A 72,089-nucleotide genomic window follows, 5' to 3' on the forward strand; every position below is an offset into this window, starting at 1 on the left:
AAAAACAAAAAAACATTTCCTGAGGAGAAATTTAAGCCTGCAGAAATTTGCATAAGTAATGAGGAGCCAAATACTAATCCCTAAAACAATGGAGGAAATGTCTCCAGGGCATGTCAGAGGTCTTCACAGCAGTCCCTTTTCTCACAGGCCCAGATGCCAAGGAGGAAAAAGTAGTTTCCTGGGTAGAGCCCCTGGTCCCCATGCTGTGTGCAGCCTAGGGACTTAGTTCCCTAGGTCACAGCCACTCCAGCCATGGCTGAAAGGGATCAATGTAGGGCTTGGGATATGGCTTGAGATGGTGCAAGCCTCAAGCCTTGACAGTTTTCATGTGGTGTTGAGCCTGCAGGTGCACAGAAGTCAAGAACTAAGGTTTGTGAATCTCTGTTTAGATTTCAGAGGATATATGGAAATGTCTGAATATCAAGGCAGAAGTTTGCTGCAGAGGTAGGGCTCTCATGGAGAACCTCTGCTAGGGCAGTGCAGAAGGAAAATGTGGGTGGAGCCCCTACACAGAGTCTCTACAGGGGCACTGCATAGTGGAGCCGTGAGAAGAGGGCCACCATCCTCCGGACCCCAGCATGGTCGATCCACTGACAGTTTGCAATGTGCACCTAGAAAAGCTGTAGACATTTAATGCCAGCCCATGAAAGCAGCCAGGTGGGAGGCTGTACCCTGCAAAGTCACAGAAGTAGAGCTGCATAAGACCATGGGAACCCACCTCTTGTATCAATGTGGATGTGAGACATGGAGTCAAAGGTGATCATTTTGGAGCTTTAAGATTTAACTGCCCCACTGGACTTTGGACTTGCATGGGGCCCATCACCCTTTTGTTTTGGCCTGATTCTCCCATTTGAAGTGGCTGTTTTTACCTAGTGCCTGTACCTCCATTGTATCTAGGAAGTAGGTAGTCTGCTTTTGATTTTATAGGCTCATAGGCAGAAGGAACTTGCCTTGTCTTGAATGAGACTTTGGACTGTGAATTTGAGTTAATGTTGAAATGAGCTAAGACGTTGGGGGACTGTTGGGAAGGCACGATTCGTTTTCAAATGCAAGTATATGAGATTTGGGAGGTGTCAGAGGCAGAATAATATGGTTTGGCCATGTCCCCACCCAAATCTCATCTTGAATTCCCATGTGTTATGGGAGGGACCTGTTGGGAAATAACTGAATCATGGGGAAGTCTTTCCTGTGCTGTTCTTGTGACAGTGAATAAGTCTCACAAGAGCTGATGGTTTTAGAAAGAGGAATTACCCTGCACAAGCTCCTCTCTTTGCCTGCTGCCATCCGTGTAAGATGTGACTTTCTCCTCCTTGCATTCTGCCATAATTGTGAGGCTTCCACCATCATATAGAGCTATAAGTCCAATTAAATCTCCTTCTTTTGTAAATTTCCCAGTCTTGGGTATGTCTTTATTAACAGCATGAAATGACTAATACAGGCCTGGTGGGAGGTGAATGGATCATAGAGTAGAGTTCTTGTGAATGGTTTAGCACTAACCCCCTTGGTATTGTATAGTGAGTTCTCATGAGATCCGGTTGTTTAAAAGTTGTAGCACCTCCCCCATCTCTCTCTTCTTCCTGCTGTTCCAGTCATGTGAAGTGCCTCACTCCCCCTTCACCATCTGCCATGATTTTAAGTTCCATGAGGTCTCCCTAGAAGCTGACGTCACCATGCTTCCTGTACAACCTGCAAAATAGTGAGTCAATTAAACCTCTTTTCTTGTAAATTACCCAGTCTCATGTATTTCTTTATAGCAATCAGAGAATGGTTTAATACATATGGCCATAGAATAATTCAGGTGGTCCAATTCCTTTGAAGATATATCATAGGGGAACATAGGATTGTGATCCAAATACATGCAGTTCTATCAACAATAATCCCCTGTTCTTCATTTTAAAAGTGAAATAGTTGAGATTCAAACAAATTCAGCCACAAAAGCTTTTAAGAGTGAAAAGAAATATCTATTTTTCTTTTGACTACCAAGAAAATAATGAGGCTAAACTCATTAAAATTTCAGCATGGAATCAAACCCTAGTTGTTCTATATAATCAAACTACATAAACCAAATGAAGTAATTTTAGGTAAATAATAAGTAAGTAAACCACATACTGAATAAGCTCCATAGTCTTGAAATTTTTCTACAGCTTTAAAATGACACTTTAATTGAACATTTTTGCTTTTATAGTTGACCACAGTCAACCAGTGAGGTGGCTGCTTAATATGTTTTTCTCTGGCTGAGTGTGAAAAGAAAAGGAGGTTTGTGGGGGAGATGGCTTTTATTTCTATATAGATGTTGGCAAAAATAGAAAGCAGAGGAATGAAAATTACTAGTTAGGTACTGTACATCCTGTTTGTGAAAAAGGTCCTTTTTCACATGAATGTCAATAATTCTCTTTATCCTTAAATTTTCTAGCACATAGTCTCAGTACATTCTGACATTCGTTCTAACAAAAGAAATGTTGAAATTATGAGTTTTAGTGTAAAATCCTTCTGTGTACTAGTCCCTCTAAATGTGTTTTATTTTGCTGATATTATAGTTATTCATATTGAGCACCCAGTCTTGCTTTAGTTTATGTTATTTCTTTTATTTGGGGCCACAAGAGTCACTTAAAAAAGAAATAATGATATCTTTCTTTTGCCTGACAGTCATCAATATTTTAGACGACTAACTCCATTTTTGCCACATAAATTTCTTCATAAAATGTTCTTCGTTTTACCATGATATCTCATTGTTCTCTAATAAAAATAAGCTTTCACTTTATACAGATGTATAATATAGTAAATTCTCCACAATAGTAAAATGTATTTAGAATATGACTTATGGAAGAGCCTTACCTTAGAGAACTAGTCGTGTTAAGCTTTAGAGGTTATAGAGAGCAATGTCTGTATTCTCAGTTATTTAAGAGCAGTTGGTTAAAAAGTGACTATATAGTGATACCAATGATGATAGACCATCTATAGCTGTTTCATGCATTGCATTGGAAGATATGTAAATTTATTTAAAAACTAAAATCTACCTTGATATCTGTGTAGGTAGCAGAGGAGCTATAACACTTTGTGAAATATACATAAAACTTAAAGCATTATTTTTAAAAAACCATCAGTGATTATGTTTTACTATGTTTTATTTCTCTACAGACATGGAAATTAGTGCTTGCTTCCCAGAGTAATCTTCAAATTAAATATAGTCTTAAACTAAACAGACACCCAATTCTTGAAATAAACACACACATGTGAATGCACACACACACACACACACACACACACACACACAGAGGCATACACCCACACTATACAAGAAATATAAATAAACATAGAGCTCATTCCTGGGAAAAAATGCCATCTACTTTCTGAAAGTCCTCATTTGGTTCAATCAAAAATGATGTAAGCATATAAATTTCTATAAGTATTGACTATTAGGGAAAAAATTTTTATTCAAAAATAAAAACATACTCTTTTCAAAAGTATTTTCTGAATTATTGAATTTTGAAGTGTCAAATACTGAAATAAAGGTACCAAGTGCCCATATTTAGGGAGAAAATATCCCTTAAAAACTTAAAAACTGAATCGTTTTTACAATACTCAGTCAATACCCCAGACTCCCTCTCCCTAGTGAGTGTTAACTAGAAATTCAACAGGAAGAATGATCACTGGATTCATGAAGGGAAAACCACAGCTTTTTCCTCCTACGTTAAAAGAGAAGGACTTATTCTTCCCTAAAAATCCAAATCCAACTCAGTATGTCTCAAAAATATTCAATGAAATAGAGGTCTAAAACTAAGAGGGATAAATATTTCACTTCCCTTTGACTATGTGCTTGTACCAAACTCTATGATCTATTTATTTTGTCTCCGTGACTAAAGTTTAAAGAGAGCGGGAGAGAGCCAGCAGGGCAGAAAGAAGTGGCAGCATGACGCAGTCTGCATGCCCGTCATTTGGCAAGAGAAGGACTGTTAGCCCCCTATGGGTTAAGTGGCAATGAAAACTAGCTGGGCGTGAGATGTCTTGCTGGTAGACTGCCTAAGAGCACCAAGCAACAATAGATTGTGTGGGGGGCTGCCAAATGCAGGATCTGGGAAAGGGAAAATTATTTGAGCTAGAATGAATTTCTCACATTAAGTGGCAGTGCTGTGAAGAAGCTTACAGTTTACCCTGAAATAACTGATACCTGGCTCTACAAGGATGCTGGCATTTGGGCACTTGCCATGTACAAGGCATTGAGAGGCAACCAAGCTGGACATGAGCACACTAAATCTATACCACTTACAAGATATTCACATGTCCTTTGTATATCCCCCATCCCTCCTAATCCTGGCACTACAAATTTCTTTCTTTTGCCTATTGAATTTCACTATAAGTTTTCATTTAGAGAAACGGTGCCTCCCCCCCACATATATATTCAAATATAATAAAAAATTATAGAATTAATTTTCTATAAGCAACCAGGTGGAAAATTCTACAACTTCATGCAGTTAAACATCACACAAAGCAGGGGGAGAGTGTATTGAACAACTTATACAGGATGTTTGCTTGTTAAAAGGGGAAACTCACATCTAACTTTCTCACTGGAAGTCACCTTAACATTTGGGCTTACTGCCTTGTAGTATCACACACTAGGAAGGTTTGTGTATGTGTATGTATACATAGATACACACAAATATGTCTGTGTGCCATATATACAAGATATTATACAAATATGTAATTATGTTGGGTTATTTTTCAGAGAAGAGATAAAATATTAGCAAAAATACTACTTTTACTTTTTCTTTACAAAACTTATTTTTTAAACTTTGGGTTAATGTTTTAATTGATAATGCCAGCTGCAAAAAGATAACTGGCTCTACTGTAAGGTATGCAAGCCTTAGAGACATTATGGAGACTTCTGAAATAAAACCTTTTTTAAATTAATAAATATACATTGGTCATGTCTTAGCCATGTCATAGCCCTTTACATTTCAGTTACAACACTAGATAATATATGATAAATATAACTATGATTAATTATCCAGATATTTTAACATACAACTCTATATTATACAAAGAAAACAATGCATTTTGAGAAATGTGTATACAAACAGACACATTTCTGGATAGACATATTTTTATTCTTCAAAGCATGTATGTAATAATTGGAAAATGTAAAACCTTCTCTTTTCTATGTCTTCCATATGGATATAGAAGAAAGAAAAATTTACCTTTATACTACCTATTGTTTTAAATGATCTTGAATAATTAAGTCCAGTTTTGAAATTTTATTACTACACTGTTATTTCTTTACTAATTTTTGGATTTTTAACTCTGTTTTGATATTTAAGATATTTTGCATCCTTATTTTTTCTGAAAGTATAACATGTCTGGGATATAATATATAACAGAATATTAGCAACTTTAATAAAATGACCACAAATTGGAGAAAATCATATCAAAATTCCTTTGTATTAGAATACATCGCTTATTGTTGAAGCTTCATGAATCTCAAATGCCTATCTCAATAGTTAACACTTATAATTTTCAACCTAATTTAATACTTTTTAAGGTAAGCTAATTGGATTGCAAATTTTCATGATGAAAGATAAGAATTTTAAAAACAAGGCTCATCTTTCCATACACATTTTTATAGGTCCTAAGGGTACATAAATATATATGTAAATATATATGTAGTATATACCATATATTATATAGAAAAGTATATATGTAGTATATAAGTATTTATGCTGTGTGTGTGTATACTATATACAGTAGTCAGTCTTGGTTCAAGACCATTCAATTTCCACATAAATATTACAATTGTATTATGTGAATTATGCTGCCAAATTAGATTCCAATGAAATGTAAACTAAGTGGAGACTAGAGGAAATGTACAAAAAATAGTGAAAAAATATGCATTGTTTTCCTATAAAATTTATGGATTTCCATTGCAAATTATTATCTCACAAATGCATTGTAATTACATGCATTCATGAGTAGACTTGTAATTGACATAGAAAAATTCCATATCTGGAGTGGTATTTACTTGAGCAAGTGATATGGGATGGGGAACCAATTGGTAAAAATCAAACAGCAAGGTGGAAAGGCTGGGTGCAGAGTGGACTTTATTAGCAAGCTTAATTAAGATGTCAAGCATGAAATTAGTGGAATAGAGAGTATGTTTGGGGAACAAACAGAGGTTAGAACTTGGTGAGTAGAATGGGAAAGTGAGCACATAAGAAGGGACAGGTATCCATCCTAAACTTTGAGTAAAGTATCTATAATCGTGGAGATAAAGAATATGAAAATTCACAGTTTGAGTAGAAATACAACATGTGCAATTTAAAATTAATTGTTTGGCTTTTAAAGAACATGTCACAAATATATTCTGTTTTCATATTTGTGCATCTTATTTGAATTGTTTTTAGTTTCATGTGGTATTATAGGACGACGTTAAACATTTGTTGATACAGTTACTTTAAAAGTACCCAGACACAGACAAGGGTGCTTTGGGAGAAAAAAGCATGTTCCAACTACATAGAGATATACAATTGCATCTTCAAAATAGCAATAAAAACAACTGATTTTTTACAGTGGAGAAATTATTTATAAATAAGTGTGTATATTATTCAAAGAGCTTCTAACTTTTTGGTGTATAAATTGCTATACCCTTATTATTGACTATATGTAAAATGTTTTTAAATTAAAATCTAAGGTTTCAGTGGTCATATGAATTTGATTTTTTTCAAATATCTTTCTCAAATTTGTAAAATTAACAAGGAATGCAAACAAAATCATACACAGCTCACCTTGTTAGCATTAATAAAAAAGAGAAAAAAACCATGAACTTTAAATCATATATGAACAGAATAAAGCTTCAATTCTGACAATGCTAGGGCTAGGAGTAGGTAGAAGTGAATGAGACACAAGCCTTGCAGTGAAATTTAGGTGTAGCTCAGAGCCTTAGTAGTCAAGAAAAATAGGCTGGTCCTTGTGGTTCACACCTGTAATCCCAGAATTTGGGAGGCGGAGGTGGGCAGATCATCTGAGGTTAGGATTTCGAGACCAACCTGGCCAACAAAGCGAAACCCTGTCTCTACTAAAAACACAAAAATTAGCCAGTCATGGTATGCCTGTAATTCCAGCAACTTAGGAGGCTGAGGCAAGAGAATTGCTTGAATCCAGGAGGCAGAGGTTGCACTCCAGCGTGGGTGACAGAGTGAAACTGCATGTCCAAAAAAAAAAAAAAAAAAGGTAAACAATAACTTAATGAAATGGTTTAAAATCAAAATTAATGCAAAGAATTCATTATTAACAGAATATTGAATTTTAAATAAAGACAGGCTCCCTTAGTTCTCATGGTGCCAGGGTGAAGGTGAGATGGCTGAGGCAAGTTGCATCAGTGCAGGATTAGATCCTGCCTTTATTAATTATTACAGGTTGGAGACCCTTAGAGATGTGTAGTGAAGGGAAAGAAGGAAAGAATAGAATAAAAGTAAAGAGCTTGCAAAATTAAAGAAAGGATACACCAAAATCTCTCCTTACCCCAGACCACTGTCAAGAACATCATCCATTAAATAGCTGCATGTTATTATACTGACAAAAGATAGTCTTGAACCAAGAAACTTATCAACAAGATGCACCAACACTACAGAAAGCCACCTTATGAAGAAAAAAGAAAATATAAATCATAGCAGTTTAGCAAATAAAATTTCTCCTAAGGAACCTAACACGAAGCATGCTGAAACACAACATGCCAATCTGAACTAAATATATTCTAATGAAGATTTAAATATTGAAAAGCCTAAAACCAGAAATGCAAATAAAAAGAGAAATGAATTAAATTAAATTCAACAAGAGTTGAATGGATTTAGGGAAAAAATTGCAGAAAAAGACTAAATCATCTCAGAAATGTAGAACAAGTTACAAGATTTTAATGATAATGTAAAAAAGGGGAGCAGATAAAAATAAGCATTAAGAAAGAAAAAAAATGAAGAAAGAAGTGAAAAGAGTCAGTAGCTGAAAGTAGTTGAAATGAAGACAGACACAGAAGGTTTAACATTCATATAATGTAAACAAAAATAAAACAGAATTAACGTTTAACAGAAGAATCCAAGAAAAATTTCTATAAATAAGAAATAATATAAATCTACATATTAGCAAAGTTCACTGTTAATCTAGGTGCACTAAACTGGAATGACCAACTTGAATCATATTCTAAGAACACAAATTAGCATACAGATATATAATAAAATCCTTGGTGACTCCAAGCAAAACAATTTATTTATTCATTTAAAAGGTAAGAGAACACATAAATACATAGAGAAGAACAACATGCATAGGGGCTATCAGAGGGAGGAGGGTGAGAGAAGGAGGAGGATGAGGAAAAATAACTAATTGATACTAGGCTTAATACTTGGGTAATGAAATAATTTGTACAACAAATCCCCATGACACATGTTTAACTATGAATTAAGCTTGCACATCCTGCACATGTACACCTGAACTCAAAAAAAAAAAAAGTAAAACCGTAAAAAAAACCCAAACACTCAATGTAATTCTAATCCAGGTAGTCACTGTAACAACTGCAATTGTCTAAGAATTTCAAAGGTTTTTGTTGATTAATTAGTGAATATATCTTATTCTCAACCAAAAAAACCATATGTGATGACAATTTGGTGACATTTATAGCTACCTGCATGCACATACACAGACATGCACATCTATCATACATATGAATGTATCTGAGATTGCATTTACTAGGGTCGCTCCCTGGATTAGGACTACTTTGGGCTTTGCTGATGAAAGAATTCAGGGATATTGTCTGGTTAATACTGCAGAAACTCCCTGGGATATACTCAAGGATTTAGACATAGGGATGTATATTGCTGCACCATTTCTAGTCGGGAAAGAGAGAAAAATGAATATTTTGAAATGCGGAAATACTTTAGAAAACCAGAATGCATTTTACTACACTATAAAAACAAACTACATCTGTATATATTGATAGGACAAGATTTTGCTTTATATCTTATGTAATAATTGCTATTTTTTCCTGGAATTTTTATATAGGCAGGCATAGAAACAAAAATAATTCTCTCTACAGGAGGCATAAAATTAAACTCAAAAACATATTGATCAGCTGAGTAATCTGTGTGGCCTCACTACAAAATTATTAATTTACAATGATGGATATTATTAAATTGAACATATATGAAATCCTAAAATAAATAGCATATATATTCTCATTCTATGCAGAACTACTTAATAAATCACTTATAATGAATCAAATTGACTTATACTTATCAATTTTAATGGCATGCTCTCTAACCCATTCACATTCATTGGAAGAAAATAGTAAATTTAAAGTTTCATTAAACAAGGCCCAATTTTTTTTTTCAGATAATAGTTGTGTATGCATTCCCAAAATGTCACAAATATTTTATTTAATAACTTTTTTTTTTTTAAGAGGGGATTTCACCATGTTGGTCAGGCTGGTCTTGAACTCCTGATCTCAGGTGATCCGCCCGCCTTGGCCTCCAAAGTGTTTGGATTACAGGCATGAGCCACCGTGCCCGGCCTAATAACTCTTTAAATCAATAAGAAAAATACAAACTGTCTTATTAAAATGGTTCAAGAATTAACAAATCTAGTTTTGCATCATATTTCTCAAGATCAACATGCTAAGAAGTCAAAGGCTGAATAGCATTTTCAAAAAACTTAATAAAAGGAACTGTGAGTTTAAGATTTGATTTTCAATCCAGCTATTGTTCAAATATAAATGCTATTGAAATTTTTTTTTTAATATGAAACAACTCAAGTACTATGGCATAAATGTATTCTTTCTGAAGAATGTACAAAACAATGAGCTGCGCCTTTCCAAGAAATGGCTGGGGATGAATGATGAATGTTTGATATATATTGAAATGTAGGACTACAGGCATTGATCGACTTAGGACCTATGCAACTTACGACCATTCGACTTTATGACCACAATCACTAGCCACGACTGCTCCGCGCCTGGCAGCGCAAACGTTGCCCAGCTGGGCGTACGACAGTGCGGACCAGCTTCCGGCAGCACTACCATCTCCGCGTGCACCATTTCAACTGTTATCCCAGACTCGGTGCAGCAATTTGTGTTTTGTGTCTTGGATATTTTTCATCAAACCCCTCCCAATAAACTTCTTATACCTTTCAAAGCAATGGACCCAAACATCGAACGATTTGCAAGGATTGAATGGATGCTGCATGATGTGCTTCATCCGTATCGTGAAATTTATGGAGAAAAAAAGAAACATACAATTCAGACAAAGCTCACCATGTTTATGAAAAAACCAACTCCGGTAACTCCAAATACTGCCTCAGATGACGACATCAACGATCCGCAGCCAAGCACCAGAGGCCAATAAAATGTTTTGTACATGTTTATATATTTTGATATGTTTTGCAATTGGGAAAATGTTTCCTGTGGTATTTTTTACACCTGTGTTTTGTATTTTTCTATGCACCTGTATTTTGTAATTTTGTATGTTTTGCAAATATTAAATTTGTTGTACTGGTAATGCAGTGTTTTACTTAAACCAGACGAATGTAAAAATAAGAAACAAAATGGTGTAGAGATGATACAAATGGCATAAAATGAACAAAGAAAATTATAATATATAACAATAATGAAAGAAAATTATGATAAAATATGACTTAAAGATTTTTATAACATCATTTCACAGTACTGTGCATGTAGCCTACTCAACTTACGACCAAATCATGTTATGACCGGTCTGTCGGAACCAATCATGGTCGTAAGTTGAGCACTAGCTGTAAGACTAAAATAAAGTTGAAGATATAGGTGCAAGAATGCACCCTAAGTGTTACATATTCTGAGAAGGAATAATGTAACAAACAGAAAATTTTTAAAAGCATAAGTACGAAGATAAGTTCTAGGAAAAATGCAAAGAAGACATACCTGATAGTAAAGGAAAAACAATAAACAAAGTATAATCTACATACTACTGGAAACATGAGAATTTGAAGATAAAAAGAAAAACAATATGAGTATTTTCAGATGACACGATATTCATATCACTAGAAAAACCCCTAAACAATCAAATGAAATAGCTTAATAAAGCAACAAAATATAAAATTAATATGCAAAAATATCAATAGTATTCATAATCAGAAAACATAATAGAAAAAATATTTTAATATTTCAACAAAAATATAAAATGATTAGTAATAATCTTAACAAAAAACTGGTCAGAACCAATATAAAGACAATGAAACATTTCTTGAAGGCCCAGATGTAGACTGAATATGTCGACAGACATCTTTTGTTTTTGGATAAGGCTTATTAACATTGTTAAAATTTCAAATCTCTCCAAATCCATTTATAAATTAATGCAATCTAACTAATAAAACCAATAAGTTTCCCTATGAAATCAGAAAGGTTAATAGTACAATTTATATGGAAAGATAAACATAAAAATCCTAAGGAAAGAGAGAAAGAAAAGTTACATGGGGAATACATATTAATATAGTTATTAAAACATACTACAAATTATTTCTGAATCATGATTTCTGATATCATATATATGTGTATATATATACATATAATTCTAATTCTTCCTATGTGCAGAGAAAAGCAAATTGGTTAAAGTAAAACAAAAGGGAAACAAGAGTCTAAATACATGTTTTCTCATTTCTGACATTAGTTCTTTAAGTATGAGTTTAGTCATCTGTAAAATTATGTCACAAGTCTTTCAAGATTACATGGGAATTCCATTGCAATAAAATGTGACGGTGACCTTTCTGTAGTGACATAGGACCATACTGATATAAGATAAAGACATTAAATCAAATGGAGGATGCAGCTCTTTTAGAAATTTCTCTAGAGTTTGTCAGTTCTGGCCACACTCCCCTCTTTGTAATAACCTGAGTTGTGGGCAATCATGAATCAGAGACAATACAAGATAATGTTGCACCAGTGAAGCCCACCATGACTATGATACCAGAACAGTTTAGTGTGCAAAACCCTGCCATTCTCACAAATGTACAGAATGGTAAATAAAACAACCCTGGGAAAAGTTGTTTCCACTTTCAAAATTACATTGTTAAATTCCTTGCCTGTTATTCTATTGTTATGGACTGAATATTTGTGTTTCCTTTCCCACTACAGTAAAATGTGGAATCCCTAACCCCCAATGTGATGATATGTGGAGGTTGGGCCTTTAGGCGATGATTCAATTTAGATGGGAACACGAGAGTGGAGAGGGGCCTTCATGATGGAATTAGTGCCCTTAGTGCCCTTATGAGAAAAGACCAGACCATCGGCCTTTTGGCTACGATCAAGTGTAGAAAACACCAGACCAGAAGCCTTGTCTTTTTTTTTTTTTTTTTTTAGAACCTATCTTGCTCTGTCACCCAAGGCTGGAGCTGGGCTCCCTGCAACTTCCACCTCCCAGGTTCAAGCGATTCTCCCGCCTCAAACTCCTGAGTAGCTGGGTTTACAGGTGTGCACCACCACGCTGACTAATTTTTAGTAGAGGCAGAGTTTCACCATGTTGGTCAGGTTGGTCTCAAACTCCTGACCTTATGAACTGCCCACTTCAGCCTCCCGAAGTGCTGGGATTACAGGTGTGAGCCACAATGCCTGGCCTCTTGTCTTTCTTATAAGGGCACTTATAAGAAGCCCCTATAAGAAAAGGCATTGAATGACTTGTTTAAAAAGGCAAATCACATAAATAAAAATATAATTCTATCACTATTACTAATTTTTAACCAATAGCTTTCTCAAAAATAATCCTTTTTTTATATTCCCAAAGAAGATACAACAGAAAATATTTCTTCATTATATGTCAAAAATAATAATATTTCTTGATCAATTAATGGCACTTAAAAATTTCAGCATTTATTAAGTCAAAAGTTGTTTGTGGATAAGTGAAATTGGTTCTGTCTGAAGTGTTAATATTTAATTGAACTGAAACTTATACTGATACATTTCTTCCTTGACAAAATAAATTGTGCTAACATTCCAGAAATCAGCCATATGCTATTGCTCTGACTCTCCTTGGCTTTGAGATGAATTCTTACCCAGTATTTTAGCATACTGTCTTTTCAGTACTGCATTAAACTAACTACATGAGAAATATTATAATAACTATGGTAGTCATATCACTTTAATGTGCAGAAAGTGTGATTTCACTTTATTATCACAATTCGTCTAATGCTGAGGTGTAAAGCTCTTTTAATTTTTTTAAAATAACCTCTCTACAGGAGATACTAACTACAGTTAAAATTGAGACAAGTGTGTTTTAGTGGAAGCAAAGAGTGAATGTGAGTGTGTGTGTGTCTGTGGGTGAGTGTGTGTGTGTCTGTGGGTGAGTGTGTGTATTTCTTGGAGTAGGTACATTGCATTAGAATAAATAATATTTTTATATATTTAGAATGGTAAATTATTCTAAATTTTCTTGGTCATAATCTCTTGACCAATTTAAAAATGGAGCAGGGCCAGATGCAGTGACTGTTGCCTGTAGTCCTTACTCTTTGGGAGGCCAGGGCTGGACGATTGCTTGAGACCAGGATTTCAAGGCTGGAGTGAGCTATGATCATATCACTGCACTCCAGTCTGGGCAACAGCATGAGATCCTGTCTCTATAAAAGAAAATAAAATGGAGGAAATAAACATTTGTTTCATGATATCCATTTGTAATAAGCCAAAAACATTTGATTATATAATGATGGTTATTATATTGTAAAGGAAACTCATTTTTATCACTTGAAATGTCTTTTAAAATATTTGCATTTGAAAGTGGAGTGATTTAGAGAATTTCCCTGATGTTTAACATTCTATTTCTGTTTTATTTTCTAGTTCAGAAAGAAGTTTCCTATTATACCAAATGCATAGCCATGCAGGAGAGGAGAGGCTTGTTTTCCAGTAATAGTTCACCACTGAATCTTTGGGACAAGAATCATCAAAAGAATACGACCAGCGAATGGCACTGACATGGGGCTGAAAAGGGGTATTAAGAGAAAATCTTCATGCTATAATATAGGACCACAAGAGCTCTTCCCCACCTTGATCTCTGAAATTAGGTGAAATCATCCCTTTTCCCAGGGAGTGACCTATATTCAGTAACTGATTTAGAGATCAAAGGGTCTAGTTTACTTACACCAAATCAATGTGAATCTGAAGGCAATCTCAACCTCCAGGTTCTGACTAGTAAAGACCAACCCAAAGACTATCTGAAAGACAGAGGGCCTGTCTAGACGGTTTCAAAAGTATTCTCTTCCACTACAGCCACAGCACAGTTTGAGCTGAAATTTAGGCCTGGAATTTTTTTATTGTGTGACCTCTTTGAAAAGATATTCCTAATCCAATAGCATAAACGTATTTTTCTACATTTAAATTTTTTTCTAGAAGCCTTATTTGTTTACTTATTACATTTGGGTCTATGGTCCATTTAAAATTAAGGTGGTAAGAGATAAGAGTTTTGGTTCAATTTTGCCCATATAGTTATAGGATTTCACTAGTACCATTTATAGAAGACATATTTGGATTTCTGCTTAACTACAGAATGTTTTGTTTACGTTGCATTACAAAATGTTAAACACATCTATAAGCCAGATATTACAGGTTTTTTTTTGTTTTGTTTTTTTGCTTTTTTTTTTTTTAGTTCAATGAGATAGCTGAGGATCACAGCAGTGAAAAAGTCATGTTAACATCAAGTAGATAGGAAATCATTCAAATGTATTTTGGGTGCCAAATCCACATTCTTCCTACCTTGAATGATTTCTGTGATACTTCTTGAGTCACCTCAAAAATATAAATATATTGTTAAGTAACTAAATTAATGCACATGCTGTAGATAAAAGGAATTTTTTTAGATTGTACAAAAATAAGAAGACAATGTCTTTAGATGGCCTGTATCTGATGCAGAATGGGAGGATGTGATAGAATGATGCATGTCAGGGGTGTGTGTGTGTGTGTGTGTGTGTGTGTGTGTGTCTTAGAGGATAATAGGAGTAAACATTCAAGACACAGTGGGAAAGTTCTCTTGAGATTAAGATATATCTTGTGATGAATCATCAATAGTGGGTAGGAATTTGTAACACAATTTCACTGCAGCATACTCAGAAAAGTATGGTCTAGTTAATTCCTCATTCCATAATCTAGCCATGGTATAGTAAAAACTAGAACAGTTTTTTGATGTGGCATTTAATGGAAATTACAGAAAAAAATTGTTTAAAATACTTGAGCACATTGAGAATCAACATTCACTGTACATATTTTACTAACCAATACAATGTTGATAATTATTATTATTTTTAAAAAATAGGCCGACCACTTCAACTCATTGTGTTCTCATGCCAGCTTTCAGGCCCTCTACCCAAAATGGGTCAAGAATCCTCTAGTCACATTCCTCAGGCATTGATCATCCTCATCCTTGGCTGATTTTTTTCTTATTTTACAAACCAACATTTTCTCTTACCTCATTAGTGTGTGAAGACCTCATATTTTTAATTGAACTTAATCTTTTCAAAATTCAAAGAACCAAGTTTTAATTTATTGATTTTTATGTTTTTTATTTTCTGTATTCTTCATAAAGCTTAGGGTTCCTGTTTAATGTATTAATCCCAAGAACCACGTTATCAGTTTGTGTGTCACAGTAGCCATCTTTCTAATTGAGAATCTGTTTCTGTATCTAGTACCTTTGGCAGTATCAGCATTTTTCTCTGCTGTAATGATCAGAAGTTATATTCCACTCCCTCCCAGAAAGAACACTTCTGGCTAGGCTCTAGGCTATAAATGTGTTCCCTGTTGTAGAACTCAACAGCACCTTCTATGTAACACTTTATTTGTTATGAGACTCAGGAAATATATTTGACTTTAATTAATGTTTATTGGCAGGTAGATAGGTTTTACAATTTATAAGATGCATGCATTATTTCAACTTGTTCTTATGTTTTCAAATTTCCCATCTCAATAATAGTAATAACAGCGACAACAATAAAAAAGTGTTCTTCTTAATGTCTCTCAGTGCAATGGGATAATGTATTTCTGAAGTTTTATAATATTAAACCAATGCTCAGGAACAATTATGATTACATTGTAAGCTCCATGCTGTAGTTTTTACTGTCTCCTTCTCTTACGAACCCTAGGCACTAAAGTGGAAACGATCAGATAGAGTGCAGGCTAACAGTATTGTTCCTGCCCCGTGGGTCTGTACATTCCACACTCAGGTAATAATAGCAACATTAAGAATATGAAGCCAAACAGACATTAGTCAGTGAGTAATACCAATGGGAAAAATTAAAGAGAAAAGATAAATCCAAAGGAGGCTAAACCTACGCATTCCAAACAAAAGGCCAATTAATGAAGTGCTTACTAGAGATAAAACATGTTCAATAAAAGATAACTACACTTCCTTTTGGTTCTGAAGGAAAGTGCTAATTGCTAATGCAACAACTTGGGACTAGTGACTAGATGGAAGTTCCTGAATAAATGTGCACATAAGGGAAATTAAATTACTGCGCTACATCCAGAAAATCATCCAAAGCATGTGTTTTAATTTCAAAGTGCTTAGAATCAGGGTTTTATCTCCTAAACTCCAGGAAATAGTTAAGATTAACAGAGACAAAGAAAGTATATAAAGTCATGTTCTTTTGCAGGCCACACTGCTCAAAATTAGGACCAAAATCTTTGAGGTCAGGTCAGTTTCTTCAGTGTAATAAATTATATTTGATCTTTATGTGTCATTACAAGCTTGTGTCTAGATCCTGCTATACTTAAAATATTTTTAGGACAAAATTAAAGACAATTGAAGGAAAATTAAGGAGATATAAGATAAATGAAAGTTGTTTAGCTTGAGATGATCTGAAAAAAATATGTGTAGATCTAAGTATACCTACTGATGTCTAGCAATTTCTCCTTCTAAGAAGCACAAAAGAAAGATAAAAAAGAAAGACGCATTTTCTAGAGAATAAACTAGTTCAAAAACACCAGTTGCCAAGAAGAATATTTTTTACAAATAAATAAATACATAAAACCTCTATAGATGAGCATCTGTTATTCAGTGAGCCAGAACTCTTACAATGTCCTGAAAGCAGTCAAATTTTCAGAATTCAGGTTTTCATATAATATTTACCCACGGAAGACATTTTCTTCTTGTGTAACTAGGGATTTAGAAATATTAGGTGACTTGCTGTGAGGGATTATTTCTAATTAGAATGTGGAGGAGGGCAGGGAGAAATTCTGTAATTCTCTTGTATTGTAGTACCTCGTTTCCAGTTCCATGTAGTCTGAATAGTAATACTTATAATTGACCAACTTGGGGGTTCATAAAGCTCTATACCTAGAAGGTATTCTAAAATTCGGAGAAAGAAAATAATAAATAAAGAAAAAAGCGATAGAATGAATGGCTGGAATCTGACTGTTCATCTTCCTAATTACTTTGATTTGAAAATGGTCCACTAAAGTATGAAGGTGTGATATTGTGCCAGAATTGCTAGCCTTTGCTTTAGTTATTTAGTAATAACTAAAATAAGCAGCCCAGGATAACTAAGATCTGTGTGTAAACAAATGCTTATTTTGACTTCTGTAAACCACTGAAGTAACAAACAGAATGACAAAAGTCCCCTGGCCCTTGGAATGTCCGGAGACCTCCGCCCTCGTCTCCACCCAGGAGGTGAATAACAGAATCCCCAAGCCCTTGGAATGTCCGAAACCTTTTCATCCCCATCCCCGCTCCTCACCCCCACACCCAAGGTGATTTTTCCGGTATAAAAAGTCGTGGCACCCTCCTTTTGACGCCACAGGTTGGAGAGAAGTGAGTCCTCTGTGGTCGCCGGCATAATAAATGACCCTGCAATCTGGCATACTTTTGTCTTGGTGCTAACTTTCTGCGCTGGGTCCAATACAACAAAGGCACACCAGGAAATATGGCTTTCTTTGTCTACCCCCAAACTCCCACCAAGTCCCCAGTATAACTGACAGGCTTTTAGAAATGCAAGTTAACCTTTTCTTTAGAATTTTGGGCCAGGAAGTCATTGAGGAAATAAGTGAAACCTAGAAAGAATGACTTAATCTAGCCCTCTTGCATTACAAATGAGGAAATTTGAGGTTCTTGTAGCATATGGAATCAGGAGAAAGTTACTCAACTAGTTAATAGCCAGACCTACTCTAGCATTCTGAATTTTTGTGAGCATTTTTTTAAACGCGAATAAATAACTCTCAGCTTCTTGTTTTTATCAGCTCATTTATACTGTCTCTCAATTTTAGCAACCATCATATATTTTATTCATGACAAACATTTGTTTGGGGCTTTCTACAAAGTTAAAAAATAATGAAAATTTGTTCTATAATTAATCAAATGTTTATTTATTGAAAAGCATAAATGTCAATTGTACATAGTTGTCCTATTAGTGAAATTCTCAGGTTTTAGTTTGCTCAAGATTTAGCACATATATGTACAACATTTGAAATTTAGAACAGTAAGATTTATAAAGGTCACATGCAGTTTATAAATGCATATTGAATTTCCTTATGCATATTTTCATTCATCTTATATATTTATGCTAACTGGCTCTAGCTAATTTTTTTTAATGTGTAGAAATCATGACCTGAATATATGAAATAGCACAATACCTATATTTAATTGTTTAAAGGTTTTTAAGAATATAGATCCTGAAGACTCTTACTTAATAGCTCTTAATGGCTGTGAGATCTTGCATTGGTTCTCTTTACTTCTCAGTTTTCTCATTTGAAAAATGGAAAAAAGTACCTCCTTTATCAGGTTGATGCAAATATTAAAACACTTTATGTATGCACTAAGCACTTAAAATTGTGGCATTCTTAATAAAATGCAAAGTTGTTTGCTATTGATGTTATTATTACCATCAATAAGTTTTTAAGATTTAAGACCAATATTTCAGACAGGTTATGTGTTATATCCTTATGTGACATGGTAAAAGCCCCATAAAACTGCATACCTCAACCATACCTCGGCTTTCTGTTGAAACTGCTCTCTATAACCCAAATGTGAATAAGTAATCAAGGACTGTAATTTCCACCCTACCCAGACAATGTGTAAACAAATGCTAACCTTGACTTTTGTGAACCACTTAAGTAACGATCAGAATGTCAAAAGTCCCCTGGCCCTCAGAATGTCCGGAGCCCCTCACCCTCATCTTCGCCCAGGAATCCACTGGAATGTCCAGAGCCCCTCATCCTCATCTCCACCCAGGAGGTGATTTACAGAATCCACACTAGCCCTCAGAACGTCTGAAGCCCCTCACCCTCAGCCCTGCCCCTCACCCTCAATTCCCGAGGTGGTTTTATGGGTATAAAAGGTCTTGCACCCTCCTTTTGGGGCCACAGGTTGGAGAGATGTACGTCCTCCATGGCCACCGGCAATAAAGACCCTGCAATTTGGCATACTTTTGTCTTGGTGTTGACTTTCTATGCTCGGGCCAGTATAACACATTTACTTTCTATTTCTCTCCCACAGTTAACTTGTATTATTTTCCTATTTTATATTCACATATTTTAAGTAATTTTAAAGCCCCCTTTAAACACATCAGATTATACCTACAAAAGGGAATACATTATCTAAAAACACAAATACAAAATTAGTAATGCAGAGCTTAGCATGGCGCCTGTCACATCCAAGAGTGACCATGCCCAACTGGCAGGATAAACTTTAAAATATATGAGTGAAAAATAATTTTCTTAACTTCTATGCACCCTCAAAATATATTTAACCATATGAATCTGTAAGATGTATAACTACAGAAATAAATTGGCATATTTTTCATTATATTCAAAAATTCTAACACAACTGTCTTAGTTAAAAAGTCGAAATACCAAAAAAGACTAAAACTCAAACATGAATTCATAAGTATAATTGATAAGCTTGATTTACTAGACATAGGTATAAACATGTGTAACAATTAAATAACACACTTTTCTTCAGTGCATACAAAGTTTTTTCAAAGTTACATGAACTAAAGTATAAAACAAATTCGAAAGAATTTGTATTATAGAAATGACTGATTATGATCACAATACAATTACATTTTATATCAATAACAGAAAAATGAAAGTTTTAATATATTCAGAACTATAAAAATTCAATAATACATAGGCCAAATAAGGAATCAGAGGTCTCCTTTATCATATTAATTGAAATATTAATTACAATATTTTAGAAATACCAAAAATAAAGACTACCAACATATCACAACTTTGTAATGCAGGTACATTAGAAGGTGAAAAATACAGATGGATGTAAAAGGTAGAAAATAACAAAAATTAAAATTATATTGAGGTAATCAACTGAATATATATCCAAGAATGTGAAACAATTCAGATGATGAATATAAGAGAAGAATTTAATGAAATCGAAAGCAAAGAATAAGAAGGAATTATTAATTAGAGAAAAATAAGGTGATTTATAAAAGTATAGTAAAATTTTTAAATTTCTAACAAGAATGATCAAGCAAAAACAAAATACACAAATAAATAAGAGAATGAATTAAATGTATAACATTAAAGAATGAATAATACAAAAAAGAGATGCAATAAAATACCTTGTCACAATAACATTTAAAATGTAAACAAATAACTAGACAAATATAATTTTAAGATGGCTTCAGAAAAAACTAGAAAACAAATATTTCATAATCGTGAAAGAAATGAACAATAATTTAAAGTTTTTGTTTTAATTTTAATTTTAGATTTGGGGGTATATGTGAAGGTGTGTTATACAGGTAAATTCTTGTCATGGGGGTTTGTTGTACTAGGCTTAATACCTAGGTAATGAAATTCAAATTCTTTACAAAAGAAAACATTAGCCCCATTGCCTCTTTCTAAGAAGCAATCATTCAGATTTTGTAGAAACTTTCCTGGAAACCAGAAAATTTCAGTGAATTTTAGGAAACTAGTTTAATCCTGATCTTCAAAATAAAAAACAGAACTCCTCCAAAATTAAAAATACAGGACAGTTTCACGTAGGGACATAGATTTTTAATAATCCAGAATATAATACCACATTATTCAGAAATTTATTAATATTAACATGAGTTACAGGAATATTAGAAGACTGCAAGACTGGTTCAACAATATAAAATGTCTTAATATATTGTGATAGACAATATTATTTTTTCCATTGATCATTGTCCAAACTTGGAATAGAATTATACTTTCCCATCATATTTATGTTAGTCTTAGGCATGTAATTTGCTTTAGTTGATGAAATACAAGTACAATTAACAGGTAGAAACTTCAAGAATCATCATGGCGTCTTCATGATTATTATTTTTTGTTTCATAAAACCAATAATGTTCAAGAGAGAAGCTTTTCTTTACTTTGCCATTTGTAAACAAAAAAATATATTTTTTTCTTTTTTTTTGTTTTTCTTTAACATTTATTTAAGTTCAGTGGTACACGTGCAGGATGTGCAGGTTTGTTACATTGGTAAGCGTGTGCCATAGTTGTTTGTTGCACAGATTATCCTATGACCTGGGTATTATGCCCAGTGTTCATTAGTTATTTTTCCTGATAATTTCCTTCCCCCCCAGACAGGCCCCTGTGTGTTGTTTACTACCACGTGTCCATGTGTTCTCAGCATTCTGCTCCCAATTATAAGTGAGAACATGTGGTGTCTGGTTTTCTGTTCTTGCATTACTTTGCTGAGGATAATGGCTTCCAACTCCATCTATGTCCCTGCAAAGGATATACTTTCATTCCTTTTTATGGCTGCATAGTATTCCCTGGTTTATAGGCACCACATATTTTTTCTTATCCAATTTATCATTGATGGGCATTTAGGTTGATTCCAAGTATTTGCTATTGTGCATAGTGTTGTAATGAATACACGTGTGTGTGTCTTTAGAATAGAATAATTTCTATTCCTTTGGGTGTATACCCAGTAATTGGATTGCTAGGTTAAATGGCCTCTAGGTCTTTGAGGAATCACCACACCGTCTTTCACAATATTTGAACTAATTTATACTCCCACCAACAGTATAAAATCATTCTCTTTTTTCCACAACCTTGCCAGCATCGTTGTATTTTGGCTTTTTAGTAATAGCTATTTTGACTGGTGTGAGACAGTATCTCATTGTGGTTTTGATTTGTATTGAGAGAAGCCTTTCTATTGGTATAGATTCTGGATTGCAGACAACATGGAGTAGGGCTGCAGCTAACCTGTGATGGACATGTAGCATGAACAAGAAATAAGCCTTTATTGTTTTAAGCTACTGAGTTTTGACTGTGGTTTGGTCTGAATGTTTGTGACATGAGGCAGAGCCCTCATGAATGAGATTAGTGTCCATATAAAAGAGGCCTTAGAGAGGTGCCTGGCCTCTTCCACCATGTGAGAACAAGGTTTTCTAATGAACAAGAAAATTGGCCCTCATCAGATACTGAAGCTGCCTTGATTTTGGACTTCCCAGCCTCCAGAACTATGAGAAATACATTTGTGTTGTTATAAGGTACTTTGTTTATGGCATTTATTTTATTAAAGCAGCCCAAAAGGACTAAGACAGGGGCTTGTTATTATAGTGAAATTTAATCTATTCTGACTGATTTAGTAATTTGTCACATTAACCAATTAAAGGCAAAAATATAAACAAACAACCCAATTGTTCTGTAACAGCTTGAAGTAAAATTCAAATGCCCATTTGTGACAGAGAAAAAAAAATGACAGTAAAACAAAATAAAGGAAGCATCCTTACTCAATTAAAGCAGCCTATCAAAATGAATGTACAAACAAAATGCTAATGGTAAAATGCTAGAAATGTTTTTGTTTAATATCAGGAAAAAGGCAAGGATACATAATTGTATCTAAATATACAACTTATTGTATTGGAGTTCTAGCCATCTCAAAAGGTCAAAGAAACAAAAGCAAGATAAGTATGTATTATAAATAAAAAAGCAATATAATTCTCATTATTTAGAGTGACATGGATGCTTACATTAGCAAGTCCACTTTAAAAAGTATTAGAATTAATACGAGTTTAAAATGTGACAAGGCACATAAAATAGACTGCATTTCTAAATACCAGCAACAATGATAAAATATTTAAATAAAATATGCAATATAGGTAGCATAACGGTGAAAATAACTAGGAAGAATGCATAAGAAATGGTGTTAAGATATTTTTAAAATCATCTGTACAATGATACTGACAATCATTTTAAAAGACCTGAAATAGATAGAAACAAATCATGTTCACGGTTATCATAAATATAACTGTTCATCTCAAATAGATTTATAGCTAAAATGCAATTCTCATTAAAATTCTAACATTGTTTGTATGGGACCTGATAACCTGATCTAAAATTTATATAACAAAGCAAAGGGCTCCAAATATACAAAACATTTATGAAGAATGACATATTAGAAAGACTTTTATAAAAAATATGATGGCATATTTTAATGCTAAAGTAATTAAGAATGTGTGATATTGAAATAAGGGTCAAAAAAGAGATACTGGACAAAGTAGTGAGCATAGATACATTTCTGCATACCTATGAATACTTTATTGCAATTCACTGAAAAAAGTGATATACTTTATAAAAATAGCTCTGATAACTGATTACATACATCAAAGATAAATAAAATAGAATCACACTTCACACCTTAAAAAGTTCAATTGCAGGTAAATCAAACAGTTAAGTGTTAAAAAAAAAAAAGACTTGGGAATTTATTTAATGATGTGCCTAAAGTACTAGAAGAATGCCTCATATATGATTGTAGCTCAATAATATTATTTGAACAAATATAGGCCTCTATGAAATCAGGATAAGAAATGATTTATTTGAAAAATAGTGTCTAGAATAAACCATAAAGAAAAAGATTGATAAATTCTGATAATTAAAAGAAAAATTCTGTTTATCAAAATATACCATTAAAAAGTAGAAAAGCAGGCCAGGTGCAGTGGCTCATACCTGTAATCCCAACACTTTGGGAGGCTTAGTTGAGAGGATCACTTCAGGCCAGGAGTTTGTGACCAGCCTTGGCAACATAGTGAGACCGCAACTCTACAAAAAATTTTAAAATTACACTGACATGGTTGCGTATGCCTATAGTTCCAGCTACCCTGGAGGCTGAGGCAAAAGGATAGCTTAAGTCCAGGAGTTTTGAGGCTGCAGTGAACTATGATCACATCACTTCATTCTAGTCAGGGCAATAGAGCTAGACGCTGTCTCTTAAAAAAAAGTTTAAAACATAAGCTACAAACCTGCAAAAGATATTTGCTTCAAATTTACATTAAAATATTAATATTTAGACTATATGAAGAACATCTGCAAATCAGTAAGAAAATGAAAAGCAATTCAGTTGAAAAATTGGCAGGAGACATGAACTAGCATGCTGGTGAACAGGCATAGACATCATCAGTGAACATGAAGAGGAGGGAAGACAGCTCTATTGGATATATATATTCAATATATATATATATATATGGCCTCAGATCAGTGTCTAAACGTTGCAGAATATCAAAGACTTTCACATGAAATGCTGCAATGGGAGGGAGAACAAAAGATCAGAAATGCAGACAGTAGATAATAACCATAAATGCTTCATCAAAATTTTTATTTGTATCTTGAAACATTGCAACAGAAGGTAAAATAATTCATATATATTTAAATCAGAGGTGGAAATATCGATGTTTAACTTGTTTAATCATTAAATTTCATTTATCTAGTTATAAACATATGTGTGTGTGTATGTATATATGTACACACAGACACACACATATATCATCTTTTCTGTGTCTGAAATATCATAATGGAACATAATAATGAAACAAAAAAGAGCCATGTCTGTACAGGAACTCTGGCCAACATGGCAAAACCCCATCTCTACTAAAATACAAAACATTAGCTGGTGTGGTGGCATGCACCTGTAGTCCCAGCTACTTGGGAAACTGAGGCAGGGGAAGTTCTTGAACCTGGGGGGTGGAGATTGCAGTGAGCCTAGATGGCGCCACTTCACTCCAGCCTGAAGACAGAGCAAGACTCTCTCTCTCTCAAAAACAAAACAAAACAAAAACAAACAAACAAAAACACCATTGTAATTGTGGATTGGCAATAACCACAATAAAAAGAGATAGCTACAATTGATTGAGTGCTTTTTATATTGCCAGGCATTAAGTTGATAATTTTACATGTAGTTTACATAAATTTTACATACACAATCAAATACGTGTTGAGTAACTCACCTGCCTTGTCTAAGAAGTAGAGATTTGACTAGCTAGACTCCATCAAACCGCAAACATAATTATATACCTTATAAATACACCTTATTTCAAAGTTTTGGAATCACTATAGAGAAATACAAAATGTTAGGCAATTGTAGTGGACTTTACCATAGTGAATTTCAGAGACGTTGTCTCCACACATGCTGTTCAGGATGCATTAAATGTACATCCATGGGGCACACTGATGACAAGAGTGAATCATTAGATTAACACTTCCTCCTGCTGACCTTCATCTTTTTCCTCTTACTGACTCTTTGACAGTTTGGTATTGATTCATTAACAATTGCAAGAATTATCTTAATTCTTCATAAGCACGTAAAAGAACTACCCACCATCATTCCTTCATCTATTCAATATTGAATGTCTACTAAGTACCAGAATCTTTTCAAGAACAAGTTATCCAGGAGCTCGCATATAACTAAGCCAAGCAATTATTTCTTTTCCCTTTTCAATACTAGTCAGAAGACTTTTTTCTCCAGCCAATATTTCTTTCTACAAAAACTTTGTTGGGAACGATTTTAGACGTTGTACAAACATTCTGAGAAGCAAAACTGTGAGAACAAAATAATTAGGTCAAAAGGTCTGCTTTACTACAGTGCATTTGTTTAGCCAGAGCTTGTGATACCGCAGCACTTTTTATTTCTGTGTCTGTGTAAGTTCACTCAGGGTTTTTCCCCAAGCCATCTCACAATGAGCAGTTGTTCAGTCAATTCCTTCCCAGTTCCATTTGTAGAGGCTTCTGCCTCTGTCACACAGTCCTGTTTTCGGTCTAAGTCACATTTCAGTTTAGACTTGAGACCATTTTTTTCTCAGTTAACTTTTACACTGCTGAATATGTGTATAATATTGACAATGAAATGCTTCTCCATAGGGAGCCCATCAGCCAGCAGCATGAATTTGAGCCACATGTGCGTACAATATGGCGGATGTCACAGTCTGTTGCTAGGTAGGTTGAATTCATGTTTTCTGCCTACATACACCACTTGCAGTTCGTCCAAGCCTGTAGCACCATTTCTGGAATCCTAGGGACTAGATATGGTGAACAGTTTATCTGCAAGTTCTGTGTTTTGCATATCAGATGGCTGGCTTATTGTTTTCACATATAAGAAATAAGTGGAATTAGCACACTGAATGATCTATAAATAAATAGTAACTTAAGCACCATTTTGCCAAGTACTGTACAGATATTTTATTCTGACATGGAAATAGATCCTGTCACAAGTTTTCTGTTATAAACAAAAATTAAAGCCATAGTTATATTCATAGTAAAAACAAGATGATTAGGACAAGAACTCATGGTTGCTATTTCATTTTGCCACTAAGCTGCCTCTGTTACCTTTGTTAGAGGAATGAGAGTTTTGTTTGGCTAAAAGGAATGAAATCCACAAGGTGTTTGGTCAATTTCCCTGAGAAAAATGATCAGATCTAAAGGAATACATAACAGATGTTGTTCTCATAGTTTGGCAACCTCCATGATAATCTGTAGTAGTGGCTCAGTGGCCTGAGATCAGTGTCTAAACTTTGCAGAATATTAAAAAACTTTCCCATGAAATGTTGCAATGGGAAGGAGCACAAAAGGTCAGAAATGTAGACAGTAAATTACAACCATAAATGCTTCCTTGAAATTTTTCTTTGTATCTTGAGGAATTACAGCAGACGCTGAAATAATCCATTAAAGTGATTTAAGACCTGCGATGAACGTTTTTCCCCCAATAATTATTTAGAGAACTTAAGTTATTAATTCTGAGAATGCTGACAAGCATTGAGAAAATCTCTCATAAACATGTGGAAAATGTGGGTTCGGCCACTATTTAAAAGATGGCATTTATATTTAGAACTGCTTTCTTAGCAGAATGTAATGCTCCAGCTATAGGCAATATTCATGCATACAGAGAGATATTAGCATCAGTGTGTGCCCGTTTCTATGCTTTCTCAATGGTTTGCTTAGAAAAGTTCCAAAATGTATAATTACATACTACTGAAAAAAAATTCCTAATAATTTTAACTAAGAGAAATAACAGTAAAATGTTTGAGAACAATAATGATTTGTACATAAAGCAAACGCTTTTGAAATAATGTGAAGAGATTTTTGAAATAATGTGAAGTTGCACAGTTTTATTTGAAGGATCATGAACTGTTCATTGCTGATTGTATCCGTCTGTGATTTTGAAATCTGCCACTAGTTATTCTTATAAAATCAGAAGTGGTAAATTAATATTTTTGGAGAAAAATAAACATAAAGCAGACACAAGAAATAGTACAATTACTTCATTAGTGATTTTTATCTTTCATCCACAAAACTCTTCTTCATTTTATATTTTTCTTGCTGATATGAATTACGGTAGACAGAGAAAAAAATTATAAGTGAAGAATGACTCTTGTAAATAGTGAGAGCCCAAGGAAATCAACATTAATTCACATTAGTCATGTGCCAGTGTGAGTAACAATTGTCAAGAGCCCTCATAGACCAAGGCAATCACTCACACCTGCTGAAAACTGGGGACACATACATAACAAAACTTTCTATAAAACGAATGTATTTAGTCATTTATTTATTTATTTATTTATTTAGCTAGTTGGATTGGAGCTTCCAATATCAAAGAAGAAAACCAAACATCATTTGGGGTTAGGAGAGCTATCTATATTCAAGAGTGTGTCTGCATAATTTACACACATATTTGTACCTAATTTCTTTCATGCATTTTTCCACATTTCCTACCCGCAAGACATTTGCATATCCTACTCTTTCTGCCCCACTCTTCTTCTAGCGCACCAATTTGTTGACTTCTCATAAACTTTGTTAGGAACTGTTGTGGGATGCCATTGAGCTCTCACTACATCACACATTGAGGCTTTTCTCCAGTTGTTTTCGAAGTAGTGATTGCACTCTAATTACTGGGGACCAGGGACAATCAAGATAAGATCTCTGCCTTGAGAACCTTAGAGAATGAGACGCTTCAAGTGAACTTCTAGCAAAGGGATTTTGAAACAATCTTACTACTTGCATAGATTTTGGTCAGTCTGGAATGAATGAAAAAGGTTCTTCCTGCAAAGGGCACCCTCCTAGGCACAGAGAAGAAAGCAGCTGGTCTATCTTCTCAGCTCATACCATGACTTTATTTCCAAAGAAACCTCTTTTGAAGGGGAGAAACAGAGTCGGAGCAGCCACAATTCCTTAGCTATCTTTCTGTAAATGAGAAGGTTAGCTTCACAAGGATATGGTGCCTCTTCCTGCCTTCCAGCAAAGCTCAGCTGTTGGGATAGGGTACTCTTCTAGTAGCAACTCTTGCTCAACCTCTTAACTCCTCATGTTTGATAAAATAAATACTCATGTTTTATAAAAATCTTCATGTTTTATAAAATGAAAATTAAATAAAAATAATTCATGAAAAATGAGGGGGGCAATGAAATTTTGCAATCAGCCTACTATCAATTTTTCTAGAAAAAATGCAATATTTTTTTTTTTTTTTGAGACGGAGTTTCGCTCTTGTTGCCCAGGTTGGAGTGCAATGGCGCGATCTCGGCTCACCGCAACCTCCACCTCCTGGGTTCAGGCAATTCTCCTGCCTCAGCCTCCTGAGTAGCTGGGATTACAGGCATGAGCCACCATGCCCAGCTGATTTTTTGTATTTTTAGTAGAGACGGGGTTTCACCATGTTGACCAGGATGGTCTCGATCTCTTGACCTCGTGATCCACCGGCCTCGGCCTCCCAAAGTGCTGGGATTACAGGCTTGAGCCACCGCGCCCGGCCCTCAAAAAATGCAATATTAAGATGATTCTGGATAATAAAGATCCTATTTCTGTCTGTTCACTATGAAGAAAATAATAATAATAATAAATTTGAAATAAATATTTTAAGGAAATGAGAATATAAAAACTAAATATTTTAAATCATTTCCTAACATATAAATTGCAAACAATAGTTAATAAAGGAATATTACTATCTACTTAATAATACATGAAATTATAATAAAAGTGTTTTTGAAAAAAATCACAAAATGTAATTTAAAAAATGTGAGTCATTATTAGCATGGTAATGGTGGCTCTCGAGTCATTCTGTGGTTTTAATTCTGGCTCTGCCGTTTGTTTCCTGTGTGATATGTTTTAGATGTTTGTCCCCTACAAAACTCATCCTGAAATTTGATTCTCAATTTTGGAGGTGGAGCCTGATGGAAGGTGATTGGATCACGAGGGCAGATCCCCCCATGAATTGTTAGCAACATGCCCTTTGTGATAAATGAGTTCCTGCTCAGTTTACTGGAGATCTGGTTGTTAAAGAGTCTGGAACCTCCCCCTTCTCTCTCTCTCTTGCTCCCTCTCTTGCCATATAACATGCTGGCTTCCCTTCTTCCACCATGATGGTAAGCTTCCTGAATCCCTCGCCAGAAGCAGATGCTCTGATAATATGCTTCATGTACAGTCTACAGAACCGTGAGCCAACTAAACAGCTTTTCTTTGTAAATTAGCCACCCAGTCCCGGGCATTCCTTTATAGCAATGCAAGAGTAAACCAACACACTATGTGACCTTCAGGGGTCACTTAACTTCTCTATGACCGTTTCTTCATCTGTAAAAACAGAGAAATATTAAATAAACTAATTCATTAAAATATTTTAAGGAATATTTACCCTCATTAAGGAGAATAAGCTATATATTTAGTAATATATAATTATTTTAAAAATAATCCATATATCATTAAAATTGTGTAAGTGATTGCTATTATTATTAACTATGGTATAGCAAAACAATACTAATTTTTCATGTTTTTTGCTATTCTTATAATCATTTAATGATATTCTGTTGCATCTAATAAAAAGTTATGCTCCAGAGTCTACAAAGCCTGTCATACTCCCAGGACAATGCTCAGTTCTCAATGATCTAGCTATGATCTCTTTCTTTCTTTCTTTTTTTTTTTTTTTAATGTGCCCATCTGAAACCCTCTCCAAGAACCCATGGCCATTAATGTGAATGGGGTGGAGGGACAGTGGAGACTTCTTTTCTTGAAGGGCTTATTTTCTTCAGACCTTAGCTTGGGCCACCCTGATCCACCAGCACAGGTCTCCCTAACTGTTGTTGCCATTATGTTGAGCTGCTTGGAATAAAAGAAGTGACCCCAAGTAAAGTGGCACTCAGAACTGAGCTGACCCCAAAGGACTCAATGTGATCTTTCTTGCTGCAGGTCTTTGCTCATCTTTTCTTTGACATCCTTTCCCCACCATTGTTACCTCTCTTTGCCTGTTTTCTTCTGGAGAATCTCTATAATACATTCCTAACCCTTTCCTACCACTATATTGCAATCATTTCTTTGTTAAATGGCTCTTCAACTAGACTGTCAATAGATTAAGGGCAGGGATTGTTTCATTATATTTTATACTCTTGTACCCTCTGAACCTAGTCCAATAACTTCCCACTTTAGGTGTTCAATAAATGTTTGATAAACAAATAATGAGGATTATAGTTGACAAACTTGCTCTGAAACTAAACCTTGTCTTTTTTGAGACAGTTGAAACTCTAGACTAGAATAGTTCTAGACCACTCTAGACCAGTGGTTCTCAAGATTGGCCTCACATTAGAAACTACCCAAAGAGCTTTTTAAAAAAATACCAAAGTTCTTAACCTGCCGTTTTTAATCATCAGAATCCCTAAGCAGTGCTATCCAGACATAAATATTTTTTAAAGCTCCCAAGTGATTCTAATGAAACATTATAATTGAGAACTCTGGTCTAGGAAAATATTGTTTCAGGACTCAGTTCATTAGAATACTTATAAACAAAACCGGAAATCTCCTAAATCTAAAATCTTACATCTACGAGTGCCTTTAAGATATTGTAACTCATAACAGTTATTTAAGCCCGCAGAGTTTTTGATGTTACTAATTACATTTCCAACAATTAGATGTGGAAAAATTACAATTACTTTTTGTTTCTGTCAGGTAATCTAGACAAGTTAAGTACAATTGAGACTGCAGAGTTTTATTTAGCTTCAGAATTACATTATCAAGTCAGTCCTTAAATGTCTTAACTTTTATTTGGGTCATGCTAAAAAGTCTTGGCTGAATAATAAATTTGAAAATATATTTAGAAATTTCTCTCTCTTGAATGTTTTATATGCATCCAAAATTCCCAGTTAAGTCTTAGTCACTGAAACTTCTTACTAGTGTTTTCCAAGTTCAAATAAAATCATCACTCTATATCCACAGAGGATTGCTTCCAGTACCCTCACAGATACCAAAATCCACAGATGCTCAAGTCCCTTATGTAAAATGGTGTGGTATTTGCATAGAACCTATTCACATCCACCCATATTCTTCAAATAATCTCTAGATTACCTGTAACACCCAATGCAATATAAGTGGTATGTAAATGGTTGTTATACGGTATTGTTTAGGGAATGATGACAAGAAAGAAAGATCCGTACATGTTCTTTACAGATGCAATTTAAAACATATTTTTGAATTTATAGATGCAAAACTCATGGATACAAAAGGCCAACTGTATATGCTTTTAACAAAATTATTCCTTGTTATTTGAATTTTAATCTACACTTAAATGGTCACCAAAAATATTACAGTCGATTCTTTTCTCTCTAGACTAGAATAGAATGAGAACAGTACATTTAAAGGCAGCTTTTTTTTTAACAACAGTTTCATGGTCAATAATGGTCAGTCAGAAAGGTCAGTCAGACCATTAATTATGTTTAAGTTATCATAATATTTTATGCTGCACAAATATTAACATAGCAGAGTTTTAATCCCTGATATTTTAGGGCTCTTAGAACCATACGCCTTGATTTTCATTATTTTAAGGTGCTGTACCTATTTTTGAAAGTGATGTTTCTCCTTGTCAATATTTTGATAGGAATATATTGCTAGCGTTGTAAATTCTTATATCATGGAATTTTTATCCTCATGTCGTTGCTATTTATAAAAGCTTGAATGTCCTAGAAAATGAAATGAATGAAGCTATTTTAGAAGCTTAAATCTTCTTTGTATTTGGGATCTGCATATCTATTGATCAGTAACAAATTTTTGTTTTACATTCTCAACTTCAAAGTTGAAACTAAACTGATATTTTTTAACATACGACTAAACTTAGATAGACAATGTAAGTCCATCTAAGTTTAGTCATACGTTAAATATTTTTTAACGTATGACTAAACTTAGGTGGACAATTAGAAGATGAATTGTGATCATCTAGTTTATACTGTAAAAATAAAATTTTCTGAAGGTAACTAGAAAAACATCTAAAATTGAAAAACAAAAATAAAACTTTGGCAACAAATGTTTTGAGAAACCTGGAACACTAAAAGAAATGTGAAATGTTTCCCCATAGCTTCAGAGCTAAAACTTAATTCTTGCACCCAACTTATGTACCACTATTTTATTATATATGTTTACAACATGTCTAAAAAGACGAATTAAAAAGAGTGGAGATTTCAATCAGTTAATATGTCAGCTGTGTAATAAAGTACTTTTATTTTTTGATGCTGTCTCCTAGGTTTGAGAGCTGTCACTATTTTGGGATGGTAATGCCCAGGTTAAGAATTGCACTTCAGTTTACAGCAAATGAATGCTAACAATTTTCCTCAGGTTTATATGGAGTCCATACTACATATCTGAATGAAGAGTGCTAGTGAAAGCTAGTAAGTGTCATTTTCAATAAAACACTTGACATTTTGTAAAAACTTATTTTAATTGAATGTTCTTCACCTACTAAAACATTGAGAATATTTTTTTAGTATAATTTTAACATCTAACAATTGGTATGAGTGAATGTGTTCTCTTTCCAGGTCCACAAGGGGGCATAGTTTTACGGGCAAGAATTTCCTAGTGCCACGCCCCCCTCCCATCTCTCTCCATCCAGGAAATTTAACGGTTTATATTTGAATTTCGTGGGAGCAGGAAGAAACTAAGTGTGAATCACTCCAGCGGAAGTTCTAAGGAACTCCTTTCATTGGCCCAGGGACTTAGAGAAGGTGGGGTTCCTCCCAGGTTAAAAGTCCCCTTCTTCCACACACCTTTGGACTCCATGTTTGGATCCCCTTCCACGAACGCTCCCTTCATGGAAGCTGTTTTTCTCTCTCCTGGATTTCCCCTTTGGGGTTCCCTTCCACACTCTCTCGTGGAAGCCTGTCTTCCCCTCCTAAACTCCACCTCTCTCTATTCCCTTCCACTCAGTGTGGAAGCTGCTTTCCTCTCCTGGATTCCATCTGTCTGGATTCTCTCACTCAGTGTGAGAGTTAGCTGTTTCTTTCTCTCTCCTTCTCCTGTTTCTCTTTCTCTTTAAATAAATCACTTTCTACAAACACTTTTGAGTCTGACATTTACTGCACAGTCTGCCGTGGTCCCCTTTCTCATTCTTGAGAGGGCAGGGGACCAAGAACCTGGAGAAACGTCCTCTCTGGGGAGCTGAGGGCACCCTGAACCCCTGAACCCTAATATTACAGGTACAGGTCAGCCTATCCACACTTTGTTCAGAAGCTCCATAATCTTTGCTTGGTATAACTTGTTTCAGGGCTGCCCATCTGAGCTCGCGAAACCTTGAGTTTCACTAAAGGTATGACTTTGCAGTGTTCTCAAAATGTAATATACATTCAAACCACTGGGCACATTGTTAAAACCAGATTCAGATTCAGTAAGTCCAGGATGTGGATGAGTTTCCGCAAATGAAACTAGCTCCAGTGATGTCACTATTGTGGGCTCATGGACCACCCTTTGAGCAGCAAGACACTTCTATTACCAGTTTTGTAATTGCCTGGATTTTTCAGTGTCAATGCTGTGTTACAGAGATAAGTCTTTATTAAGATGGTAAATGTGTTGATAAGCACACATTACAACATTGTATACAAAGTTTTATGACATTCTTTTCGAACTTGAATTCTCAAACTATTTAGGATCAACCACTTGAGAGGGCATCTTTAGAAAATATTTGAAGTAATAGAAAAAGACGAAGACCATTACTATACACAGATAATTCATTATCGGGTGACAAATATCACTTCTCAAATTCCAAGCATAATATAATAATATTACTTTTAACAGAGGTTGTGGCCCTGGGTCTAGCACAAAACCGTCAGGGCATTTGATAATTAACAGTGAAATTCAATTTGTAGTTAGACAACATGAGTGATAAAATTGGGGCTTTGGAATACATGTGCTGTCAGGAAATATAACAAAGGCACATGAACTAGGATGAGTGGATTTAAAAACTTCTATCAGATTAAACTTTTATATAAATTACATTCATGTAAAACATATATCCCGCAAAGTTCTAGTATTTTAACTATAACACAAAGGCATTATAAAAGATGACATTTTTATTCTATTTTTTTACCAAATATTATCAGAAGGCTATGTGTAGAATTTTCTTCTAATTGTAAAACCGTTTTGATTCAAAGAGTGGGCAAACACTTTCAGTATATCAATGGTAAATAACATGTACATTTTATTTATTTATTTTTTTTTTAAGGAGTCTCACTCTGTGCAATGGCACGATTCCGCTTACTACAGCCTATACCTCTCGGGTTCAAGTGATTCTGCTGCCTCGGCTCCCCGAGTAGCTGGGCCGACAGGAGCACGCCCTGCTAATTTTTGTATATATACATTTTTTTTGTTAGAGATGGGATTTCACCATGTTGGCCAGTATGGTCTCGATATCTTGACCTCCTGATCCGCCCGCCTGGGACTCCCAAAGTGTTGGGATTACAGGTGGTGCCCAGCTAGCAAGCTACTTTTACATTTGCATTTGCTTTCTTCATTCTTTTTTTAAATAAATAAAATGTCATGAAGTCAACTTTAACAATCGTTTACATAATAAATACTTATTATTTCATATATATTATTAGATATTTTCCAAAATAAGATCTATTGGTGAGTGTAAAGTTCTCTCTTTGCCTTAGCTTTTTTTCCAAGTGTGCTGAGTATTTCTGTCACCTTCCTTTCACTGTCATGTTTTCTTCATACTAGTTCTGCTGAGAAAAGTTTTACCAAATACTTTTATCAACTGGAATTGATAAGCAAACAATAAAATATTACTCATATATGTGATGAAAAGTTAATCCTATTTATCTTGATTTATGGCAGAAATTGAAATCAACAACTAATTTTTATGTCATTACAATGATAATGACATAAAATAATGACATAATAGTCATTATTATGACTATTTTTCAAAATATTAAAAATATTAAAATTGAGAAAAATGATTTGATTAGTGACTATGGTAAATTTTTTCAAAACAATTTGGTTCTAACATCAGATATAATAAATGAAATAATATTTATGAAACCAAATCTATAAATCTGAAATATTTTGTGTAGAAATGTAAATGTAATATGAACAAACTCTGGAGTAACTGATTAGAATATTTAGATTTGGGGAAAATTCAGAACTATAACTATTTCCAAATGATAAGAGGAACAAATGTAGTTGGCCCATAAGTCCTTCTGTGGGAGGAAAGAAAATCTATTTTTGTAGCAACTGTTATTGTTTATCTAGCTTTTAAAATATGCATAAAGTGCTGATTATTCCAAAATCTCCTGGGAAACAGGCACATATTTCCCTGGCTTTAGCTGTTAGAAATACGAGACCTCAAGACTGTTTTTTACTTTATACTGCTTTAGAGTATAAAGACCAAAAATAATTTGGTGCTTTATACTCTAAAGCACCAAATTATTTTTATTTATCTTTTGAGACAGGGTCAAAACTCTAATAGTATGAAGGTAAACATATCTCTCTCTCTCTAGAAAGAATTATCATCCAATAATCTCTTTTTTAATTGATTTACAACATGTGTTTTCTCCCATCTTCACAGATGTGGAAACTGAAGCTTAGATGACTTGCCTGAGGTGTCACCTTCAAGTGTCAAAATAGGGACTGAACCTTGATCTGTCTCCAGTACCCACTGTAATAACCCATTCCCCAAATTAAAAAAAAAATCATAAATTTTAAAATTAGGACAATACAACTGATTGATTGCCAATCATGTCCTAGCCCCTTTGAGAGCAGAAATTTTTTTTCACTGAATGAGAGCTTCACTACTGAGATAATTATTATCTGATGCAAAATTATTTAACATTTTCAACTTTACCTTTATATTTTTTATCCCATAAAATACAGATAATATAATATCTTTATATAGAGTTCTCTAATAGTTAAATAAGGCAATATATTTAAAATATTTATCAAACACTCTAACACATCATATGCCTCCATTAAATGTTGGCTATAAAATTACAATTCTACTGTCATATTTATTTAATTCTCAAAACAGTAAATATGGGTAGATCTAATGCCTATTTTTCTTAATAAGGAGCTGCAGTTTGAATTGAAAGCAATTTTTCCAGGATTCCCTGAGCATAATGGAAAGTCCAGGATCCAAACTGACAACTACCTGATTCCAGTCCCTATCATGTGCTTTGGATAAATAAAGATTAGTAAATCAAAACTCCAAATTGTACAAGCTATGTCCTTGATTTAAAATCTGTTCTGCTTTTTTTAAAAAGCTTTACATAAAATACAGTGTTTAGTCTTTTTTTTTTTTTTTGCTCCTAAGTATTTACTAAGTTGTATGTAAATCGATGTATTTGTTCAGAAAAACAAACTGTATCCAGAGATACATTTTAAGTGTGTGTCATCTTAACCTTCTGTAAGGCAGAAAAAGACGGGTCATAGTTTTAAGGGATTATTTTAATAAATGTATTGAAAATAAATCCCAAATTTTTAGGAGGGAACATTATTGAAGGTGTTATTTTAACCTAACAGTTTGTAAATCATGCATGTTTTACAGATTTATTGTTGAAAAGTCAATTTTTGAGAAGTACTTGTAGCCTACTTGATAAAGAATGATTTCAGAAAGCACTGGAAACTATACAATAATAAAAAGTGTCGTGTTTTCCATGTTTATTTTCTGTTGAAGATATTAAAAATGATGAAAATATTTTCATTTGCTGTATTCATTCATCTTTTCACTGACATTTTTATAGCTTATAAGTAGTACCAAAGAAATAGGTGAATTACAAACAGTATAATTTAATTCATTACAATTTTTCCAGTGACTATTCAGACTTAAAGTCATACTAAGATAGAAGGCAATGTGTGGTAAGATAAATATGTACTAATTTTGTAGTTTTAAGCCATGCTTACATGACAGATTTGATTAACTGGAGCATTTGAGAAACGTATGGCTCGATTTAGATCATTTGAAACCAAAGACATTTTGCAAATTATTAAGTTCTGCCTCCCTTTCTTAGGGACCAGTTGGCCAGTAGACACTGAATGTATTCGGCTGTGTACTATTCCTTAGAGAATATTAGAATTCTCTGTGGCAGGGCTGAACATACATTTTGTGATTTTCCTATACGTTTTACCTTCTATGCTTAAATTTAGTTCTTTGTTTTGTTTTAGGTGCTTTTAAAAATTTACCCTTGTTTAACAAGAGAAATCTTGTATCAGGCTGTTTTTGCCTTGCTATAAATACATACCTTTAACTATGCAATTTATAAAAGAAAGAGGTTTTATTTGCTCATGGCATTGCAGCCTTTACAGGAAGCATTGTACAGTTATCTGCTCAGCTTCTGGGGAGGCCTCAGGAATCTTCTACTCATGGTAGAGAGTAAATAGGGGCTTGGATACTCAGGGAAAGTAGGAGTGACAGAGAGTGGGAGTGGGGCTGGTGCCACCCTTAACCAGATCTCAGGAGAACTAAGTCACTATGAAAAGGACAGCACAGAGCTGTGAAGGTTTTGTCTCCTGACCAAACATCTCCCACAGGCCCCACATAAAGCATTGTAGGAAGGTATACATATTCACACTATCTCAAACCTCTTATACTTATGGTAGGGATGGTCTGAGATTGGTATTTGGACTATATTTACAATTGTTTTTAAGTGCCAAGGATGGAAATACAAAATTCATCAATGCTTTTCTATTGTACAGTATTTCCATTATTTGAGTGAAATATAACTCTAAACAATTGTGATAAATCTTTGTTTGAAATTTAATCAGCTCAAACCTCATTGGCTCTTTTCCTGGCAACTGAGCCTGTGCTATAGATGTCCTGGCAGCAGAAATCAGCTAAGAGCACCCTGTGCTTGTGGCTTTTTATATTGAAAGTATTTTTCATGATTAGTGGAAACAGTGGGGCCAGGTTGAAGAATCTTTAATGTTGTGAATGCTGTTGAGATGACCCTCCCTTTTAGCACTCATCCAGGAAAAATTCTGGCTTGATCATTTTATGAGGATACTAACGTTGGACTTCACTCTAACAATCTACTTATCATCTATTTTTAGCATTACTGTTTCCCAGAGGGGGACAAAAAAATAACTGATGATCAAGTTAGATCTGAACATTTGGGGGAAATGGTACAAGTCAGAAGAAGATGGGGCTCTTAAAAACCTGTTTCTAGGTAGGCATTAGGAGCTGAAGGTAGCAGCTGCAATGAGTTACTGCCATCTGCCCAGTTTACCCACTGCTCCCACCACCGCAAGTGAGTAGGGAAAAAAGCTAATAAAAATAAGTTAAAAAAATAACAAAAGTCAAAGCAACAATTTTCTAGTTATCACCTACAGACCAAAATTATTTACGTTTGTTATATTATTTGTTTTTTTAATATAATTTATTTTGAGAGAAAAAGGCAGGCTTTTCCCAAGTGGATCAAGGTAGAATACTTAATTTGGAGAAGGGAAACTAGGGGACAGATATTTAATACCTGTGGGGCAATGTCAGTGATTCCACCCCAGGTGGAATTCACCACTTTGGCTTACCTATTCAGCCAATGTGTTTCAAGTTGGTAGTTTGAAGCTTCAGGAATTATCCCTGAGAAAGAACACAGGTGACAAAATAACTTCATTCTTTCTTTGTTCCATCTTACATCACTCATTCTGTCTGTATCATCTGCCTCATATTTCCTCTGTTCTGAAACGCTGCTGTCTTAGATACCAATAGCTAGCTTGGGTAGTTTATTTTCACCCTAAGAATTGTCTCCAGGCATAAGCACTGGTTATTATTTACCAAAGTATTAACTAAAAATTCTCAAAATTCATTTCAGTTAATTCTTATAAAATATTCATGCAGAACTTTGGCCGTCTCAGAGATAAGAAGGCAAACCAAAACACTTGGTTCCAGAATCCTAATAAAACATTAGCTACAATCTTCCAGTAGGTCAAATTAGCAGTTCACAAATGTAAAACTTGGCATAACGTTATAGAAAAAAGCTTCATGCCAGTTACTTCCCTGGCTTGCTAAAAGTTTTTAGATAAGAAAAAGTGAATGGAATACTTTTAAAAGGCTCAGCCATTAAAAGAAGTAAATTTGGATAAGATTTGATTTGCTGGAAAATTCTGACAGTGTTTATATCTGTTACAGAATCTCACTCATTAAATTTATGAAAGTGGCACCATGACAGCAATGGATTTTGACATCTGGTGCATTGCAGTGAGAAAATGTTACTAAGCAGATGTCTGAGCAATTGCTCTTAACTATGACTTTTGTATTGCAAAAATGTCATGTAAAATATTAGAAGAGAAAAATATATTTTTTTCTGCTGGAAATATAAAAAATTTAAATTGTAAAGACTTTTTTTTGAGTTCATTTCTTATATAGTCAAAACATTTATTGAATGACAGCTGTTTAGTATTCACAATAAAACAGAGACTATGGCTTCAAGAAATTATTCTCCTAGCATTCTATTTATCTTATTGGCAAAATATATGGTTTTGAGATGAGTTATAAAGTTGCTTTTTTGGTTTGATAGCATTTTTAAAATTGATACCCTGAATGTACTCAAAGTTCTAAGAATGTCTACTCTGGATATATAAGATTCCATTGTCAGCAGTGGAAGTGAATATAATGGCATAGCAAAACTGGTTCCCAGGAGAAATAATTAAATCTATTTATGATTGCAATTATCCATTTTATCACTTTGTGGTTCCAAAATTCAGTTATTTTAAGTCAAATATACAATGTCATTGAGAATCGAAAGTTTCTGGTATTTGAGAAGACATTTAATGTTCTAGAAATTTTACTTGGCCACTGCAGATTACCTGCAGAAGATGTTTCTTAAAAATGATTTCCTGAAATAAGTATCTGTATAAAGATGCCCCAAATCTGATATATTTTCATAAGACCTTTAAGAGCTTTCTGCTAATATTTAATTTTTGAAATCATTTCGCTTGAGTAGAAAAAAAGTATAATTGTATTGTATGCACACATTTATATACTTACCCAATTTCTTTCACTTTCTCTCCTTCCTTCTCTTTACACACACACACACACACACACACACACGCACACACACACACACACACACAGTGTCAAATGTATAAGTACTACATAAGCTATAAGCCATAGGACATAAAAATGTACACACATATATGAATCTGTATTGTTTTGTCATAGAACTTCAGAAATCAAGAAAAAAAAATAGATGTACTGAAATTCATGGCAAAGATCTTTAGGCTTCACCATGATGGAGTAGCTGGTGTAGCTTTTACTTTCTCACTATAAGAAACGATTTAAGCTGGACAAAGCTTTAAAAACAATGTCAGCATTCTTAGACAGCAACCAACATTCCTCGAGAGAGGAATACCTGAGATGAGCTCTGTAGTTACAAATATTTTCTTCCTGACAGTATTTTCCAAATCATTGTAGAAATAGATCAATAGCCCTGAGTAATACAAAGAGTAATCAGTATGAGTCTTCCATGGCAACTTGAATTTGGGAGTACAGTGCCCATGAAATAGGAGCTATAAAGTAGTACAAAAAATCTATGCAAAAATTATAGTGTTTAGTCAGCTTCTACATTGTACTTACATATACTGAGATTCTAAGATATCTGGTGGGGGGGGAACCTACAAGCAGAAAGTTTTTTAAAAATTTGGATTTTAGCATAGCTAAAGCACACACACCTTTCAAGTGAGAACCTTGAAAGCCTAGTCCCTATAAATTGTAGCTGTGCTCTAGGAAAGAATAAATTGTAGAAGTAATAGAGAAACTGAAAGAGATCTGGTTTAACGAGGACTAAAATCAAGACTTAAGAGAATTTACACAATTTAATTGATAGTTCTCTGTAGAAGACATCCTAACCCAGTGTCTCTACAGTATGTTATCTACAATGTTAGCATAACAAAAAAATTATTAAATATACTAAGAAGTAAAAAAGTGACAGATAATTAAGAGATAAATAAATCAATAGAAGTAGATTCAAGAATGATCTAGATGTCACAATTGTCAATAAAGGACTTCAAAATAGCTGAATAGATAGATAATTAAGAATGGATTAAAACCTCAACCATTTCAAAAGAGAAACTGATTCTATAAAAATAATCCAGTCAATATTTTAGGACTGCATTATATGACATTTGAAAATCAGAACTAATTTGTTTCATAGTACACTGGACACAGTAAAAATAGAGTTAGTGAACTCAAAGAGAGGATAATAGAAAAATATTGAAACTAAAGCAAAGAGAGAGAAAAATATAGATATAGGCCTAAAGAAATACTAAGCAGGATTATCCCAAATTTGACATAAGACATGAAGTTACAGATTGAAGAATTTCAGTAAAGCCCAAGTTAGTCCACTGAAAAATTTTTCTCTACATATAATGCCTCTCCAAATGAAAACGATATTGTCAGTTCTGAAATTATTGCAGTTCTGCTGTAAAGTGTCTAGCAAATCCTATTCTTGGCTTTATCACTAAAAATAGAGTTGTAAAGCAATCCATCAAACGATCATTTATGTAGACCACAACTATTCAGACCCAACAGATGTCAAATAATAGACTCACAGAGTATTTGCCTTTGACCAAAAAAAAAAAAAAATGGTGACACTCTCTCAATTAAATTCTCATCAATGTAAGTGACTACTTTTCTCCTGGTTTTCAACTTTTTGGATGAGTATTTAGTAAATACTTTTCTATTGTATCTTTTGCATAAGAGATATAAACATTTTTACATACTTAAACTGCTTTATTAAATATAAAAATAATGCCTCTGGGTTAAAAGCACTGGAGCATGGACAGCTTTTAAAAAGTACTTTAAATGTAATTATCACCTTTATCATCTTTAGTTAACAAGGATATATATTCCCCAATACACTTCAATAAATTACAGTAAAGCAAGAGTTAAGATAATACTACACAAAAAATAGATTTTTAAATATGAAGAAAGGCATGTGAGTTGTTTAGAACTGCATTGTCTTGTCTAGTAGGTACTAGCCATAGAGGTTATTGAACACTGAAAATCTGAAAACAAATTGAACACTGAAAAATGTTTTGTCTGCCTGAAATAAAGTGTATCATCTTCAGTCGTGGCCTTCAGTAGTCAATATATAATCATTTGGTCAAAGTTTTTTCTTGGTTTATTTATTATATTGTTGCTGATTTTTAATCTATTTTTTCCCCTCAAATATCTCTCAATGTTGTGAATTTGTATTGTTTTCTTGATATTTCAGTAATTTTGTTTTATATATTTCAATGCCTCCATATTAATTGCATATAGGCTTGGAATTTATACACCTTCCTAATATATAAGAAACTTTCCATCCGTATGAAATAACCCTTTATAACTATTAATGCATTGTTTTGGCCTTGCATTTTTTTTCTCTGACATGAACATAATAATACTACCTTCTTTTTGGTTCAGGTTAAGCAAGATACTTTCCGCTATTGTTTTGCTATATACCTTTGGTAAATTCATGTTTTGATATGTCTCTTGTAAATAGTCAATATTAACTAGTTTTTATGTAATTATCTACAAATCTTTGAGTAGGTAATTATGTTCACAAATATTTAATATAAGCACTTTTTTAAGGATACATATCTGCTATCTCACCACATGCTTTCTCTTTACCTATTTTATGTAGGTTTGTTTGTTTAGTTTTTTCATTGTCTTCTTTGGGTTTTCAATCTTTTTTGAATGTTCTAAGATTATTCATTGTCTTCTTTGGGTTTTCAATCTTTTTTGAATGTTCTAAGATTTATTTTGTAACTATCACATGGCCTGTCCTTGAAAATGACCCATGTCCTGAAGACAAAAATGTGTATTTTGCAGCTCTTGGATGAAATGTTATGTAAATAAAGATATATGTTAGATCTATTTTGTCGCTAGCGTGTATTAAGTGTGATGTTTCTTTGTTGAGTTTCTATCTGGAAGATCTGTCCAATGTTGAAAGTGACATGTTGAAGTCTCCAGCTATTGTTGTATCAGGCTCCATTTCTCCCTTTAGCTCTAATAATATTTCTTTTGTATATCTGGGTATTCCAGTGTTGTGATAATAAATATTTATATTTAAAATTGTTATATCCCTTTGCGAAATTGACCCATTTTTCCTCATATGGTAGGCCTTCTCATAGTTTCCTATAGTTGTTGTCTCTTCTTATAGTTTTGATCTTGAAATTGTTTGTCTAATGCAAGTAGAGTGAGTCCTGCTTTTTTTGGCTTCCCTTGGCATGAAATATATTTTTCCATCCCTTTATTTTCATTCTATATGTGCCTTTATAGGTGAAGTATGCTTCTTGAAGGCAACAGATCAATGGGTCTTGTTTTATTCATCCATTCAGCTGGTCTATGTCTTTTGATTGGAAAGTTTAGTCCATTTACATTCAATGTTATTATTGACAAGTAAGGACTTAACTCCTGCCATTTTGTTATTGTTTTCTTGCTGTTCTGTAGTCTTTTCTTCCTTCCTTTTTGTCATTCCTTTGTTCCTCTAGTAAAGGTGCTTTTCTCTGGTGATATGATTTAATTCCTTGATTTTTATTTGTGTGTTTGTTGTATGTTTTTTGGTTTGAGGTTACCATGAGGGTGATAAATACTCATAGCCCATTATTGAAACCTGATAACAGCTTAACACTATTTGCATGAACAAGCAAACAAACATAAAGAAAACGAAGTAAATTTTACCTTAATTTCATCTTCCTGCTTTTTAACTTCTTGTGGTTTCTATTTATATCTTATTATACTGACTATTCTTGAAAAGTTATTTTAGTTATTATTTTTGATTGATTCATCATTTAGTATTTCTACTTAGGATAAGAGTAGTTTAAACACAAGAGTTGTAGTGTTATATTATTCTGTTTTTCTGTGTACTTACTATTAACAGTAAGTTTTGTATTTGTGTGTGATTATTTCGTGCTCATTAATGTTCTTTTCTGTCATTGAAGTACTCCTTCTAGCATTCCTTGTAGCATGACTCTGGTATTGATGAAATCCCTTAGCTTTTGTTTGTCTGGGAAAGTCTTTATTTCTCATTTATGTTTGAAGAATATTGTCACCAGATGTTCTATTCTAGGATGCGTGTGTGTGTGTGTGTGTGTGTGTGCGTGTGTGTGTGTTTTCCCTCACCACTTTAAATATGTCATGCTACTCTCTCCTGGCCTATAAGGTTTTTCACCAAAAAGTCTGCTGCCAGATGTATTGAAGCTCCATTGCATGTTGACTGATTTTTTTTTCTCTTGCTTTTTGGATCCTGCCTTTATCCTTGACCTTTGGGGGTTTGATCATTAAATACCTTGAGTTAGTCTTCTTTGTATTACATCTGCTTGGTATTCTATAACCTTCGTGTACTGAATATTGATAGCTTTCTCTAGATTTGAGAAGTTCTCTGTTTTCCCTTGGAATAGATTCTCTACTCCTATTTCTTTCTCTACTCCCTCTTTAAGGCCAATAACTCTTAGATTTGTCATTTTGAGGCTATTTGCTAGATCTTATAGGCATGCTTCATTGTTGTTCATTCTTCCTCCTTTTGGCCCTTCTAATCATGCATGTTCAAATAACCTATCTTCAAGCTCACTAATTCTATCTTCTGGTTAATCAATTCTGCTATTAAATGATTCTGCTGTGTCTTCAGTATGTCAATTACATATTTCAGCTCCAGAATTTCTGCTTATTTTTAATTATTCCAATCTCTTTGTTAAATTTCAATCTCCTTGTTAAATTATTTTTAATTATTTCAATCTCTTTTTAAAATTCAGATAGAATTCTGAATTCCATCTCTGTGTTATCCTGAATTTCTTTGCATACCCTCAACACAGCTATTTTAAATTCTTTGTCTGAAAGATCACTGGTCTCTATTTCTCTAGGATCTGTCCCTGGTGCATTATTTAGTTCACTTGGTGAGGTCATGTGTTCCCGGATGGTGTTAATGGTAGTATATGTTCTTCAGTGTCTGTGCATTGAAGAGTTAGGTATTTATTATAGTCTTCACTGTCTGGACTTATTCATAGCCATCCTTCTTGGGAAGGGTTTCAGATACTTGAAAATATTTTGGTGTTGTGATCTTCTTAAGGGGGCACCTCAAGCCCATAACACTGCAGTTCTTGCAGACTTGTAGAGGTACCTCCTTGATCATCTTGGACAAGATCCAGGGGAATTCTCTGGATTGCCAGGTAGAGACTCTTGTTCTCTTCCCTTACTTTCTCCCAAACACATAGAGTCTCTCTCTCTCTCTGTTCTGAGCCACCTAAAGCTGGGGGTGGAGTGACAAAAGCACTCCTGTGTCCACCACTACTATGACTGTGCTGGTTCACATTTGAAGCCAGCCCAATGCTGGGTCTTACTCAATGCATGCTGTAAACACTCCCTGGCTACTGCCTATGTTCACTCAAAGCTCTGGGGCACTACAATCAGCAGGTGGCAAAGCCAGCCAAGCCTGTATCCTTTCCTTCAGGGAAGCAAGCTCTGTAGGTGAGTCCAATAGGGCTGTCCAGGAGTTAAAGCCCTTAAAAATCTACCTGGTATTCTACTGTATTGCAGCTGAGCTGTCACTCAAACCACAAGACACAATCCCTCCTGTTCTCCTCTCCCCTTTCCAATGGCAGAGGAGCCTCACCCCAAAGCCACTGCTACTCCAGGCTATAAGGAGTACTGCCAGCCTACTGCTGATTTTTCCTTAAGGCTCAAGGTCTCTTAAGTCAACTTGTGTGTATGCTGCCTGGCCTGGACTCCCCTTTGCACCAGGAGAAGTCCAAAAATGCCACCCAAGAGCTGAGTCCTGGAATCAGAGACCCCAAGAGCCCTCTTGGTGGGTTACTCCAGTGTGGCAGTGTTGCTACCTAAGGTGCAAGACAAACTCCCCTTTTCTTCCCCCTCTGCTTTTCTCAGGCAGAAGGAGTTTTGCCCAACAGCCACTACAGCTGGTAATGTGCTGAGCTTACCTTAAACCAGAAAGTCTCAGAGGCCCACTAAAGCTCTCAATGTCATACTTGGATATCACTGCAGATTATTCAGGCCCCACAGACACTTGAGTTAGCAGGTGATGAATGCTGCCAAAACTTGATCCTATCCTTCAAGGCAGAGGGTTACCTTCTGGTCCAGGGTGTGTCTTGAAATGTTGTCTAAGAGCTAGATCCTGGAATGAGGATCTCACAGCTATCACTTGTGCCCTATTCTGCTGTGGCTGAACTGGTATCTAGGATGTAAGACAAAGCCCTTCCCTTTCTTCCTTCCCCTTTTCTCAAGTAGAAGGAAAGGGTGTCTTTTGGGGTCATGAGCTGTGAAGCCTGGGGTTAAGGGAGGGGATTTACTAGCACTCCCTCGGCTGTCACAGCTGGTGTCTCAATATGTCACATGCTCCCCTAGTTCACTGTGTCTGGGCCTAGTTCAGCTCTAGGATTCACCTAAGAGTTACAGTTCCTATGGTCTAGACTGCCTTTCAAGTTTACTTAGAAACGGAGAGCAGCTTGACTCTCAGTGGCAAGGTTTGCAGGCACTCAATCTCGGACCACTGGGGTCCATGGTTCCCCTCCGATTAGGGTTGGTTTAAATGCTCCCTATGTGCAAGAGCACCTGCTGAGTTTGGCCTGGTTCTTCTTTCTTCTCCAACAGAACAGCACGGAGACCAATGCCTCAAAATTGCTGTGTTCTCCCTCTCCTAGTGCCCAGAGAAGCTCTCTGCACCACACCACTGCTGCCAGGGGTCAGGGAGGCATGGCATTGGTGATTCAGGACTTTTTTTCCATTCCTTCAGTGATATGAAGTTAAAACCAGGTACTATTGAAATACTCTATCTTGAGCTTGGCTATAATGAATACATTTTAAACAATCCTGCTAATTCCATTTTACCCACCCTGAGCTATGTAGGGTATTCTGTTCCAAAAGCTTCGGTCTGAGACACTGGCATCTTTTTAACCAATTTTCTGAGTAACAGGGCCCACCAGCCCTTACATCGGGTATCTGCAACTGTGTAACAGTTACCCCACACTGCTACCCCACATCCTGAGTGGAAAAACTATTTTAAGATGAGCTTTTTGTTAGGACCCCCTTCTCCCCTAACCTGCTCCTTCTGCTTCTGTAATAATCTGCTTACCATCCCCTGACCCTAAACTGGTATAAAAACGTTGACTACCCTTTGTTGTGGGCCGAGCGGTTTGAGCTCTAGCTGACTCTCGGACGCCGGCCAAATAAAGGTGGACTCCCAACAAACCCATTGCGTGGGGCTTCTGCTTAAACTCGCTCGGGTATATGAGTGAGTTTAAACAGAAGTGCTCATCTGAGTTTCTGGTTCTTAGGAGGGTTTTTGTTTTCTTTTTTTGTGTAGATAGTTGTTACCCGGGCATCCTTGCAGGGGCTCTATGGAGGACTCTCAGTGGAGCTTTCTATTCTGCCATCTTGCTCTGCCTGTAAATTGCCTTTTTTTAAATCCTTGTACGATGTGTTAGCTTGTTAATTTCATGTCTTGATATATTTCATTAGCTTTGGGTAATTATTTTAATATCTCTGTACATTTTCTTCTGCCATCGTTTCTCTTTCTTCTCCTCTGGGATACAAATAACACATATTAGAAATCTCCTTGTTTTCTCTGTAAATCTTTCTTATCTTCTGTGTTTTACTCACTTGATTATCCTTTGGATATTCTTCCTGATCTATATTCCAGTCCATTCTTCTTCTTAGTTGTCTTTAATATGTTCACAAACCATCAATAAAATACTTAATGTTCCTTTTTGTATTTTTTAAGTTCTATTTCTATCCAGGTCTTTTCGACTTCAAAAATACGATATACTTTCTATTTCCTTGCTAAAATAGAAAGTTTAAAATTTTTTATGTCCATTAGTTTTTTAGTCTGTATATAATGATTTCATTATCTGGAGAGAATATAATCTTTCTACTGTTATTTACACTGATTCTCATTTATGTCGTTATATATCATCATATGTCTATATTATTGCTGATTGTGTTCTAGACTTTGAATCAAAAAGCCATTATTTTACAAAACAATTGAGGCCCAGAATGACGGATGTTATCTTCTTTCCGAGAGAATTTATATTTGTTTCTGCCAATGCCTAAATAGACTATAAATCTGGCATCATCTTCATTCAAAATTAGACTCGAGATATATAAGGTCACTCAGATAATTCAAATGTGGGTGTGATCTGGCAAGGGAAGGTTTGCTTATAGTTTACCTTTTCTCCCAGAGTGCAGTTCTGTAAGTTTCCAGTGTTTATACCGGAAGATTTACCAAGGCTTCACTCTTAGGCATAATCTGGACTTCAATTTGTAGATTTCTTCTAGGCTAGTGAGACTGTGAAAAGTGTTTTCAGCCTCTCAACTATCTCATCTGAATCAGTCAAAGATCCAGAGCAAAAACTACTTATAGCCAATTTACTTGACCTGACCTCTATTTGTCTCAATTTTCTTTTATATAAAATGAGATACACATTAGAACAAATCTCCTAAGATTACAGTGAAGATTAAATGAGTCAACAATGTAAAACATGTAGTGTCTACCCCTTATCAAGTCCATTAATTATTTTTTACCAAAATAATTTATAATATTAGCTTCTCTGAAGTAATTTTGTTAGTAGCTTACTACTCTTGCCTGGACAGCTGCCTCTGTAAATCAAATTGGTTTATCAGTTTTATTCCACAAATATTTATTGAATAATTTTATGAATTAAAGTGCTTATTAAGAGAGTAAAAAGTGGCACCTGTCACTATGGGTCCTATAGGATATCAGGAAAAATTAATACACAGAGTAACAAGGACCATATGGGTATATCAGCAAAAGCATTCAAACATTTATCAAGAAACTTCTGAAAGGCTTGGTTTCTTGATGATGCCATCCAAATAAAAGTGAACTTTATATTTAAAATACTCGGTCTTATTTGAGGAAATAATTTATTATTCACAGTGACATAAAATGTTGGTGCTAAGACTAAACTCAATTGCAGTTCTGTAGCATACACAAAGTAAAATATATTTCATTTAAAATGTATAAATACATTTGAGTAATGGAATTTTCTTTTGTTTGATTGGTTTTGCATTTCCTTTGTCTCAACTTTACTAAGCATTAAAAGTTCTTTAGTAAATATAAAGAGTTAAGTTAAATAAGAAAGTAAATACCAATTATCATTAGTTCAAATAGCTAGGTATACATTCAAGCCATAAATTAATAAAACATCACATTAGAATAAAGAGTGGCCCTGAAGGGATAAAATCATCATGATTAAGGGTGATTTTGCTGAAATGTTAACTTATAAGAACCAGATTCTGATATATCCTGGTATTAGGCATGGTATAATTTTTAATGCTGTGATATCTTATTCTTTAGAATGATTATCCACTGAATATTTTAATTCTACTCTGCATGCTGTGTTATCAACACAATGAATATTCCAGTTGTCTCTATGCAGATTGCCTCTTCAATATCCATAGTGAGGAAATCAGCATTCTTTGTTAGCAGAGCTCTGAGCATCTACTTCTATTTTACAGTTAAATGAACTAACATGAATGTTTATGTCACCTGTATGATAATAAAGAAAAATTTATTCATGTGTTCTCTTACACTGTATTGTTATTAAGTTTCCTGAAATTGTTTGTGATTTTAAAGTAGTTAATTGTGAGAGGTAGGACACTCAAGGTGCTCTACACTTCAGTCCCTCCCTAACTTGGAAACAGTACATAAATTCCTCCTCTGCATTACAAGGAACCTCTATCCCTAGTATACAAGATATAACATTTTTTGAATCACACTAGCAGAGACATAATAATGACTGGAGCTGACTCACCCAGAGTGTGAGCAATTAGAAGGAAAATTGTCTGAACAAATTTTAAGACATAATGAAGGCAACAAAAATATATTGGCAATTCTAAATTATATCAATAACATTATTCTCTAGCCCCAAATTCTTTTGTTAGGATAAACTCTAAATAATTGTTGTGACTTAATTATATGCATGTAAGCTTTAAAATAACAGAATTGCATTTATTTTCCTTCAATAAAAATTAAATACATTTTAATTTGCAGAACTGCCATTTCTGTCATCCTCTGACATACAAAGACATTGCTACATGAGATGACTTTTAGCACATTTTTCTTTGAACAATTTCTTAACTGAATACTTTTGACTTCATAAAGGTTTCAGATTGTTCAGGCATATTCAAGCTTATTTCAGGTACTTCTGGACTCCTTTCATCCTTTGTTCATTAGTCTATTGAAGTCCTGGTTTTATTGTGCATTGAATCACATTGTTAGTTGTTTATGAGTATATTTTTCATATTTCTTCCGGTGGATGACAGCTACTTCCTTCTCTATATTGTCCTATCACATTTGATAACATTCTCTGAACATTAATTATAACTAATAAACATTTATTAAATCAATACATCTCAGTTCAAGTGAATGGAATTATTTCCTCCATGTATCGACCATGTGTTCTTTTATACTCTAAAGCACACAAAATAAACGTCATCCTATCAAAAGGAGACACAAATTCTGCAGGCACAAAATACTATTGGGATAATTCAAATTATTATTTTGAAAATTTTATCATATGAAAAATCTATTCTTTGGCAAATGTTGTCAGCATTTCCTCTGAAAATGCACAAAACAAAATATCTATTCCTCAAGATAACATTAGAAATCACACTCAGGATGACAATAACCAGTTAGGGAAGTTTCTTTGGAAATCTTTATGAATGCTTCCATCTTCCTACCTAGATTTTTATGATTAAAAAAAAACTTTGAATGCATTTTGTTATTCAGTCCACATGTTTCTTTCAACAGAGTCTCACTCTGTTGCCCAGTCTGGAATGCAGTGGCTGGAGCTTGGTTCACTGCAGCCTCTGCCTCCTGGATTCAAGTGATTCTCCTGCCACAGCCTCCTGAGTAGCAGGGACTATAGATGCATGCCACTATGCCTGACTAATTATTTTTATTTTTATTTTTATTTATTTATTTGTTTAGTGGAGATGGGGTTTCCTCATGTTGGCCAGGTTGGTCTCGATCTCCTGACCATGTGTTCTGCCTGCCCCCACCTTCCAAAGTGCTTGGATTACAGGCGTGAGCTACCACACCTGGTCGGAATCCACTCATTTCTTAACTGGATGTTCTAAAGGTGTTTGCTTTATTGAAAGAACAGAGAACAGTTTATAACTAACGTACCGTGATTAATTCTGCATGCTTCTGTGTTTTAATTAATGCTAACCACAACCCCCCAAAATACTAATTATTTTTAAGTTTATGAGCTGTGAATTAATTACAACATTTATTTAAGAGTACTGACTAATCAGAGTAACTAGAGAAATAAGGGCAAGTTCTAAGATTGAAAGGAATAAAATAGTAAGCACCAATATTTTTTAATTTTTAAATAACTGGCTCTGAGTGAGAAAAATTACATTGATGTAGATGAAAAGATATTTTCCAATATGTTTCACACATTACTAAGAAGGGTCAACTTTTGTAGGTAATAGTTTTAATTGCTTTATTTGCATTATCTTCTTTAATCCTTATTAACAATTCTATGAAATGGGAAGGTTATTATCCCCATTTCATGGAGCAAATAAAGATGAGTGAAAGTGAAGAACTTGCCCAAACCAACACAGTTCTAAGTAGTTGATACGAATTCAGTCAGCCAGACGCCAAGCTGAACACGTTCTATAATCATTTTGCAATAAATGTGATGCCAGAATTAACTGCTGAGATTTCTCAGGGTCACATATCAAAGATAAATATTTAGTTTGTTGGCCAGTGTGTTGGATCACGGCTGTAATCCCAGCACTTTGGGAGGCTGAGGCAGGAGGATCACAAGGTCAGGAGTTCAGGACCAGCCTGGCCAACATGACAACACCCTGTCTCTACTAAAAATATAAAAATTAGCCGGGTGTGGTGGCAGGCACCTGTCGTCCCAGCTACTCGGGAGGCTGAGGCAGGAGATTCACTTGAACCTAGGAGGTGGAGGTGGCAGTGAGCTGAAGTATCACCACTGAACTCCAGCTCAGAAAAAAAAAATTGTTAGCATTTGTATTATATTTACTTATCATGGGTAAAATAGTAGTCAGTCATTGCAAATAGTAAATCGAAATCATTAATTAGATATAAATACTTCTGTGACACATTGAAATTGGAAATCAAGATATACTGGACACCTGGGTAGCCGTAGGCAATGGCAGCTCCCAGGTTCACTTCTGCAAATATTTTGTCCAAAATAGAACAGAAAGAACAACAAGTAAAACATACACACACACATATACTAAACATGCCTTCCACATAATGTAAGGACAAAGAATGCATAAACTTCAAAATAATGATGATGATCAGAAGTAGAAAAAATAATCACACTAAATCATATGTGGCAACTACTAAGACACCTATCTTATCACATATCCTTATATAGAACAAATATAGGCTAAGAAAAGTTAAGGGAAGAAGAGGAAGCTAACAATCGACCTATGGTTAACGTAACACCAGGGATAAAAAAGCTAAGTCTACTGTAAGTTGGAAAACACAGAAAGAATTCCCAGAAGAGCAGAGCACAGATAGCAAAAAAGAAACTGAAAAGTGCAGGTAATTTGAAATATTAGTCTATGAAAACCAAAGCTTCTCACGGTCAGATATGTGAGGAGAACAAAAATAGTGAGAGGCACTCTACTCATTGACAATTGGGTGAAGAAGAAGTAGTGAAGCAAAAAAAAAAAAAAAAAATAAAAAAAAGAAAGAAAGAAAATTTAGGGTTCTATAAGACAAAAGAGAATAAAATTAAGAAGACCTAAGAAGTTCCCTTTGCCCTACCTCCAAGGAAATGATGATGAAGCAGAAAACAGACACAGACAAACAGGAAAACCCAGGACAATACTCCAAACTAAATTAAATCGCATCAAGTAAACATTTGTGGATTTATACTTGTGAAAGAAATGCAACCTTTAAAAAAAAGGTGAAAACCAAGATGAGAAAAATAAGAAAGAATTGGAATAAAAGACAAAATTATCTCAGATATGATTACTAAAGTACATTGTGACCAAGGGATAATAGACTCAAATGAAAATTTAATAAGATCATTGAAAGAAGGCAAGAAAATACCCAAGAGAATAAAATGGAGGTAATTGAAGGGCTTAAATGAGCCAGAGAAAAAGTGTGGGCATATAAGGCAAGCAAAGGATAAATAATATTTGTATAACTGTAGTCTGTGAAAAAGAAACAAAATAGTTGAACAGAATGAAGGTTCAAAACTACAGTCAAAGAAAACTTTGCAGTAATAAACTATCTGAATATAACCATTCAAGGGAATGTGTATTTTGGTAAATTAACTCAAAACTGTTAATTCTGAAACATATCCTAGAAAAACTATTTGGCCACAACAATGCAGAAATGTTTTTACAGTCTCCAAGAAAAAAAAGATAAAATAATTTACAAGGGCAAAATAATTAGAAGGGCATCACATTTTTCAAATCAGCATAAAAAACAAGACAATGATAAAAGATTTCTTTTTCTTTTTGTTTATTTTGTTTTGAGATGGAGTTTCACTCTTGTTGCCCAGGCTGGAGTACAATGATATGATCTCAGCTCACTACAACCTTCACCTCCTGGGCTCAAGCAATTCTCCTGCCTCAGACTCCTGAGTAGCTGGGATTATAGGCATGAAGCAGAGATTTTATATCCAGCTAAATTTCTTCAATTATCAATGCTATAGGATAACAGTTTTTAAATCTGCAAGAACTTAGAAAATCCTGTAGGTATGAACTCTTTTTGAGAATCTACTAGAGGATGAGTTTGTATCAGCCAAGAGTTGGTTGAGAGAACCTCAGTAACAGGGTTGCTGTTGAGCATTATGTATATGCATATGTGTACATGCATACATATATCCACACAGATGTGTGTATGTGCATGCACACAAGGCTAAAAAAGATAAGGGTTGAATACTAATATGTGATGATGATACAAACATTGTAACAAAATATGGAAAAGAGGAGGACAAAAAACAGAGAAAATAGAAAAATTTTATTGATTGCTGTGTCAACACAAAATATTCTAAGCCCCCCAACCAAATGATGAACCTTTCTCTCAGCCAAGGGCATTCCAAAGTTAACCTGATATACTAGTTGACACCATGATGGGAAGTGGGGTGGGGATGTGACATGCCTCATTATATCCTCCTCTCTTTGGAATTTAGGCACAGCCAACAAGTACTAACATTAAAACAGAGACCTTAAGACTGATAGAACAGACTCTTTAAGTTGCTAAGAAACATCCCCTTATATTGATTCTGTAGAAATAATGGGAGACTTGGTCTCCACAACCCCTTATCTTTTGTTTTTTTTTTTTGAGACAGAGTCTCACTCTTGTTGCCTAGGCTGAAGTGCAATGGCATGATCCTGGCTCACTGAAACCTCCACTTTCTGGGTAAGGGTGATTCTCTTGCTTCAGCCTCCCAAGTAGCTGGGACTACAGGTGCCCACCACCACATCCAGCTGATTTTTGTATTTTTAGTAGAGACATGACAAAACCAGGCTGGCCTTGAACTCCTGATCTCGGGTGATCTGCTTGCCTAGGCTGCCCAAGGTGCTGGGATTATAGGCATGAGTCACTGCGTACAGGCCACAACCTCTTATCTCAATCTAGACATTCTCGGCTACTGATTCCAAGTCTTGAGACAATAACTTAACTCTTTAAACCGATTGCCAATTAGAAAATTCTTGAATTCACCTATGACTTGGAAGCCACTGCTTAGAGTTGTCCTGCCTTTCTGGACTGAACTAATGTACAACTTAGATATATTAATTGATGTCTTATGCCTTCCTAAAATGCTTAAAACTAAGCTGTAGCCCAACCACCTTGGGCACATGTTCTCGGGATGTCCTGGGGCTGTATCGCAGGCCATTGTTCACTAACATTTGGCTCAAAATAAATATCTTCATATATTTTAGAGTTTGACTCTTTTTGTCAAAATTGTATAAGCAATAAGTATGAATTAAAGAATGATATTAAAAACTGCAAAACTATATTGTAAAATGTTAAATAATGAAATGGGACTGAGAGCCTTAAAAATCATGTAAATACTAGAGTAAAAAAATTAGAGTATAAAAACTACTAATCAGTCAAATTATGTAAATAAATACAGAATTATTAGAACCAAATAAAAACATTTTTAAATATCAAAAATTAGCTAAGTCAAAAACAAAAAAAAATACACATCTTATAGAGAAACATAGCAAATATGTCATAACACACATCACTCAATGAAAAGCTTTTAAATTTAACTCACAATGAAAAAATTAATTTTATGCATTGTACCAAAAACATTTAAAAGAAATGAATTGTGAAAGGCTAAAAATAAAGAAAAAGGTATACAGGTAAATGGAGACAATAAAAAAGCAGTTATCATTATTTTAAATAGAAATCAGGCAAAAAAAGATACATTAAACATGATAAAGAAAATCATATTTTAATATAAAAGCCACAATTCATAAGGAAGATAAAGCACAAGCCTACAAGAGATGCAAGATGACAGATAAAAATACATTAGTAATGGGAGATTTTTATATAACACTCCCAACAGAAGACAAATCAAGTAGGTGAAAAATAACAAGTAGATAGAGGACCTAAGCAATACAGTCAACACAGTAGTAGATTTTGTGGATATATATCAAACTTTCATCCCTGGGTAATTGGAAATATACCTCCTTCCTGAGTTCTCAAGTGTCAGTTACAAATTTTATTATATATTGTTACAAAAAATTATCAAATTCCATAAAATGTCATTAAAATAATATCTAATCGTAATATAACAGAACTAGAAATTAATATAAGTGTAAGTTATTAACTAAACCCAAACAAAAAGGAAATTAAAAGCCTTCTATTAAAAAATCTCCCAATGTTAAAAGCTCCATAATAGTAATTGCTTTTGGCCACAATCATCAACAGACACAACTTTGTGGGTTAAAAAGAATATTGTGAAAATAAATAATTCAACTTAAAGCTGTTAGAACTTTGAATTATTCTGAACCTTGAGAGAAATGTGGCTATGCAACTTGAGTCACAGGGCATGCAGCTGCAACTTCCGCATTTATTTTCTTGTAAATAAGAACAAACAGAGCCAGATCACCATTCCTCCTCATGAAGTAATAAAGTAGTCTTCCGTGGAATGTAGCTATCTGTAACCAGTCAAATCACTATGCTGTTTGCACTGGTGAAAGCTGACTTATGAAAGCTGACTCCCAAATTGCACTCAGATAAACTTAATACTAAATCATGTATTCTGATTCTCATGATGTAAGGTTGACAACATTTATGTAGTCTCAAATATTTCCCCAGAACATCTTTATTAATTGCAAAGGTGATAATGTAACTTTATAGTGGAGACCCCTGTATGATGCCACTTATACAAAGTGATGAAAATTAATACCAAGAATAATGGAAGCCAATATCATGTTGACATGATGGCTTGAGAAAGGTGACACATTACTTTAGTTGGATTCTTTTCAAAAGTGCATAACCTAAATTTGGTCATGAGACTACATGAGAAAAAAACCAAGTTGATGGACATTTACAAAAATAACTGCTCAGAGTTCTTAAAAATAGGAGAGTCATGAAAGACAAATTTTTCTAGATAAAAGAAACCATAACTATATGCAGTGTGTATCCTGGATTCTACTCTGATATAAAAAAAATAATGTTAGAAGGACAGTTGATAAAATTTCAACCTGTCGACTACTTGATGGAATTATATCACTGTTAATTTGCTGGTTAACTGGGATTATGGAAAATGTTAACCTTTGAAGTAGCTGGGCGTTAAACATGTGGACATTCCTTCTAACATGTTTTGTAAATTTATTGTAGGTCAGATTTTACTTCAAAGCAAAAAAAGGAGACGTGGCTCACCCCTGTAATCTCAGCACTTTGAGAGGCTGAGGTGGGTGGATGAGGTCAGGAATTCGAGACCAGCATGGCCAACATGGTAAAAACCCCATGTCTACTAAAAATACAAAAATTAGCGGGGTGTGGTGGTGCATGCCTGTAATCCCAGCTACCTGACAGGCTGAAGCAGGAGAATTGCTTGAACTCTGGAGGCGGAGGTTGCAAGGAGCTGAGACTGCACCACTACACTCCAGCCTGGGTGACAGAGCGAGACTCCATCTCTAAATTAATAAATAAAAGAACTGAAAAATAATGAAGAAAATAAACCTAAGCCAAAAAAACCTTTGTTACATTTTAAAATGATTTTATAGTATGAAAAAGCACATTTGGATATGATTTAATATATCCATATGTATGGTAATTTTGCTTTGTAAAAGACAAAAATTTCAATTCTTACCAAAATATCACTTCAGGTTTTTTGTTTGTTTGTTCTTTGTGGGGTTTGTGCGTGTGTGTGTGTGATTTATGAGGAACAATGAGAAAATTGAAAGCATAAAGTGTTAATTTAATTACTCACTTGCCTATAAAAGAAACACCTTAAAGGAATATTTTATTTGGGGCAGCCATATCCTATGAATCTTTATTTAAACTGGTCATTGTGAATTAAAAAAAAAAAAAAAACCCTATATAGTTCTGAAAACAAATTGAACTACCAATTTAAGAAGCAACAGTATCTTAAATCTATATTTTAAAAAGTGCTAAATTGTCACTAGCTTACAAATTACTGTATACCAGCTTTAAGCCAGTTAATTATGCTGGAAAACAGCCTTTGTCTCATTTATACTGACAAGCCACCTGTAGGTAATTCAGTTGGGCTTCCATTGTTTCTCTTAAGATTTAAAGAACATTTTAAACTGTGCATTACAGTGTGATATTAAAGTTGATGCAATGCAATTCCATATACGTAAAATTCAGCCAGAGGATTTAAAAGTAAATCAATGGAAATAAAATGAAGATGATTTTAAACAAACCTTTTTATTGGCTTTTTAAGAACTGTGAACTTACAGCAAAATCTAAAGTGCACAAGGCAAACTGTGAGCATGTAAAGCTTGTCTATAGGGCAGTCTTTTAAATTGGAAGAATGTAAATCAATATTTATTGTGAAATTAAGATATATTCCCAAGGTGAAACCATTCTGTGTAAAACAACGCAATGACAGTCTATAAAATATTAAATGCATCGGTAGTGCTAGACATATAACCACAACACCATCTACCTGCACCTGTAAAAGAAAACAGCAATTCATTATCATCCTGATGTAATTATCACCAGGATTGAGGCTAAACAACACCTGCCAAGCATATATCAAAACACACCATATTTTAACTTGAACATAAAGATAATATGCCCATTTGCACATTTTTTCTTTTTCTTATTTTAAGACAGTTTCGTTCTGTTGCCAAGGCTGGAGTGCAGTGGCATGATCACGGCATCTGCAGCCTCTACCTCCGGGGTTCAAGCAATTCTTATGCCTCAGCTTCCCAAGTAGCTGAGTTAACAGGTGAGTGCAACCACCATGCCCGACTAATTTTTTTTTTTTTCTGTATTTTTAGCAGATACGAAGCTTTGCCATGTTGGCCAGGCTGGTCTCAAATCCCTGACCTAAGTGATCTGCCTGAGTTGGCCTCCCAAAGGGCTGGGATTATAGATATGAACCACTGATCCCAACCACATCTTTTTCTTAATGTAGAAAAAACTTAAGGAAAATCACGATTTCCATTAATTATCAATTAGAAATATTGAATACTCTCATCCCAATAATTCCATGAAAGCTTTGACCAAATTATAATGTGTATATGTTTTAGAAAAATAGGATCATAGAAGGAATGCATTTCTAAAAGTTTCTTTTTGAGGACACATTTTAAAAAATATATGGAGAAAAAACAACAATGTTTATAAGGATATAAAACTGCAAAATACAAGCAGTTAGACGGGTCATCTAAAAAAATTAATTTCTGTATGGTAAAGCTGAGTTAAACTGCTCAGAGCTCTTTAGCACGGTGTCACTCTTAGCAGGGTCAACATGCCTCTCAATTGCTTATTGTGCTGTGCCAGCATAGTTATTAAAAGTGCCCTCTTTTGTTCTCAAAATGTCCCCGTTTAGAAAATAAGCTAGTTATAAATCTTGATATTTTAACTCCCTCAATAGGACAGACAGTAACTTATCAGAATTAAAGAACTGCCAACTGATTTATAGAGACACCCTATTACCATTCTTATTAATCCACCTGTATTAGGCAAATGCCTTATATCACTTAAGGATTTCTTTTAAGCTCATTTATTTGAGAAGCAAACAAAAAGAAGATAACTTTTTGACTCCATTGAGAAGCTTGCTACTTGTGTTGTGGTGAGCCAACTGGCAGTATTAGAATAGCTTGGAAGCTTGTTAGAAATGCAGCTCAGGCTAGACTTGCTGATTCTGCATTTTAAGAAGATTCCAAGTGATTCATATGTGCATTATAGTTTGAGAGGCACTGGTGTACAGGACTCTGAGAGAAAGATGACTGAATCCAAGCTTGCTTCCCCTCCAGATGCACCTGGGCTACGGACATCAAGTTAATGATAACTTCTGGACTGTAGCTGAACAGCGATGGTCCTATCATTTTCACCCCAAAAATAATTGATGAAAAAGGATTTACTTTCAAGTAGAAATTATAACAAGCTAAACATAAACACAGTCCTGTCTGCAAAGATGACAGTGCCTGTTCCAGCTCCTGTGGTGGGTACAGGCATCACTCTCAAAGCAACTACAGCTAGTGCTCGACTTACGACCATGATTGGTTCCCACAGACCGGTCGTAACACGATTTGGTTGTAAGTTGAGTAGGCTATATGCACGCGGAGATGGTAGTGCTGCCGGAAGCTGGTCCGCACTGTCCTACGCCCAGCTGGGCAACGTTTGCGCTGCCAGACGCGCAGCAGTCGTGGCTAGCGATTGTGGACGTAAAGTCGAATGGTCGTAAGTTGCATAGGTCGTAAGTCGATCAATATGAAAAGCAAGGCAGGGAGGAGTACGGGGGTAATATCTCCTTGGCTTGGAATACCCATCCATGAATAGGAATGCTCTAACTTATACTGGATCAGAGACTTTCCTCATAAAAAAATTAGTAAAGCAGATTGTCAGTTTTGGACATATACAAAATATTTTATTTTTGCTTTGATGCATTTTTAGCTAGGCACTACTTAAGTGTGCCAGTGGAAACTATTTCCTTCTCCTTTCCTGAGGATGGGTCAGTGATAGGGTTGCGAGGGTCAAGTTCAGTAAATGAGTGGTGAAAAATATTATTTTAGAGGAAGATTTGCATGAAAAGCCTTAAACTATATTCACTTTTTTTCTTTTTTTTTTTTTTTTTTGAGACGGAGTTTCACTCATGTTACCCAGGCTGGAGTGCAATGGCGCGATCTCGGCTCACGGCAACCTCCGCCTCCTGGGTTCAGGCAATTCTCCTGCCTCAGCCTCCTGAGTAGCTGGGATTACAGGCACGCATCACCATGCCCAGCTAATGTTTTGTATTTTTAGTAGAGACGGGGTTTCACCATGTTGACCACGATGGTCTCGATCTCTTGACCTCGTGATCCACCCGCCTCGGCCTCCCAAAGTGCTGGGATTACAGGCTTGAGCCACCGCGCCCGGCCTATTCACTTTTTTTCTTTCCAGTCCTCCAATCATAAGATTAATATAAGAGTAATATTAAGGTAATCATAAGAGTTTTAAGAAAACCCTCTTCATAACAGTACATTTGCAAACAACTATTATTGCAAGCTATTTTTCAAATTATGTTATTTTTTTTCAGGCTTAAAACATGGAGAAGTTAGAGTTAAAGGCTTTTAAATGCCTCCCATGACCACCACGTGCAGAGAAATCATTCAAAAAGGTGATGACTCTAAACATTAACACATCAATTAATAACCAAAGAGAACAACAAAAACCTCTCTGATCAAACAGACAAGAAAAAGCAGTTAAAAAATATAGATCTAGAAGTTGTAGGATCAGTAGAAAGAAGCTATACTTTTTTTTTTTTTTTTTTTTTTTTTTTTGCTAAACACTCATTATAATACTTTAAGAAAAGTTATAAGCAAAGAGCTAATATAAGGTAAAGGCTCCTGCAAAAATGTTCTTTTTTTCTGTGGGTAAGAGTTATTACCGGCTCCTTATTAAAGAGGACGGGAACACTGTTACCTAAGTTGTACATATGCGAACAATTATAGAGTTCTGGTAATCTTTTTGAATCTAGCCGTGATAGTTATCAAGTCCTGTTAGAATCTCTGAGTGTTGCTGTTTAAATGTTTGATTAGCCTTATCTGATTACAGTCACATGTGAAGTATCCAGAAGAAAAAAAGAACCAAGCAGTAGGGTGCCTGAAAGAACTCGGACTGAAGGAAGCTTATTTCCTGCTCAAGGCTCCACATATATATTAAATTATTGAAAATGTTTTATTATGTGGGTTAGTAAATTTTGCCAGTGTCAGAATATCAGTGTTACAGTGCATTATTTTCCAAGTAAAACAGTAATATCCAGGCTTTTTTCCCTTTTTATTTTTTGGTCAGTGTTTCAGTAGGAAGATTTTGATGATAAAATCTCTGTAAGAAAATGAAGAGGACAGCATAAACGATGTGAGGATGTTGAAATGAGAAAAGCGATATTTGTTTAAAATAATAAAAATACCAAAAGAACAATATATCTAAATAACGTGCTAAGAGACTGATTTGTTTTCAAGTACAAATATCATCTTAAAAGCCAGACATGAATAAGTTTCCCAACCTGTCTCCTTTGATTCCCTTAAAGAAACTAGCAAAATTCTGTGCTTAAAAAACCAGCCATGAGTGAAGCAGCGTAGGGTCCCTCTGGGAGGACAGGAGGGATTATATTTCCATCCACATGACCTCCCCCATCCAAAAGAGACAGGACAACCGAAATTTTAGGTCAACTTGTACTCTAATGTAGGCTACTAAAAATTTTGTTCGTGGTGTGATGTAAACACCAAGCCTGGAGTGAAGAGTCTGGGCCTTAGAATTAAGGAGAATTCCCCTGCTTTTGTTGTCCTTCCTGTGTTTTTCTACTTTTCCTTTGCAGTGTCAGGCGCCTGTTTCATTTCTAGCCCCGTTCTTTGACAGTCAATCATTTCTGTCCTATAATCTGTCACGGTTATTTACCCCTCTTACAGTTAGGGCCGGTCTCATGCTGGCATCTGTCCTCCTGTCCCATCATGCCCTCCACTTTTAGTCAAAAACACATTTTTACAACTCCAGGGGATGTGTGTGTGTGTGTGTGTGTGTGTATATATATAATGTATGAGAGAGAGAGACAGAGAGTGAGCATAGATCTAGCAGTTGTAGGATCATTATACTTTCTTTTTCTTTTTTCTCACGGTCATTTTAGTGTATGGTATTACACACACACATGCAAAGAATAAAGCGGCTCTGCTTTAGTCGAAGTCTAATTGGCTGTTTTTTTCCAAAATGTGAACTGAATTCTATGGAGAGCTAACTCGAAATGCAGCATAATAAGAGACTATCACAGCTAACACAGATAAAGATTTCAGTATCAACTGATAAAATTGAATTAACCTTCTCATTTTAAGCAGATGTAATGATTTTATGATGTTATTAAGTAGTATTCAACAATTAGATTTTTCTAGACATTATATCCCTGCAGAGTTATAATGTTAATTCACTTTAAAAATAAAATTAAATGCTATTTTGACTCCCTTTATCATAAAATATTTAAAAATATGTTTAAAAAATTGTTACATTCCAATGCCCATTACTGTACATCAGGCTTGCTGTTTAAAGATACAAAGAATCTTTCCACTTTTAAAATCCCTTATTCCAAAAGTATAACTAATATGTCAATATATTAGTGTATTCTCTTTAAAATGGTAACATCTTTGGGAATTTACTATGATAAAATAAAATGCCAATTTGGTACAGTATTTGTAAATATTAAAATATATATGCTCGGCCGGGTGCGGTGGCTCAAGCCTGTAATCCCAGTACTTAGGGAGGCCGAGGCGGGTGGATCACGAGGTCAAGAGATCGAAACCATCCTGGTCAACATGGTGAAACCCCGTCTCTACTAAAAATACAAAAAATCAGCTGGGCATGGTGGCGCGTGCCTGTAATCCCAGCTACTCAGGAGGCTGAGGCAGGAGAATTGCCTGAACCCAGGAGGCGGAGGTTGCGGCGCGCCGAGACCGCGCCATCACACTCCACTGGGGAAAAAAAGAGAAAATCCCTCTCAAAAAAAAAAAAAAAAAAATATATATATATATATATATATATATATATATATATATGCTCATTAATTGTGATTTTAATTTCTTTGTAATGCATTATTAGACTATAGATAATATTTATGAATGTTAAATATATGCTTTCCACATTCTTATTTTATTTTTCAAGCAGGTTTTGAATTAGGAAGATATAATATGTACCTGATTATTTGTCATTGAGAAAACAAACCTCAGTAATTAACTTTCTTATTGTTGAGGAGTTCATTGTTCAGGGGACAAATGATATAAATAATGTGAAATAGCACGAATACTGTGCAGATACAAATAATGTTGCATCTCAGCACAGAGGAACACACAGGCAGCAATCAGCTAAGAATAATGTTAAGGAAGATCATGGAGGAGGTGTTATTTTTCCTGTGCCTTGACAAATGAATATAAATACTGAGGGTGTTGAGGACTAGAGGACATCTAGGAAGAAGAAATAGCATTGCCAAATGTATAGAAGTGTAAAATGGTATTATGCTTTGAAGACGAAAGTGATTTTTTTGTAAGTAGATTGCAAGATACGTTTGGATTGTGGTTGAGGTTGTTAATGAACAGAAGGGACGGACTTTATGAAACTTATTAGACTGTTTCATCATAGCAAATGGGGAGCCAGTAAAGATATTTGAGTAGAAGAGAAATATAATGGTTATTTTTTTTTTATTTTAGGTTTTCCTAGGGAGCATATTTAAGAACTGATCAGACTGAGGGCAGACAGTACAATGATGAGATGGCTTCCAAATGCCACTTACAGGTGAGTGTCTAGACCTAAACGCAGAAGGAAGATTTGGTTTTGTAGTTAAGCCTATTCTGTCTATGGGAAAGCTTTATCAGATTTGGATAGATATTAGTTAAAGCCTCTAGTTAAGTGTGATAGTGGAATCTATTTCCATCTCCTTCCCTGAGAATGAATCAGTGATAGGGTTGCTGGAGTTAAGTTTAGTAAATTGGTGGTGAAAATTATTATTTTAAAGAAAAATTTGCGTGACAAGTCTTAAACTATGTTCAGTTTTCTTCTTTCCAGTCCTCAAAACTAGGTAATCATAAGAGTTTTGAAGCATTGCATGTCAAGAATTAGTGAGGATGTCAATGTGAGCACTGACACATTACTCACATGTGAGTGAGAGAGCAAGGTGAGTCGGAGTTAGAAGTCAAACTATGTCTTTTCTATTCAAACAGTAACCCTCAACTATTTTCATATATGTTAGATTAATTTTTAGCAATGTTCTAACCAAACCATAGTTTCTAACACCTTGTTTTTAAAGCAAAATGAAGGAATGTAAATAAATACTTGGCTGAAGGATTGAGAACTACATAAATAGAAGCGTCCTGAATCTAAGTGAACATATTTTGCGTGACTGCAGTCCTTAAATTGTGCGCATGCCATTCAGAAAGGTGATCACAGGGGAGAACTTGAACAAAAGCACTCTAAGAACATCTCATTTTCAAAGACAGTCAATTCTGGATTTGCCTATGGATATACAGAAGTGACCAAATTTAAAGTTAATCCTACCTGAAATTATGGGAATAGACTTGAACATTTCTAAAAACATAATTTCCAGTCAGAAATACTGCAAGTCCAGCTTGGTGCAGTAGCTCATGCCTGTAATTCCAGAACTTTAGGAGGTGGAGGCAGGCAGATCAATTGAGGTTGGGAGTTCGACATCAGCCTGGCCAACATGAGGAAACTCCCACTCTACTAAAAATACAAAAATTAGCTGGCCATGGTGGCACGGGCCTGTAATCCCAGCTACTCTGGGGGCTGAGGCAGGAGAACCACTTGAACCTGAAAGGCAGAGCTCAAAGTGGACCAAGATCTTGCCACTGAACTCTAGCCTGGGTGACAGAGTGAGACTCTGTGTCAAAAAAAAAAAAAAAAAGAAAAAAAGAAAAAAAAAGAAAAGTAAAGGAAGTATTGAAGGTCAAAGAGGGCCCCATCCTTCTGCTCACTGCTTCTGGAGGAGCGAGACTACCTCCAGGAGTCTAAGGAAGACAAGGGGGAGGTGAGCACGCCTAACACCTCCAGAGTTGTGAAATAAAGGGAATAGTAGGAAGAGGATGAGGATAAGAAATTCCAGCTCAGAATGCATCCGTTCCCAATTCAGTTCAAGTTTAGTGGTATTAGAAATGAATCAGAGCTGTTCGAGGGAGCATAATATAGATTACAGCAGATAGCTTTGACCTTTCCTCATCAATAAATTCATGTAATGTTATCGTTCTTAAATCATTGTGTATATATATTATTTTTATCTGTTTAGATGACCTTTATAGAAGAGTAAACTTGTAAGTAATTACTGGATATATTTCTAGCTAAGTAAGTTTACATTAAAATTATTTTCAGTTATATAGGCTAGTGTCATTTTAATTGCTTTTTGGTATGTGTAACCTATATTCTGCTGTTATTCTGGCTAACTTAAATTTTACTCTATAGTAATTATTCTTAACATAACATTTTCAGAGCACATGTTAAATATAAATGTATTCAAAAGAAATAAAAGCTGACTAAATTATTAATTTACATTTTACACAAAATTATTTTTTAATAACCATGGCAGAGATAAATGTACTTCCAATTAGCATGTTAATTGAGCAGCTACTATGTGCAGGGCACTATTTTGGACACTGGGCTATGAAAGTCAGATAGTATACTGCATTGGATTCATTTCTATAAAAAAATTATACATTTATTAATTAAAATAAAAGACTATATGTGGTATAAGATAGAAAAGTGGTATTAGTTATCGCCTACATTTTCTTTGGAAAATTGTAATTCTGTAAGCGAAAAAAGCCAGAGGAGAGGATTCAGATACATCAAATGCCAACGATAGTTCAGATGTGTACATTTTCTTATTTAACATAAAAACATTTTGAAAGAAATAATAGATGTTAGATCTATTTTATTAATAGAAGTTTTTCAAGTCAATTTATAGGTCAAATCTATATCACTCATAATAGGATATATGCCACTGCACAACAGCTTACTCTCACTTCATAGGTCAGGTTTTATCATCTATTACAAGTTATAGAAGTTATTATTTGAACTGAGTTTGAAACAAAGGTGAAAATTGAATGCGGAGAGTCTTAGATAATTTTATGTTCAGGAAAGGCACAAGCAAATCTGAAGGCAGAAAATTTTAGGAATACTGTGTATAATAATAGATGTTTTCCTCTGCTTAGATAAAAAATACTTTAAGAAAAGTGGGATGAAATATCTTTGAAAAAGGAATTTGTTCCTAATTCATAAATATCTCTGGATATTGGGATAAATGTTGGACTTTATTCTAGAGGTATTCTAGAGGTAACTGGAAGGTTTTGAAGTGGTTTTTTTTTTTTTTTTTTTTTTTTTTGAGACAGAGTTTTTTTCCATTGCCAGGCGCTAGGCTGGAGTGCAGTGGCGCGATCTTGGCTCACTGCAACCTCCGCCTCTGGGTTCAAGCAATTCTCCTGCCTCAGCCTCTCGAGTAGCTGGAACTACAGGTGCATGCCACCACACCCAGCTAATTTTTGTATTTTTAGTAGAGACGGAGTTTCACCATGTTGGCCAGGATGGTCTCCATCTCTTGACCTTGTGATCCACCCGCCTCGGCCTCCAAAAGTGCTGGGATAACAGGCGTGAGCCACCAGGCCTGGCCTTGAAGGTTTTTAATTAGGTAAAAGGAATTTTGTAAATTGCTCTCAGAGAGTACAGAGAAAGCAATAGAGATACAAACATTGTGAAAGAGACAATTAGGTCATGAACCAGAGTAACAGGAATAGAAAGAGACAATTAGGTCATGAACCAGAGTAACAGGAATAGAGCACCAAAGAGGAATAAGTGAAAAAGGAATTTCAAATTAGAAGGGTTCTTAAACAGAGAAAAGCATTTATTATTTTACCTTTGTCAGATATTGTAGAAAATTAAAATTAAGAATTAATAGGCAAATTTTTGGACACATTAACTCTAAATTACCAAGAATAAAAAAGAAGAAAATGTCTTTAAAAGATGTGAAACATTTATGAAAAGTATAAACAAAAATATTGAAAACTAGATGATTACTGTCGAGAGCAAAAACAAATATAAGGAAATATCAAAATATTAGTAGCTGAGCTTCTTAATAGAAAAAAAGGTTGAACACATTTAAAAACGATGTTTTGTTTATAGAGGAGATTTCTTGAATAAGATAAAGGAGATGCCTTGGAAAAGTTAAAGAATGTAATTATCCTCAAATTTTAAAAATGTAAAAAGAAAGCAATATCAAAAATATTTAAATTAGGCCAGGTGCCGTGGCTCATGCCTGTAATCCTAGCACTTTGGGGGAAGCCAAGGCAGGGGGACCGTTTGAAGGCAATTCAAGACCAGCTTGGACAGTGAAGTGAGACTTCATCTCTACAAAAAAATCATGGTGACATTTGGCTATAGTCCCAACTAGGCTGAAATGGGAGGATTTCTTGAGCCCGAGTTCAAGTCTGCAGTGAGTTACGATTGTGCCACTGCATTCCAGCCTGGGTGACACAGCAAAGCACCGTCTCTAAAACAAAGAAAATCAAAAAATTAAAATCCTAAGCCACACAATTTTTTATATATATGTTTTGAGAATTTCAAATAAAAATTTCCAAAGATACATTTTGATGGGCAGTGGCCAACTGTATTTTTAGTTTTGAATATCATGTTAAATATCAACATAAGACAACAACAAATATTTCCTCAAAAAACTAATTTTCACCCATAGTCAACTATTGATTATTTAAGAATAAATGAAACACTGGAAAATAAACCCTAATTAAACTCAAATAATATATTTGAACAGTGAAGAGATTAAGATAGCTACAAATCCATTTAATTACTATTCTTTTCCCAATCAAGTCATTTATATCAGCATAATGTTGTAAATGAAGTACTTAACGTGGGATCAGGAAACTTCACTCTAATCTTAGCTCTGGCTTTAATTAGCGGGTTATAATGATCATGCCAATGTCCCCACGATTTTCTATCTTTGTAAAACTTGGAGGAGTTGAAATAAGAGAACTAAATATCAATTTACTCAGTAAAAGGAATTTAAATAATCTTTAATTTTTTCCAACTAATTATTAACGCTAAAGAGAATATATACATATGTAAAATTTAGAAAGCATTAATTTTATTTTACATATAAAAATTGATATCCCAGTTTGGTTGTCAAAAGAAAATTTTAATAAATTCTTTGTGATGCATGGAATTAGTTTTGGGTTTATTTTCCTTTCTGTTACATCCCTACAGTTTAGCCATGTTCATAGAATTGACCACAGATCATTTGCATTCTCTGCAGTATGTTATTCAGTTAATAAACGCACCATACTTTATCATTTAGTAAAGTGACATACTGCATAGCTAAGTGAATTGCTTCTGGTTTTGACATTATACAGGTTGCTGCATTGATCATGAATGGCCATATCTTCTGACAGCTTGCAATAGTTTCTTTGGGTGTATAGCTACCTATTGGATTGTAAAGTATGAATCTTTTTCAGCTTTGCTAGGGAATAGCAACCAATTTTCTACAATATTTCTGTCAATTTACAACACTACAAGAAAATAATGAGCATTTCCTTGTGCCACATCCTTGTATTTGTAGGACTCTGTGGCCAGTACAGTGATTAAATGGTATCTCATCACCATGCTATTAATTTATCTTGTAATAAAATTCAAAACTTTTCTTGGCAAACTATTTGATGAAGCAAGTAGTTTAAACTGCAGGCTAGTAGTTTGCCCGTTTGTAAATGTTATCTTTTGTTGTTATTTACAGAATACACACGCACACACACACGATCTATTTAGGGGTTCAATAATGTTTTCCTATAATATTATTTTTATCCATAAAGATATTATATATATTTTGTTAGATTAAATCCTCAATATTGAGGGGAGAAAAGTGGTTGGTAGCATAGTGCCTTTAAAAAAATTATATTCTCTATTTTTTTAGTTGGTAGAAATGTAACTAAACTTATATGTTAAATTTTTGTCCAAATCTTTGCTAAGTAATACTAATTACCCATCTATATATTCATGTAGGTTTATAGCTACATTATTATACCATGTGAAAACAATGACAGCTTAATTTTTACTAATATTCTAATATGTAAAAGCGCATTACAACAATTAAACCTGACTTGACCATGATGTATTATTGTTATATAGGGATTCAGGGATTCAGGGTGCCCTCAGCTCCCCTGAGAGGACGTTTCTCCAGGTTCTTGGTCTCCTGCCCTCTCAAGAATGAGAGAGGGGACCACTGTGCAGTGCGCAGTAAACGCTGGACTCAAAAGTGTTCGTAGAAAGTGATTTAATTAAAAAGAGAGGGAAACAGGAGAAGGAGAGAGAAAGAAACAGCCAACTCACACTGAGTGAGAGAATCCAGAAAGATAGAATCCAGGAGAGGAAAGCCGCTTCCACACTGAGTGGAAGGGAATAGAGAGAGATGGACTTTAGGAGTGGAAGATAGGGGTCCACAAGAGAGTGTGGAAGGAGACTCCAGAGGAGACATCCAAGAGAGAGAAACGGACCCTGGCCAATGAAAGGAGTTCGTTAGAACTTCTGCTGGGGTGATTGACCCTTAGTTTCTTCTCGTGCCCGAGAAATTGAAACATAAACTGTTAAATCTCCTGGATGGAGAGAGATGGGAGAGGGTCATGCGGCTGAAAAGTTCTTGCCCTTAAAAATACACCCCCTTGTGGACCTGGAAAGAGAACACATTCCCTCATTATTATTTTTTAATAAGTTGCTGTTTAGTAGATAATGTTTTGCTTGAGATTTTTGCATTTGTGTTTATGATTGAGCTTTATCTATAGTGCTTTTATCTTAATGTTTTTGACTGATACTGACATCAGTGCTATGCTAGTCTCATAAAATAAGCTGGCAATTGTGTACTTTTTACTCCTGACAATTTGTATGATACCATTATTTATTAAAAATGTTTTTGGAACCCACTAGTAAAACTATTTGTGGGTGATTTTTTATTTGTGGGAAGATTTCTAAACTGCTGATTCAATTACTCTAATTGTTATCTCCTTCAGGTTTCATATTTCTTCCTCAGCTAATTTTGTTAATGGAATTGTCTACTTCATCTAAGTTCCAAAGTGCACTGACATCAGGTTAGTAAAATTTTCTTATCATATTTATCTCTGCAGCATCTGGCATTATGTACTTTTTTCATTCCTTATGGAGTTTATTTGCACCCTTATTTATTTTCCCTTAATGAACACTGTCAGAGGTTGATTCAGTTTATTTTATTTTACACTTAGGAATAATTTTGGTTAATATGATTCTAATTATAAACTTTTATAATTTATTAATTTCTACACTTTTTATTCTTTTGTTTTCCCAGTGTTTATTCACTACTTTTCAGCTTTTTTTTTTTTTTTTAATGGTATGCCTTTGTGATTCTTTTTAACTTTACTTTCCTTTATCTTAAAAATTTTTATATAGGATTATTTTCTTTTTTTTTTTTTTTTCAGTTGTAGACCTTTATTATTGGATTATATGCCCTTTCAACTTTGGCAAAAATAGGTCCTGTTAAATCATATGACAGGCTTTAATTTGCAAGGCATAATTGAATTATATGCATTCCAAAACTTATCTAAACCATAGTTTCATGAAAAAATGTGCTTGAAAATTTAAATGTTTAATATTTACACCCTCTAACCATTTACAAACTTTTTTTTTTTGTTTTTTAATTATGTCAGTGTGTTAGAGAGATTTCTATGTGGGTTGAAATCTTTTGGTCAGAAACAGTTGAATTGATAGCAATTATTTTTGAAAAAATCCTGCAAAAAGTCTTACTTTGATATTATAATTGTAACATCTGTAGAAAAGTTATAGCTGTGTTTACTCTATCATATTTTTTTAACTATACTTTAGGTTCTGGGGTACATGTGCAGATCATGCAGGATTGTTGCATAGGTACATACATGGCAACGTGGTTTGCTGCCTCCATCCCCTGGTCACCTCCATTTGACATTTCTTCCCATGTTATCCTTCCCCAACCTCCCCACCCCTCACTGTCCCTCCCCTAGACATCCCCAACAGACTCCAGTGTGTGATGCTTCCTCCCAGTGTCCATGTGTTCTCATTGTTCAACACCCACCTATGAGTGAGAACATTCGATGATTGATTTTCTGTTCTTGTGTCAGTTTGCTGAGAATGATGGTTTCCAGATGCTTTTTCTATAGACAGCTCCAAATATGTTCTAATTCTCATTATGATTTTAATAATTATTAATCAGATTAATAAACATTCCCTACTTTATTTTGTATGAGTTAAAATATATTTTACTGTCTTTTATTATTAAATCAGCCTAATTATGCTGTTGTCAGTTAACATTGTCTAAAATTCACGAAATTTAGTTTTATTTCATCTACTTATTTATAAAAAGAATATTTTAATATTTTATTTATGTATTTTTAAGTTATATTGTTATATTTATTTTTAAATTATACTTTAATTTCTGGAGT

The sequence above is a fragment of the Sapajus apella genome, unplaced genomic scaffold (genome assembly GCF_009761245.1).
Source record: "Sapajus apella isolate SASKATOON/1434 unplaced genomic scaffold, GSC_monkey_1.0 scaffold67, whole genome shotgun sequence".
Taxonomy (NCBI): Eukaryota; Metazoa; Chordata; class Mammalia; order Primates; family Cebidae; genus Sapajus; species Sapajus apella.